A 72,089-nucleotide genomic window follows, 5' to 3' on the forward strand; every position below is an offset into this window, starting at 1 on the left:
GGATAGCACATACCACGGCCTTAGATGTACCAGTCGTGGTGCACTGGCTGGAGTGAGAAATAGACTGTATATTATGGATGATGAATTTTTAAAATAACAAAGTCATTAAAAGGGGCACATCAGACAGTCGGGGGAGGGGTCACGGGACCCCCTGTGAAAACCCTCTGGATCCGCCAATATTTGGTAGGTTATAGGGTGTTCGTTATACACAGACTCGACATTAGATAACCGACATGAGAAATCTACACACACAATCACCTGGACACACACCTGACATACAAGTTGGCTTGATTAAACAAGGTAAGGCCACGTGGAAAAAATTGCTTAAAGTCTGAACTCGTGCTTATACAACTTTTAGAGTTCAGACTCAATATTCAATAACGTCAAAAGCATACAATTTGTATGGCGTTGTCATGACATTAATGTCTCAGACTCTGCTAGAGTTGAGTCCAGACTCTGAACGCTTTATAAGCACCAGGCCTGGCCCCATGCTTATGCAACTTTTATAGAGTCTAGTATCTAAACTCTGTCTTTAATATCAAGTCAACACGATACAAATACTTGTGTGTTTGTGGCATCATTACTGATTTGTCTAGACTCTATAATAAAGTTTTATAAGAAGAGGCCCTGGTAGGCAGGTAGTGGTGGAGAAATGGACGGGTGAGTATGTTTTGGTTTTAATAGTTATACCCAGTTTGTTTTCTGTCACTAGTTAGATCTAACATTTTCTTAATTACTTAAGAGTTGGAGGGAACGTAGTCATCTATTTTATACCCTCGAAACAGTGCCTACAAATGCATTATAACCATGGCTTTTACAGACTCCGGGGAGGCGGGGGGGGGGGGGGGGGGGGGTTGTCAAATAGGAATCAATCCTATTTTAAAAATAAAGTTTACTTTAGTGTTCCAAGGCTACGATTTAAAAAAAAAAATCATAAACAGCAGACACCTGATCCCAACTATCAACACTTCTCAGCCTTTCCGTATTAATATTTATGTCCTCCCCACCCCCAGTTCACAAATGTTCGACGTCCCTGCTACTGTGAAACCCCTCTAAATCAGACACCCTTGGGACCACGTAAGTGTTCGGTTTTGAGAGGTGTCCGGTTTAGAGAGGTTACATTGTTTGGTGCTTTTTAAAACAGGACCGTGAAAAATGTCCGGTTTTGAGGGAATTCCGGTTTACAGAAAGAACTAAAGAATGTGTACCCACCTCCTGCACAAGAGATTGTGACCCCATTACACCCACCCACCCACGATACAGAATAGAACAGATTAGATGTTTAATGACACCCCAGCACGAAAAATACATCGGCTATTGGGTGTGAAACTATGGTAAATGCAAAACTTAAGTGAACCCACAATACAGATATCGTTCTTAAAGGTATCCAGGGATAACGTTTGAAACAGATTAGGAACTTCTATGACATAACGTTACAACAATCTTCATGTAGGTGCAATTGTATGTTTAGGCACAAATGTTTTCTAATGCATAATTACCAATGTAAATTATACATTGACAGACTATATGCCTGATTATATAAATATAGAAGAAGAAGACCCCCCCCAACCCCCCCCCCCCCCCCCCCCCCCCCCCCCCAACAAACAAACCCCAAACACACACACAAAAAAACACACACACACAAACAAGCAAAACAAAGAAAAAAGAGTGAACACTGGTGTTTGTATGGGGATGGGAATGGGTGGGTCAGTATTTAAATGGTTCTTGTTTTAAAATGTAGCCAATTTGAGGTGGAATATAGTTAAACCAAAGTATCAAAACTTACATCGAATTAACTTATACATCAGCAGGTATGAAAATAATATTAAGTTGTCTTCCCTATCCCGGAGTGATTACGTAACATACTAACATTACCGATTTTGCGTAATATAAAAAAATAAAACAATAACAATATATTTATTTTTATCTGCGTAGTAAACTTGTTGCAACATTTGTAGTTTAATATATATATATATATATATATATATATATATATATATATATATATATATATATATATATATATATATATATAATTTTCTGGAATGAGGGAAATCCATTTGGTGTCATGATATTCAAAAATATTTACATATTTACACACAGTGTCGTTACAGCAGACTCGATAATTTACGTAACACTTATTACACAGACGAATTATCACGAAAATTAGCGAGTATGGTAACAGAAATTATCGAATGTACTCGATAATTTGTTTCTGTTAACAACAGCTGGTTTAATGTATTGCACTGGGCTTTTAGTGACCAATTACAACGTACACATACACGCAATTGTTGTCCATAACTATTTACATCTTTTTTCGCTAAATATCTATTTCTCTCCAAGTAACATTCAAATATTAATTAATACATATTACACTGAATAGGTATAATAAGTTATTAAAGTAAAAATATGGGAACAGTTTTTCATATACGTATATATACAAATTACATATAATTATATAAACAGACAAAATGCATTAGAAAATACACCATCACGTGTCGTATATATACAGTCTGTTCAATTAAATGTATTGTCTTGTTTTCGCCCCAGCCCCCAAATCTGAACTGACAAAAAACAAAAAGAAGAGAAAAAAGTGTTTTAATTATTATTACCTCATGACAAAGATATATTAAAAATAACAATAATAAAAACAATATCATCCTTAAAAGCATATTGTCACAGACCACTGGCCTATTAAATGGCCTAACAAAGTATTACCTGAAAAAATATATATTTAATTTGTACCTAAATGTACTTTATTCAACCATCTACGTAACCACTATACTTCACCTATTAATGATATTTCGTAAAAAATAATTGAATTATGGCAATGGTCCATAATTCAAAAACTAATATTGCCAAGAGGGTTGACATGGACTTCCCTTCAACATAGTTCAGTTAAGGTGATGTGATAAGTAGATTTGGTTTTCACAAATTAATGTAATATTTATGTATTATCAGTTTTTGGAGAAATAAGTTCCTTAAATCTGTGACAGTATGCCTTTAACTAGGCCGTTAGAAGCAGGGGTAGGCAAACTACGCAGCTCGAGTAAAATCAGTGCTATTGGTAAACATAGAATCAATTTGTTTTATGAGTGTTTTCCACGTTCCGCGTAAATGAAAAACGATTTTCATGACAAAAAAGAATCGATTTGCACAGATGGCATGATATGGATGGGAGTGGCGATGCCGGAAGCGGTTGAGAGTATATTCATTATTATAGTGTTTTAGCGTCATTTTAAAAAATGTTTTTTTTAGGTTTACAGATGCGTGCCTAGTGGCTACGGGTATGTAGAAATATCCCCTTTTTAATTTAAAAGTGTGATTTTTGAAGGCCAATGGAAATCCCAAACTATTGTGTCCTTCTTTTAATTTTACCCCCCACCCCACCCCCGCAATAGTTATTTTTGACTAGGTTCGACCCTGAAAATACAAGTTTGGCCAAATATTTAAGGGATGAGATAAATAATTTCAAAGTATTTGCAATTTTATTATAAATAGTGCAATTTGGACTAAAGGCGACGTCATACTATACGAATGCCGTGTACGATAGTACCCGGTTGTGACAAGACAAACATTACGATTTCACCAGTTGCTATGTAATGGGCTATTCACGTATGAGGCAATCGTATTGTGTTGACGCACCTTTCGTTTTTGTTTAGTTTTTTTGTGGACTTTTTTTCTGAAAAGGAACAAGTTGACTCATTTCTGTCTCCAATTCAAAACAATGAGATCCGGGTCCGCGAAAATCTCAGAACCCGTTGTGTGTCATGGACAAGTTTTGTGTTACGAAACAAAACAAAAAAAGAAAAGAAGAAAATTATTGTCTGCTCAAAAAATATCGCGACCGCGTGAAGTTCCTCATTCTAACACGCAGCGCGACGTTTCAAAAAAAACAACAAAAAACTGGTTGTTAAGCAGACGAGAGAATTTAAGATTACAAAATTGTCTTTTATTTTACATATCTGGGTTACACAAGCGAATGACCCGGTGTGACCTAGTCTTAAGTCATAGCCTTCTATTACTCAGATGTCGTCATCAGTCATCGAGTTTCCCTGAAGCATTTCCAAAAATAAGATACAACCTTTTGTTGTGTTTTTACTCGTTACGTTTCCTGGTTTAGCCATGATATATGTATTTACACGGGTGCACGCAAGATGGGTGGTTGTTTCAATCGTATTTGTCAAAACGATCAATCATATCAGTGTAGGTTGTCTGTGTGTGTGTGTGTGTGTGTGTGTGTGTGTGTGTGTGTGTGTGTGTGTGTGTGCGCGCGCGCGCGTGCGTGGGTGTGTATGTGCGCATGTGAGAGGGAGGTATCTTAACATTTTTATGTCGCATACTGTCATAATTAGTGACAAAGGGAACTTTGATCCTGAATATTAAACAAAATAGAAATCAGGGCCGTAGCTAGGATTTTTTGTTCGGGGGGGGGGGGGGGGGGCGGGCAACTGAGTAGTTAATAGTCTAAAACTCCTTAAACAGTTAACAAGATAATTTTCTTTAAGTTTCTTTAAAGCTTCCCGGATTTTTTTCGGCAACTGCCCCCCTTAACCCCCCCCCCCCCGCACACACACACTAGCTACGGCCCTGAAAATGTCTTTAGATTGTTTGATCACTAGTGACTTTAACACTGAACATACATAATAGCCTGGCAACTACACCATTAGCGACAAAAAACACTGATCTTTTGATCTTGAATTCTTTCTAAATTAATACCAATGTCATGTCCACTAGTGTCCCCCAAAAGAAAATATACCCTACCACCAGGCTCAATTAAATGTTATAAACCGAAATCCCGACAGCAAGATAGAAGCTTTTTTTTTTTTTTTTTTTTTAAAACAACAACTTTAAAACACGGCGGAGCACATTGATTCTGAATCAAAAATATTATTGGTAGTAAATCTTAAGGCAAAGATGAATTTTACTTGCAGAATGCAAAAAATTGCATTTCAGGACATCTAGTTTAGCAAAAATTTACGGGGGAACATACCCCCTTAAACACTTTGAGATTGGGGGGCTGACTGAAATCGAGGGCGCAGCGCCCTCCCCCCCCCTCCCCCAATGTCTACTTGCTTCCGCCGTGCCTGGGGCTCAACAGAGTTTAGTAAAATCATCAGACCTTAATGAAAGCCTTAATACAGGATGAGAATCATGTTTAACTAACGACACCTCAGCACATTTTAAAGTACAGTTATTTTGATGTTTAACATATAGTAAACCTCGTGCTATATGTATGAGCGAAACTTTGTTAAAGGTCTCGAGTCTCAGTTTTCAGTTTTATAAGCACGAGACCTTGGTGTTGTTTTCTTCAATGAAGTCACAGAATTAGTCTTCAATGCATCACTAGGTCAAGTATCGAGTCACAACGTTCGTTGAGTGTTTGCTTGCACCATGACTGTTATACATCAGCGATTTTCATGACACACTGGAGAAGAAACCAGCCACTGAAAGTCCGTATCCAGACGGTGGGTCGATTGTGAACGTACCACAGAACAAACTGTTAACGAATGTGTCAATCACAGGACCGTACCCTGGGGGTTGGAGGATGCGTTCAGCGTAACACACACACACAGCAGCAGGAGATATTGAGGTTCACAAACTGTTTTTAGAAATATTTAATCCATACAAGGCCATGATGCGCTACAGCTTCCATTTGTCATCAATACATTATGAAAAAAATAATTCAGGAAAGGGTCCTCATATCCCTGGAAATAGAATTGGCCTACAGATTTTTTTCTCTCTCTCTTTCTATTCATCGTGTCTCGGAATCTTCCATTGCTGCTAACGGAGGTTACGTTGCGTCTTTGATTCTGAAAATGAAAAACGAAGAAGTTAGACATGTTACCATCAATTATTATAAACTTTAAGCTGTAACACGATTAACTGAATTAATTCTGACTGGCTGGCATTACTAATGTTATTTTTCGATAAAAAGCAAAAATGACGCCATTATGTAACACTTGACGTAGAAGCTGACGTATGTGCGTTTTTAAGTTAATAAGTTGATTTGTTTGCAATTATGAGAATTCTTTGTTATTTTTTAATATTAATTTATTGATGAACAGTGACAAATTTGGTATAAAATCGCTTCGTTATGCAACACGATTTTATGCAATTTGTGACTGTCAAACATCAATAAATTCACACGAAAAATAACGCGTCGCAAAATTCATGTTTACACACTCCCACACATTGGATAAAACAGTGTGTCTTTTATGATATAACACGGCGAAATTCATCACATGTCGGTGATCGATTCCAAAATGCTTGGCTGATCATCTAGAGTCTGAAAATAATACGGGGGCGGAACGTAGCCCAGGAGTAAAGCGTTCGCTTGGTTCGCAGTCGGTCTGGGATCGATCCCCGTCGGTGGGCCCACTGAGCTATTTCCCGTCCCAACCAATGCATCACGACTGATATATCAAGGGCCGTGGCATGCGTTATTCTGTCTGTGGGGTGGTGCATGTAAAAGATCCGTTGCTACTAATAGAAAAACGTAGCAGGTTTCCTCTCTAAGAACATATGTCCAAATTACCAATGTTTGACATCCAATAGCCGATGATAAATCAATCAATGTGCTCTAGTGGTGTCGTTAAACAAAAAAAGAGAGTATTTTTTTTAGTGAAAAGAATACAAGCGAAACCAATTTCTACATATGTCGTTAAGTCAAAGTCAAAGAGTCGTACGTTAAAGGGACATACCCTAGTTTTTAAACACTAACGCATAATATTTACTATTATAACCGTTTTTGACAAATAAAATCATACTTTACTTAGATTTTATTGTTTAGATTATCAATTTCCGTACATTCGAAGTGTTTTTTGTCATCCTGGTGTTTTTAATATCACAAAATGCATTTCTCATATTTTTAGAAACGCACATGCGTCTGAGAAATAACAGTTATGGAGTCTACTTTTAGTCTATTTTTAGAGGATATTTCACCATTTCAAAGTCACAGACTCATGTTTCACTCAATTGTAACTTTATCCAAATGTGTTATAGGTTTGTAGATTAACTAAACTTAGTGTTAATGTTCACGGGTTGAAACTAGGGTGTGTCCCTTTAAAGAAGAAAAATGCTTGGGTATTGTTTTGTTTGAATTCTTTCTCCTATTATTATTTTTTTTTTTTTTTGGGGGATTTTGTTTTGTTTGAGGGATTGCTCAAATGTAAATAAAAAATTAATACCATACGCTTGCAAGTTTGCAACTGTCTCTTAGATATCAATTATCTTACAACACGCTTTAAAACGTATCCAAATCGCGTTCGTTGGTTACATAGTTTTAAAACAATTTATTCTACAATAAATGGTAACTTATGGTAATTTTCGGTCACTTGTCACCGCGCGCGTCGATTTTGACCCGCGAACGTCGATTTTGACCCACGCGCGTCAATATATATATATATATATATATATATATATATATATATATATATATATATATATATATATATATATATATTTTTTTATTTTATTTTTTATTTTTTTTTTATTATTTTTTTTTTTTTTTTTTTTTTATTTCCCGCGGTATGACTTCGTTTTTTGGCCGGACTTTTCTTGCTATATATGACGTAAAACCGAATTTTGTGCCGAAATTCCATCGTGCATAAACTAGGACGTGCATTCTGATTTCAATTTAAATATGCCCCTTATTACGTTATCAAATATACCCAGCTGTGCAATCCATGCTTGAAAAAAAGAAGAAAGAAAAAAGAAAAAAAAAAAAAGAAAAAAAAAACCGCATCGCCGTATACCTAACGTTCACTCGTGTAATATTCTGCATATGCACCTGAATTCAAATCGACCTGATTTATTACATAGAGAAAGAAAGAAGAAAAAAACTATGTTTCACTTGTCATACACCTTTTAGCTTGACCTTTGCGTACGCGGAAGGTGACAAATCATAGTCGGTTATGCATCATTGAGTTTGTTTAAATGCAGCTGATTAATTAGCTGATTAAATACTCTCGAGCCCAGCACAGACGTGCATGAAATGTAACCTGGCACGTAGAAAGGTTTTCCGTCCAGGAATACAGACTTAAACCAAGAGGCGACTGTTGCAACCTTTGTGGTGGGAGGGGAAAGGAAATACATAAGAATTACGAGACGGAAGGGACGGGGTGGGCAAGGCAACTCATTTACTTAACTTTCTTATCCTCCCCCTCTCTCTCCCTCCCCCTCCCTTTCTGTCTCTTACCTCCATTCTCTCTCTCTCTCTCTCTCTCTCTCTCTCTCTCTCTCTCTCTCTCTCTCTCTCTCTCTCTCTCTCTCTCTCTCTCTCACCCCCTCTCTCGCCTCTTCTTTCCCTCCCTCACACACCCCCACACCCCCCTCTCTCTCTCTCTCCGCTTTTTCACTCTTACTCTGCCTCTGTATCTGTCTATCTCTTTTTTCTATCTCTCTATCTGTGTCTCTTTCTCTCATTTTAAATTGTATTTATACACGAAGATATCAGTCTTTTCAAACACGATCTCCACTCAGTTCACATAAATCTCATTATTACATTAACTTACATTCAGTTCGTGATATTAGTAACTGGACATACATCAAATTCCTCACAAATATTATGTTCAAAGTACATTGTATCTTATAACCATTTGTTGCAGCAACTGGAATGCAAACTCGTCACTTCTTTATAGCCGGAATGCGTTGTATACAATACTCCAGCGATACGTGGATTACGGCATGTCCGCTAAAGCCGCGAGTAATGCTGGAATGGTAAGTAATAGATGGATAGCGACACTTCTGGAAGGTTGATGATAAATCAGCAGAGTGTGTCGGCTACAGAACTTTGGATGTTTTCAGGGACTTCAGGGTCTAAAAGCATGAACGAAAGCGAGAAGAATGTATGTGTATGACGACAAGCCATACTCGCACTAAATCACCGGCTATTTTGTATGTCAAACACAGACTCACCACGTGCCTGCCCATCGTAACGCTGTGTCATGGTTAACATCATCGGGAATGACAGCCAATACTTTAATCGCGACCTTGTCGGATTGCATTGTCAAGAGCTGGAAGATGATAGTGGAATCTGAGGAGCGGGTCAACCCAGATGGCTGCTGGGTGACTTGAGGGTCGCAGTGACATTGAATGGTAGGGATGGAAGACTTTAAGGACGTATTGACTAAGAAAAGGGTTGAGCCAAAAGGCATGGTGACCAAGGCTCGTTCTTTTCGTCACTGAATACTAAACTGATAGATGACCTCAGATTACAGTTATCTTCCCATCTGGAAATTTGTAATCTGCTGTTTGACTGTGATTATTTCATAGCAGACAGCTTTGAGGTGGCAACTATTTGACTGAAGTTGACAGGGAAGGGCATGTAGTTTGTAAACATGTGTAATTTGTCGACATTGCAGACTTGTTTGTGGTAATTCTGGCCCATGTTTAAACCAATATCCTGGGAGCAAGAACTGGACAACAGGGGTTGTCCTTTTCAGGGCATGCGTCCCCCAGGCAGGCAAAGGTACATACAAAAATCCATGGGCCTGCTGATATTAATAAAACTGTTATAGACACTAAGGCTATATAGAAACATATAGCGTAATTAATTGTGGTCTGTGGCCAGATAAGCTAATGCTAAAATGCCCACCCTACTGTTAATCCCATCCACAACTGTGTACATACCAAAGCATACAGGGAAGCAGTACTCCAAAGGAGGATAAAATGGGGAGGGGGGAGGGGGACCAGAGGACTCGGCTCCTCTAAATATATGTAAATGATTCCTTTTTCTGGTTGGTTGGTTTTTTTTTTTTTTTTTTTTTTTTTTTTTTTTTTTTTGTTCATTGGATTTTTCATTTAATGAGTTAGTCCATGTGTCATATTTCCTTTAGTACCCCCAAAAAAACAAAACAAACAAACAAACACCAAACCATTTCCTGAATCCGCCCGTATACCCCCACGCCAAACTGCTCACACCCGTAGCTTGCAACCTTTTATTTTGAATATTAATTACTATTCGTGTATCATACAGCTCAAAATGTTGCTACAAGGCACAACCTAGTGCATACATACAAGATTCCTCTGAAGGCTATGCTGTCAGAATAAATCAATGTGCTTTAGTAATGTCACTAAACAAGTCAAACCTTAACCTGACTGCACCAGATGATCTAGTCAAAAATGTGTTCCCACCAAATATATATATATATATATATATATATATATATATATATATATATATATATATATACATAAATATATTCGTACATGTAGCTAGGCACTTAACACACAATGTATAGAGCTAGAGGCATTTCATTTTAATTCATTTCTGCGCTTGTTTCAATTAAGATTCAAGCACACTGTCCTAAAAATTAAATATGTCTGATAATGATAAATTCATAGTAAAACAGAAGTGATGAATTGATAAAAAGGACTAGAGTAGTTCAACCTTCATTTCATTTCATGTTCGTGATTACATCCAATTAAGGTTCAAGCCTGCCGGCCTGGGCACACACACACACACACACCTGAGCTATCTGGGCTGCCTGTCCAGGACAGAGGGTTAGTTGTTAGTGGTTAGTGAGAGAGAAGAGGGTGTAATGGTCTTACACCTACCAATTGAGTCGTTAAAACTCGCTCTGGGTGGGAGCAGGCACCGGGCTCAGAACCCAGTACCTACCAGCCTCATGCCCGATGGCTTTAACCACGACACCACCGAGGCCGGTGTAGTTGAACCAAGCAAGCCTTTCGAAATCAATCTGGGTTGGAGCTGTTAAAAGGGTGCGAACCAAGGCCAAGGTCAAAGCGTCTTAACAATCACGAGAGACTGACGTTGGAAGCGGGGGGGGAGGGGGGGGGGGGGGGGGGACACACTGCATTACGAGCGCTTGCCGCATACTTTATTACGTTCTCGCATTATGACTCGAGCGCTTGCCGAAATGCCTTTGTATTGTTTACAGGCGGGGCGTAGCCCAGTGGTACAGCGCTCGCTCGATGCGCGGTCGGTCTTGGATCGATCCCCGTCGGTTGGTCCATTTGGGCTATTTCTCGTTCCAGCCATTGCACCACGACTGTTATATCACATGCCGTGGTGTGCACTACCAGGTCTGTGGGATGGTGCATATAAAAGATTCCTTGCTGCTAGTCGAAACAACAGCGGATTTCCTCTCTCAATATCTGTGTGGTCCTTAAGCATATGTCTGACGCCATATAACCGTAGATAAAATATGTTGAGTGCGTCGTTAAATAAAACATTTTCTTCTTCTTGTATGGTTTATTACGTTTTCGCATTAGAAGCGCTTGTGGCATGACTTTGCTATAAACGATTTATTATATTTTGTACTGCACTAAGTTACAATAATGTGTTACTGTCAGCGAACATAAGTTCTCTTGGAGATCCCTTGCGGGCAGTGTTAAAAAAAAATCTACATCATATGACAGCTGACATAAGCCTAGTACTGTTAGCCGGCGTTCAGAAAAGATCGATGTGGTACACACAGAGAGACCGCTACCAACATTAATGTTACCTGTCGAACGGATGTAGTTCATCAAGTAAGACATCAATGTCAGTCACACTGAACGGAGAAAAGGACAAAACCACAAGAATTTGCCATTTCCTGTACAAACAAATATAGCTACCTAACGCCTGGAACAAAAGAGGGTTTGGTCTGAGAAACGCCATTTAAATGTCCCAATAAAACTAATATTGATCATACCAACATTAACAGGAAAGTGTTTGTTTGTTTTGTCTGTTATATTTTACGACACCACTGGAGCACATGGATTAATTAATCTTCGGCTTATTGGATGTCAAACATTTGGTAATTCTCACTCGTAGCCATCAGAGGAGACCGGCTACAGTTTTCCTAATGCAGCAAGGGATCTTTTATATGCACTTTCCCACAGACAGGAAAACACATACCACGGCCTTTGTCCAGTTGTGGTGCACTGGTTGGAACGATAAAAAAAAAATCAGCTGAATGGATCCACCGAGGTGGTTCGATCCTGCGACGCAAGCACCTCAAACGAGCACTCAACCGACTGAGCTAAATTCCGCCCCTCAACAGGAGTGGCTGCACAACTAACATCGTTATGTGATGAAAACGTTTGTTTAAAGTTTGTTTTATTTAACGACACCACTAGAACACATTGATTTATTAATCATCGGCTATTATGTGTCAAACATTTAGTAATTTTGACAATTAATTTTAAAAAGGAAACCCGCTACATTTTTCATTTAGTAGCAAAGGATCTTTTATATTCACCATCCCACAGACAGGATAGCACACACCACGGTCTTTAGTATGTCAGTTGTGGTGCACTGTCTGGAACGAGAAATAGCCCAATGAGCCCACCGACGGGGATCGATCCCAGACCGACCGCGCATCAAGCGATCGCTTTGCTGCTGGGCTACATCTCCCCTCCTAACAGGAAAGAGTGCCTGCACAACTTGAATCGTCATTCCCAGTGTGAGGAAGTGAACCGTGTTACTGACAGTCAACCTCACATTGCTGACATTCAGTCTCGCATCACATCATTTTTCAAGTCATTGAGTTTTTTTCTCGTTTCTCAGTGCACCACAACTGATTAAAGGCCGTGGCATGTGTTTTCGTGTTTTCTTGTCTGTGAAAAAGTGCATATAAAACATCCTTCGCTGCATTAGGGGACAGAGACAGAGACAGAGACACAGAGAGAGAGAGGGGGGGGGGGGGAGAGAGAGAGAGAGAGAGAGAGAGAGAGAGAGAGAGAGAGAGAGAGAGAGAGAGAGAGAGAGAGAGAGAGAGAGAGAGAGAGAGAGAGAGAGAGAGAGAGAGAGAGACAGACAGACAGACAGACAGACAGACAGACAGAGAGAGAGACAGACAGACAGACAGACACAGAGAGAGAGAGAGAGAGAGAGAGAGAGAGAGAGAGAGAGAGAGAGAGAGAGAGAGAGAGAGAGAGAGAGAGAAAGAAAGAGGGGGAGAGATGTAGTTAAGCTGACTGAGTTACAAAGTTAAAAGTTTGTTTTGTTTAACATGTATTAATCATCAGCTGTTGAATGGGAGAGAGTAGTAGGGAGGGAAGGCGAGAAAGACACAGACTGGACAAAATAACATAACAAACAAAAATAGTGAGCTAGAGTGTAACTGACAGACAGCCATACAGATCTGAAAACCACCGGCAGAACGACCAGAAGAAAGATTTACAGATGCTCACATTATCAAATTTAACAGGATTTTTTTCTTCTGTTTTGTTTCAAAGTGCACGCATTAACTTGGCCTTAACAAGATCACCACAGACTCCAGTTTAACAGAATCAGCCAAAGAACTAGTCTTATAGAAGGCGAACGCTTGGATACGCATACGGCAGACACAAACCCCACATATCGCCTTCTTGTAACTGGAATTAAGAGACAAAAAAAAAAGTGTCATCCTTTTGAAGAATAAATATTGATGTTAGCGCATTCTTCACACTTACTTAAACTAGGTATTACCGCGCTAACGAGATGTAAGGTAACAGTCTCACAAAGACCATCTCTGGCGCGGTTATCTCGTTTAATATTGAATGTTTTCACACCAAACAATGAACGATGCCGAACCGAAGCAGTGTTCTGTTTAATACTCGCTACATCTACCGTAGGTCACCGAGTGTCAGATAATATAGAGACTCTTTTCTTCTTTTCATTCATGTCATGTCATGTCATAGGGTTTTACGTGCACATTCAGAGCAAGCTGTTGTAGCGCACGCCGTCCATGACAGGAAAGTTTCATTCTTCTTCTTCTTCTTGCTCAGTCAGATGTATTTCTCGTTCCAGCCAGTGCACCACGACTGGTATATCAAATGCCGTGGTATGTACTATCCTGTCTATGGATATAAAATATCCCTTGCTGCTAATCGATAAGATGGAATTCAGGTGGAATTCAACGGATAGAAAGAAGTTGAAAGACAGCCGGAATTGTAGTTGTTATTAACGAAAGAAAGAAATGTTTTATTTAACGACGCACTCAACACATTTTATTTACGGTTATATGGTTTCAAACATATGGTTAAGGACCACACAGATATTAAGAGAGGAAACCCGCTGTCCCCACTTCATGGGCTACTCCTTTTGATTAGCAGCAAGGGATCTTTTATATGCACCATCCCACAGACAGGATAACACACATCACGGCTTTTGATATACCAATCGTGGTGTACTGGTTGAAACGAGAAATAGCCCAGTGGGCCCACCGACGGGGATCGATCCCATACCGACCGCGCATCGAGCGAACGCTTTACCACTGGGCTACATCGCGACCGGCCTCAGGACAAATGGCTATTCACATCACTATGGTAGTTGTTATCAACGAATACCTTTTTTTTTTAATCTACCGTAGTGACCCGTCTTCAACAGTTATTTGCAAGAAAAAAATAATAATTAAAAAACGAAGAAACTGTAGGTATGTAAAAATCAACCCCCACTGATGGGATTCGAACCAGAGACCCTCGATATAAGAGTCTAGCACTCTACCATCTGAGCTAGTATGGCAATTGCCACTAGCTACTGCCAGTAGGAGCACTTTATAGCAACACTACTACACATATGCCCCTAGTCAACTTAAGATCCAAGAAAGAAATGTTTTATTTAACGACGCATTCAACACATTTTACTTAAGATCCTAGAGACATACCTAGGTTTATTGTCTTCGCGACATCATGGGGAGCGAGACGTAGCTGTGCGGTCGGTCTGGGATCGATCCCCGTCGATGGGCCCATTGGGCTATTTCTCGTTCCAGCCAGTGCACCGCGACTGGTATATCAAAGACCGTAGTATATACTACCCTGTCTGTGGGATGGTGCATATAAAAGATCCCCTGTTGTTAATCGAAAAGAGTAGCCCATGAAGTGGCGACAGCGGGTTTCCTCTCTCATTATCTGTGTGGTCCTACATCTTCGCGACAACATGTGTCAGGCGTCCGCTTGAACTCTCGCGAGATTTGCCGGGATTACGAAGCGCAATGCGGGATTACCACGAGGTGTCAGCACTACTTTGGTTGTTAGCAGAGATCAAACTTTAAAAAACACGGTCAATATGTTCATCTCCAGGCAGCCACACAAATCGCTGTTAGTTACAACGTGTGTACATGGGTTTACTTTCCAATTAGCTTACGTAAGAGTCCCTGTTGTGGGAAAATAATAAAACGGAGGCGGATCAGGGGGGGGGGGGGGAGGTATCCAGGGGATCCGTCCTCATAAATATATCCATGTGCCCGTTTTTTGTGGTCTTTTTTTAAAAATTATTGGGTGGCCCTTTTCAATGTGCCCTTTTGTCCCATAGACCCTCTTAAAAATAGATCCGCCCCTGACAAAACATGAGAGAAGTGAAGAGAAAAGAGAAGAGTGCGGTTGGGGAGAGGTCGGAGGTGTGGCGGGGGGGGGGGGGAGAGAGAAGCAGACAGGACTGGGGAAAAAACAGACAACTACATAGATAAAAGAAGTAAGGAAGATAAAAAAAAAAGAGGATTTAAAAAAAATCATTTGGTTCGTTTGGGTGGGTTTTTTTTTTTTTTGGTGCTTTGCTTTACATGGATGGATGGATGGATGGATGGATATTATTGAGAGGGGGGGGGGGGGGGCAAGGACATGAGGCGGAATGCCAAGGGAACATAGGGGTATGTTTGGAGGGGGGTCGTAAGAAAAAAAAAAAAATTAATATATAATAAAATTATAACTGTCGCAAAATGTAGGGGGCGGGCCCCTGGCCCCTCTCCCCCTAGATCCGCCTCTGACTTTGCATGTATAACGAAAAGCATTGCCACGTTTAGATGTTGAACGTCATGATACTTTAAAATACCACCGTATCTTTTATTGTTTTTCAGAATTCTATAATACAATTTCAAGCTTTGTAAAGTTTCTTTTGAAAGTCAGTATATATACTCTTCAAGAAAGGTAGGGGAACCTGAAATATTAATGTTAATATCAATTATTAGACCGAACATACGTTTTGACCACAAACATCCTAGTAAAGAACGTTCAAGTCTGTTTATTAACACGCCGCAACACATTCCATAGTTTTCACATGCATCACGCATTTGCCCCGTACACGTGCGTGGGGTGTCATTCTCGATTTTGAAAATTTCCAGAATGGTCCATTAATCACTGTGGGACATTATTTCTGTCAATCTTTTTCATTCTGTTGATCATACAGTTGTTATTGTTTTGTTGGGGTTTTTTTGTCATTTTTATGGAATTATCGATTTACTGATAAAAAAAACCCCGTCATGTTGAATTGAACTTCTGACCCCAATAGTCCTTCAAGATCTTTGGTGGTCATAAAACCTACTGTAATACTGAACTACCGGTTGTAATGTTTGCCCAATTAATTCACTATTATCAATAACCATTATCCACAGCTAATATACCTTACAATTTTGGCAATTGTAAATTCTTATTAGAGTTCCCCTACTTTTTTTGAAGAGTATATATACTAGTATATATATTATATTTACAAATAATACCTATTGATTTATGGCACGTCGTAATAAACGAGATATACAATACATAAAATGTCAGCGGGCCGGGAGTAAAATCGAAGCGATGGGAATAATATGGCTGTTTAATTTCCGTTTCCAAGATACCGGCAGTCATAGATTTAACGGGGATTTAACGGGGATTTAACGGGGGGAAAAAAGAAAGAAAGAAAAACATTATCTGCGCTTTGTGTTATATGTCACAGGACACAAGACTAACCCTGCCATACATGTTGTCTCAATAACCAATAATGTAGACTTTCTCGTCGTTTAAGGAAAGGAAAGTTAACTTAAAGGGGCGGCCACATTTAAATTCTTAATTTTAAAAGATAAAGTTTGTTTTGTGTAACCACACCACTAGAGCGCATCTAATTATTAATCGTTAGTTATCTGATGTCAAACATTTGATAATTTTGACATATAAATGTTAGTTTGTTTTGTTCAACGACTCCACTAGAGCACATTAATTTATTAATCGTCGGTTATTTGATGTCAAACATTTGGTAATTTTGATATTTAGTCTTAGAGAGGAAACCCACTGCATTTTTTTTCCATTAGTGGCAAGGGGTCTTTTTTATATGCAACATCCAACAGACAGGATAGCACATACCACGAACCATGACCAGTTGTGGTGCACTAATTGGAATGAGAAAACAATCTAACAGGGTTGAATGGATGCACAGAAATGGTTTGGAACCTGTGACGCAAGTACCCCAGGCGAGCACACAATAGACAGGATAACACCTAAATATACCATGGCCTCTGGTATACCAGTCATGATGCACTGCTTGGAATGGGAAATAGCCCAGTGGGCCCACCGACAGGGATCGATCCCAAACCGATCGCGCATCAAGCGAGCAATTTACCACTGGGTCCCCAAAAATTCAATTTAAAACTATGCATAAAAGTAATTATATGGGAATCTATGAAAACAACCTTTTGAATTGTCGTCAAGTATCCTTGCCTCAAGGTATCTTCAGACCAATACAAAGAATTTATAGCCACACGACTTAACGTGAAGGACCACATAATTTAACTACCGCGCGTTTTGGCAGTGCGTCCTTACGTTTAACCTTCCTTCTTAAAATTTACGACTTGGATAGCTTGATTAATATCTCAAACACCTACAGTGTCAATATTTGATACTTTCTGCTAGTATACACAGCAGTTAAACATAGCTGCATAAATTGTACTATAAATACATCGTACATAAGTACATTGCTGAACTTCACTGATCTCAGGGATTGTCTGTGAAATAAATATTTGTGGTTCTTTGTGGTGACCAGCGAGACTACGCTTTGTGTGTCAGTGAATAGAAGCTTTTACTGTTGGTGCATGTATGAGAGGCGCATTTAGGGTGGGTGGCTAGGGGAGATGGTACACAGTCTTGAACAATCTTGCACCCACTTCAAGCACTAATGTTTAAACATACACACTGAGAGAGAAAGAAAGAGAGAGAGAGAGAGAGAGAGAGAGAGAGAGAGAGAGAGAGAGAGAGAGAGAGAGAGAGAGAGAGAGAGAGAGAACAACTTCGCCAGTTCTACACATTCGTACGTTCTAACCTCTAATCTTATATGAACGATATAGACATATACACACACACACACACACACACACACACACACACACACACACACACACACACACACATATATATATATATATATATATGGCATATTTTGAAATGCAACAATGCATACATTACAGTCCTTTTAAATTATTAAAACTCTCTCTGGGTGGGTACGGGTATTTGACGTGATTTTCACCGAGCTCATTATTTCGCGCTTTTATTCAACTTAAGTTCAAGTACGCTGTCCATGGCGTACATTTTAATTTTCTGCGCTTTCTGTCCAGGGCAGGGGTTAACGGTTAACTGTCAATTATTTAGTGGAAGTATATATTAAGGCTTTTAAGACCCACTGATCCGTAGAAACTCTCCTGATAATAGGTCATGCATTATATATATTTGACATTCCGATGCGCTTAAATTGATCTCAGGTATGTAGCCGCCTGTTGATGTTACTTCAAACATCTTTTAAATCGACATTTCCAGGGTTAGAGTTAATTGTGCTTCGAAGCTCAAGAGAATTCGACCAAGACACAATTTCCTTTTCAGCCCTGATGCTCAATGGATCACTGATTTTTATTAGCAAGTTCTAGCAAGTGCTCTCCGGTTAATAGGTGGAAGTATACAAAGAATATTTCACGTTGTGATCTTTTTTCTGTGTCAAATTATGACAATGGTGAAGTGAGGGAAAAATAAAGTTCTTTTTATTCGTCACGATAAGAGTCAAAAAGTTATGTGCGAAATAGTATCTTATTCTCACGATTTACGTGATATTACGTCTTATATTTTGTATTTTTAACATAACCACACAAAATACATTACATAACAATTTTTTCCTGTTAAAATACGCCCTGAGTTTTTGTTTTTAAATACCTTTTCAAACACGCCCGTTGGTGGGAACATCACTCGTTATTTATGACAACACACACTAATAACACACGTGTTGTAGCTCCCTTTTTTACTTTTTGGCGGACCGTTCAAAATTGCGCCTAATTTCCTTCACAAAAATGCGCACCCTTTCTCTTTGGCGTAATCCTACGGGACCTTCCACATTCCATAGCACCATACCACCCTCCGCCTGTTACCGGTCCCGGTCGGACTGCTGGTGCCCCTTGCATCAGCCAATGCAGGCGGTACACCCTCCAACCCACCCCACCCCTTTTCTGTCCTGGTCGGAGGAGCCGGCCGAGGCCGGTACCTATGCCCAGGACAGGCGTGCGCTACAACAGCTTGTTCTGAATATGCACGTTAAACACTCTGACCTGACCTGCTGCTCGTAGGTGCTAACCCAATCAGTCATGCCATCCAATCAAATAAGTACGATAGATAGTGATAGCGTTATCACGTATTAATTAACCTAAAACTGACTACTTTGTGACGCAAAAGCGCCGTCTATACATTTTACTTGGAAAAAGACGTTTAAATTTGTTTTCAACAGGATTTGTGGAGTGGCAAGAAGGATGTATTGTCCAGTAAAGGATCTTCTCGGGAATGGCTTTTATGGTAGTACTAAACCAAATAACTTCCGGCTGGGTCAAAGTTTTGATAGCCGTTATTTTAGAAATGAGCAGCTTGACCCCCAATATTTTTCTGATTCACTATGAGGGTGAGGGGTGGAAGTATTTATATCCGTGGCGTTTATGTCGATTGATACGCTGCAGGTAGGAGTTTTAGCCACATATGTTACTATTGTCGTCTATGGGATTTGATTTGGTGGTATACGCCCTTATAGACGTGGTATTAGCTATCTATAGTCCGTCCCACAGGGAACGCAATTTTTTTTCATACTATGTTATTTACTAAAACTTATTTATTTCCGAGCCGATTGATTTGTAAATTGCACACACAAATTGTATTTCTTTGTTATTTCCAAAACACTTTTACTTTTCTTCTTACGTCAAACCAAACTGAAATTATTTACAAAAAAACACACATTTTATTAGATTGGTATCAACCACTATTTTGCCAAATGGCCATTCGACTCTGCATTGTGCGGATATACCGATCAACTATGTAAGAAATAGAATAATACATTCTTGTGACAGGTCCGTTACATACCACTTCAGAAAATACAATTATACTAGTAAAACGCTCCCTGAGTTGTAGCCGGTACTGGGATGCGAACTGCATATCTAATAGTCTTTAAAACAAAACTAAATGGATGAATGTGAATATCTGCGACCGGTCATCGATACTTGTGATCATGTTCCTATGGTCAAACACGGAAATAGCCACTGACCCAAGGCGAAAGCGGTCATTAGAAAGTGGCTGTGCTGTGCAGACCGTCTACTCTTTGTGTCTGTTTTTAACCTACAGAAGTCGCCCGGGGCATAGTCGCTATTCTCTATCATCAAGTTCAGGAAAATAACAAGCATGATATCTTGAACGACCAAAGACCATCCATGGCCCTTAACTATTGTCTTCTGTATTTTAAACCCGACCTTTGTCTAAAGAGCATTAGCCCAAAGGCAGGGGATTGATTTGAAAAACTACAAGTAACAACTGCAAATCTCGTCTGGTACTTAGGTATTAATCACCAACAAGTAATGGTCAAAGGGACATTCCTAAGTAATGTTTAAGATGTTATCGACTAACAGACTTTTTAACGATTGTAATTAAATATGAAATATATTTTTCTGCATAAAATATTAGTGGCTGTATATTAAACGTGTTTCTGATCGTTCTAATATTTGTACTAGGTTAAATTTCATCTTATTTCCTAAACTATTGTTTTTTCGTACGTACGAAATTATTTGAACACAAAATCCAGTTTGGGCTTCTTACAAATATTAAGACGACCAGAAACACATTTTATATACAGACACTGATATTTGTAAACAAGAAAATATATTTAATATGTAAGTTTAATCGTAGGGGTAAGGGGTAAGGTTGGGGTAAGGGGGTGGGGGGATTTCTGGTGACCCATTTCGCCTTAAAATATTTAAATGCCCCTTTTTTGTCCGTTTTATTTTTCCTTTGGGGTGCCCTTTTAACTAGATAGTTCGTGTGACTTTTCCCCTCCCCCCAAAAATACTTCTTGGATCCGTTCCTGATTTCACCCTAAAATATATGAAAAAAAAGTATCCTTTATAAGCTAAATGTGCCCTTTTATCTAGCTGGAGTGAGATCCTATAGTATTACATTCTGGTATAACCAACTTTTGTTACAGCAAATAATATATATATACAAACTGCGGTTAAATGGTGTCTATCACACGGAGTACATTCCCTACGACGACTCCAAACCCTGAGTGAGTGCTCCGCAAGGCTCAGTGGGTAGGTGTAAACCACTTGCACCGACCAGTGATCCATAACTGGTTCAACAAAGGCCATGATTTGTGCTATCCTGCCTGTGGGAAGCTCAAATAAAAGATTCTTTGCTGCTAATCGGAAAGAGTAGCCCATGTAGTGGCGACAGCGGGTTTCCTCTCAAAATCTGTGTGGTCCTTAACCATATGTCTGACGCCATATAACCGTAAATAAAATGTGTTGAGTGCGTCGTTAAATAAAACATGTCTTTCTTTCTTTCGGTGTACATTCCCTACAAGGACAGTTGTACCAACGCGGGAAACAAAGATAACTTCATTTGCAAATATCACTGCGACCTCGCTCAATTTAGTAACACAGTGCTTGAATTAAAGTCGTTAAACTTGATACCTCCAATTGGAAATATCACCGTGACCTCCTCGCCTAGTCGTAATTTTCAGTTGGCCTCGGGGGCACGGTGGGCTTATCACTGGTTTCAAGGATGGTGCGTACAATACTATTGTAATACTAATTTCTAAACAATGACAGGTGCAATTACATCCCGAAATATCGTTGCAATGTATCCATTTTCTTTTTGCTGTAATTCTTCTTGTTCCAGAAGGCGGTGAAGGTTGTTTTTTGTTTTTTTTGTTGTTGTTGTTTTGTTGTTGTTTTTTTTTTTTTGGGGGGGGGGGGGGGGGGGGGGGGGGGGGGGGGGGGGGGGGTTTGTTGGTGGGTTTTTTTTTGTGTTTTTTTCTTTTTTTCTTAGGGGTGTTTCGTTTTTTGTTGTTTTGTTGGGGGTTTGTTGGGAGAGGGTTTCGGGGGTGGCGGTGGGGGGGGGGGGGTTGGGGGCTAGTAAGGGTTCTTGTTTTTGTTGACTAGTTATTTCGGGTGGGTTTTTGGGTGTGTTTTTTTTTTTTTGTTATTGTTGTTGTTGTTGTTAGGTTTTTGTTCGTTTTTTTTATTCGATTTTGCTTTTGGGTATTGTGCGGGGGTTTGTGTGTGTTGCGCGTGCATACTTGTGTGTGCACGTGTGTATATGTGTGTGGTGGGTTTTTTTGTGGTGTTTTTTTGTGTTTTTTGTTTGTTTGTTGTTTTTTGTAGGGTTTTTTTTGTTTTTGTTTTGTTTTTGTGGGGTTTTTTTTTTTGGGGGGGGGGGGGGGAAGGATCTTGCTGTTGTAAATATTATGTGTGGCGCTTTATGTTTAAACTTTGGAGTGTATATCTAGTTGACATAATTTTGCCCCAGCTGTATGCTAATACATTTAATACAGTTTGTAATTTACGAGGAGCGGGTCAGATATACGACTATCCGTCTATATAGCACCTGCAAATTTATTGTCACCACTTTACGATGGCTTCAACTTTGGATGATCCTTTCCAGCTGTCACTGATCTTAATCAACGTGTTTATGTTTAGAAAAGAAACCCACATAGGTTACACCTACTCAGTGCAAGTAAAGGCCAAACAGAGCATCTTTGCTGGGTCAAAGGTCGAAGAAACCCGAAGATATAACAGAGATATAACTGCAAGCCATGTCAAGTTATACTAAATGTGACAGTCGTTGTTGTCACAAGATGTTATTTTATTTTGCCAGTAAAGATAAAGTTTGTTTTGTTCAACGACACCACTAGAGCACATTGATTTTTTAACCATCGGCTATTTGGAAAAAGGAAGGAAATGTTTTATTTAACGACGCTCAACACATTTTATTTACGGTTATATGGTGTCGGACATATTTTTAAGGACCACACAGATACTGAAAGAGGAAACCCGCTGTCGCCACTTCATGGGCTACTCTTTTCGATTAGCAGCAAGGGATCTTTTATATGCACCATCCCACAGACAGGATAGCACATACCACGGCCTTTGATATACAGTCGTGGTGAACTGGCTGGAACGACACGGCTATTGGGTGTCAAACATTTGGTAATTCTGACAAAGAGGAAACCCGCTACATTTTTTTTTCAAGGGATACTTTATTAGCACCATCCCACAGACAGACTAGCACCTACCACGGCCTTTGATATAGCAGTCTCGGTGCACTAGCTGGGCCCTCCGACGGGTGTCGATCCTAGACCGACCGCGTATGAGGCGTGTGCTTTACCACCGTATAAAAAGAAAGATATTTTTTTTTTTTTTTTTTTTTTTTTTAAACCTTGTAAATGCGGAAGCCTGTATTCAGCAGCAACCTGTCTCACGCGACCGCTTACGTATACTCCCGTGTTTGGCCGGTTTGACTGTACTTTTCAGCATTTCAGATGTCAGAACTAATGGTGTTGTCTGAAGACATGCTATATAAACAGCGCCCAGGAGGGAATAACCCAGTTGTTAGTAGCAGTCGATTCTTGCATACCCAAGCCGACTTTCGAACAATGAAGTTGTTCTGCGAGAAGGTGGTGATTTTTCTCCTCCCCCCCCCCCCCCCCCCCCCCCCCCCCCCCCCCCCACCCCCACCCTGGGAGCTGTACTGCGTGAACTTGGCTCACTAGCCAAATACCGCATCGAACACAAAGGGGACAACGCTACGGTAACACTATGTTACGGAGCCACAGCGTATGGAAGACCAAGGAGGAGGCGACCTAAGACGTTTCAGGGGGGACCTAACTTGGCGGCTCAACCGCCAGGGACAGTCCCTCCTGTTTCGAAACAGCGGACGAGACCAGCAGGAGCGACACAGGGTGACCCAAACCCGGTGGCTAAACCACCGGGGGCGGATCATTCTGTACAACAGCCCGCCGTGACTCGACCCAAACACTCGCCAGGAGCGGACCAGGGGGAGCCAAAGCTGTCAGCTCAACTGACAGTGGCGATTCCTCCTGTTGACCCACCGGTGGATATGGACACAGGACACGTGGTTATCACTGAGCCCCCTGCCAGTCCACCAGCACATCCGACCGTTGTTGTTGCTACAGCGACCAGGAGACCTGAACTTAAGAGGAGAAAGGTTTCGTCGGCGTCCGATCCGGATCCGGAACCGTCAGACTCCTCTAAGTGGTCGCTAGTCTGCAACCAGCTACCAGCCAAGTACCGGGGGGCGGTCATCGGAGATTTCTCTGACACCTCACTCCTGATGTCGCAATGTTGGTCAGATGATCACTGGCGCCATCTACCCACGGGACAAGGCAAATACCAACTGCAATATGGCATCAAGGAATACAGCAAAGACCTAATTGTGATTGCTCAGCAGGACGGTCTCTACAGGCAAGGCCACCTGACCCGAGAGATGCCAAACTCTACGATCCATCGCATCCTAAAGATCGTACTCCGGGGAATCTACAAGGGAGCCATCAAAAGAAATCTGGAGTTGTTACACACCAACCTTCTCCATTTCAAACCTGAACAGACCATCAACTCGCCATGAGTCCTGCTGCGCCAACCTTTACTAGGACAGGTAACAACCTCCTTTGGGCTAGTTAGACTTTAAACGTTTTCGAAGCAGTTCAAAATGCTTATGTTTATTTTTTTATAAGTAGTCTAACGCATTTTATTTCGGCGCCCGTTCAATTGCTCAAAATCACCTTAAAAACTTTTTGGCTGAGCAGTCTTAACTATTTTGGGTCAAATTTTAGAGTCCAGACATGTCTTTGGATGCAGTTACTCTTTGTAGACTTAGGTAAAAAACAGGCTTCACCGAGGAATTGAAATTCAGCCAATCAGAGCACGGCTCCCACTCGGTGTTACTTCAAGTTTGCGAAGTGTCTGCTATTTGGTCCGCGCTCGCGTTGACTTTACTAAATGGCTTTTTTCCAAATTCCGCCCACCTCAAACTTACCCCCCCCCCCCCCCCCCCCCCCCTCCTCCTGCTACGGAGTTAGTCACTGGCGAAGTCAGAGGCTAAATCCGTAGTGGGCGTGCCTGAACCTTCGTGGATAGGGGCACGTAAATAGAGTTGCCCGTTGCCCGTTGTTAGTAGGGTACGGAGGTCAGTGACCCGACACATTTGTATATCTAAGACATGCGCATTAATTAGTAGTTATAGTACATTAGGACATTCGTCACATGACCTGCCAGGTAGATGACCAGATGACCAGAGTCCCACAAAGGAAACGTATATTTTAAAGACAGCGTACCACTACGTCTTTGCCCGTCCATTATGTTGACAGTTACCCGCCTCGGTGGTGTCGTGGTTAAGCCATCGGGCATACGGCTGGTAGGTACAGGGTTCGCAGCCTGGTACCGGCTCCCACCCAGAGCGAGTTTTAACGACTCCATGGGTAGGTGTAAGGCTACTACGCCCTCTTTTCTCTCACTAACCACTAACAACTAACCCACTGTCCTGGACAGACAGCCCAGATAGCTGAGGTGTCTGCCCATGACAGCGTGCTTGAACTTTAATTAGATATAAGCACGAAAATAAATTGAAATAAAAAAAGTAGTTGTAGTACATTAGGATATTCGTTACATGACTTGGGATCGATCCCCGTCGGTGGGCCTATTTGGGCTATTTCTGGTCCCAGTCAGTGCGTCACGACTGGTATATTAACGGCCGTGGTATAAGTGTTATTTCGTCTATGGAACGGTGCATATAAAAGATCCCTTGCTACTAATGGAAACATGTAGCGGGTTTTCTCTCTGAGACTATATGTCATAATGACCAACAGTTTGACATCCAGCAGCCGATGATTAATAAATCAAAGTGCTTTAGTGGTGTCGTTAAACAAAACAAAACAAAACAAAAACAAAATCGTCACATGACCTGCCAGGTTGATGACCAGGGCCCCGTTCCACGAAGCGATCTTAGCACTAAGATCACCTTAGTGCATAAGGTAGCTATGCACTTAAGGTGATCTCAGGGCTAAGATCGCTTTGTGGAACGGGGTCCAGTGTCCCAGAAAGGAAAGGTACATTTTAAAGACAGCGTACCGCAACGTCTTTGCCGGTCCATTACATGGACAGGTTTAGCCAACTATAATGAATAGAAACCGGCTTGGGTCATAAAACATGATCCCATTCAATGGCCCACATATATCAAAAGCCTTGAGTTTCTTATTACAAATATATGTAGAATAAAGTAACGCAAGTTAAAGTCACCAATTACATACAGACCGGCTTGAGATGAGCTAAGTGCCACCAGGAGAGGACATTATGTAGACATATAGTTTTGTGTTTCTTATCATATATGTTAACAAAAAAGGGTTTTATTAAACAGGCTTCTGGTGGTGGGTTTGGCAATTATGGGGTCAAAGAAAGGCCCCTCCCAAAAGCATGGGCAACTATTAGTAACATAGAGAGGAGAAGATAGAGAGAGAGAGAGAGAGAGAGAGAGAGAGAGAGAGAGAGACAGACAGACAGACAGACAGACAGACAGACAGAGGCAGAGAGAGAGACAGACAGAGAGAGACACACACACACACACACACACACAGACAGACAGACAGACAGAAACAGACACAAAAAAGTAAAGCTTGTTTTATTTAACGACGCCACTAGAGCACATTGACCTTTTTATCGTATCATCGGCTATTGGACGTCAAACATATGGTCATTCTGACACTGTGTTTTAGAGGAAATCCGCTGTCGCCACATATGCTACTATTTTACGACAGGCAGCAATGATATTTTATTTGCGCTTCCCACAAGCAGGACAGCACAAACCATGGCCTTTGTTGAACCAGTTATGGATCACTGGTCGGTGCAAGTTGTTTACACCTACCAATCGAGCCTTGCGGAGCATTCACTCAGGTTTTGGAGTCGGTATCTGGATTAAAAATCCCATGCCTCGACTGGGATCCAAACCCAGTACCTACCAGCCTGTAGACCGATGGCCTAACCACGACGCCACCGAGGCCGGTAAAACAGATACAAATACACACTAACATAAGCACAGACAAACGCACAGACACATACACATACACATACATACACGTATACACTCACTAAAAAAAAATCTAATTTTCTGCCCGTATTGCATAAGGTATAGTAATTTATTATTTAACGGTAATGAAAAAAATAAAAATCTAAATAATTTTCAAGAAATTATTTATTTGTTCATTCGTCTTCACACGAGTCGCCAATTTCAGCCATTTACAAACTTCGAACTTGCTCTGAGACCGCCGGCCTCGGTGGCGTCGTGGTTAGGCCATCGGTCTACAGGCTGGTAGGTACTGGGTTCGGATCCCAGTCGAGGCATGGGATTTTTAATCCAGATACTGACTCCAAACCTTGAGTGAGTGCTCCGCAAGGCTCAATGGGTAGGTGTAAACTACTTGCACCGACCAGTGATCCATAACTGGTTCAACAAAGGCCATGGTTTGTGCTATCCTGCCTGTGGGAAGCGCAAATAAATGATCCCTTGCTGCTAATCGAAAAGAGTAGCCTATGTAGTGGCGACAGCGGGTTTCCTCTCAACATCTGTGTGGTCCTTAACCATATGTCTGACGTCATATAACCGTAAATAAAATGTGTTGAGTGCGTCGTTAAATAAAACATTTCTTTCTTTGGTCTGAGACCTTTTGTTTGGTGCAGTGGAACTTTTGTTTCTCCAGGTGAGTATAAATATATACTCCAAGACGGAAAGCGGACGAAAATCTGTGATAACACAATATGGCAAAACTATGATAACTCGTGAGTTTGTTTGCATTTCCACCCAATCCATGTAGAGCATCAGACTTGCCGCATACATGGACAACAATTACAATTACAGAACATAGCTTGTCAAACAACAATCTGGCAACAAAGCGTCCCATTGAACTCCACAGACACACCAAGCCTGACTAAATCCAGGTGATGCTAAGACAACCGAAACCGCTCACGGAATCGGTCGTCGGACTTTGAAACGCCGGGCTATGCGAAGCGAAATCTGCGACACAATGCAATTGAGTCCATCTACTTCCGGATGATTCCCCAATATCAACAGTTTGTTTACTCTGCCACGACGACAGTCAACACGACGTTCCACGGCGTGCCGGGAACGCCAGGTTCAACGTCGCCGTCATCGTCATTAGTGGAGACGCACTCTACCATATGTACTCTCTCTGGCGGCGGCGGCGGTTGGGGTGGCGGTGGGGGTGGCGGGGTGGCGGGGTGGCGGAGGGATGGGGACGTAATCACTTCTTTTCTGCACTCTCCATATGGGATCAAAGTTTGTTTTGTTTAAAGTTTCACTAGCTTTACTTGGTCGAATTGATTTATTAATCATCGGCTAGTGGATGTCAAACATTTGGTATTTTTGACATTATATATTCTTAAAGAGGAAACCCGCTACATTTTTCCATTGGTAGCAAGGGATCTTTTATACGCACCATTCTACAGGAGTATACCACGGCCTTTGATATACCAGTCGTGGTGCACTGGAGGGAACGAGAAATAGCCCAATGGGCCCACCGACGGGGTTCGATCCCAAACCGACCGCGCACTAAGCAAGCACTTTACCACTGGGCTACATCCCGCCCTTTGTTTAACCACACCACTAGAGCACATTGATTAATTGATCATCGGCTATTGAATGTCAAACATTTAGTAATTCTGACTCGTAGTCATCAGAGGAAACACGCTACATTTGTCCTAATGCAGCATGGGATCTTTTATATGCACCTTCCCACAGACATGAAAGCACATACCACAGCCCTTTGACCAGTTGTAGTGCACTCGTTGGGACGAGAAAACAAATCAGTTGAATGGATCCATCGGGGTGGTTCGATCCTGCGACGCAAGCACCTCAAACGAGTACTCAATTGACTGGGCTAAATCCCGGCCACGATTGGACTACATCCCGTCCTCAAATAATAGTTAAGTCCTGGGGCCTAATTCACTAAGGTCTCTTAGGCTCTGTTAGACAACAAAGCATGCTCTTTGCAAGTCTTTTAGCATTGCACTGTGAGAGTTTAGTGAATTAGGACCACAATGGCTAAGACTGTTCACATTATTATGAACTGAATAGTAAGAACATATAGTACAAAATAAACCTTACAACTGATATACAGTTTTAAAATACATAATAATATCATATACAGGTAGGTCTACCCAAACTTCACTCGAACCCCCCCCTCTCGAACCCCCCCCCCCCCCCCCCCCCCCCCCCCCCCCCCCCAACCAAATCAATGTGATTCTCTGTGAACCTTTACCCCAGTTTAAACAAAATGGCGGCGATGAGATAACGAGACCAGGTAAACAACGTTTAAACATTGTTTGGATTTCTACACCGCGATAAGCACACGATGGCCAGATTATGAATGATAACACAACTATGAAACGCTGCGTGTAGTAATAATGACAACTGCTGTGATAGTTAATGTCCGAGCACGCCCAGTACATGTGTTGGATACGGCACGCCATTGTGGCCAGTGTAGAATGGAAAAGAACGATTCTTTCCTTCTTTCTTTTTTAAAATTATTATTTCTTTCGTTTCCTCTCTGTATCTCTATCACGATCTCTTTCTCTCTCTTTCTTCGTTCTCTGTCACTCCCATTATATATATATATATATTATATATATATATATATATATATATATATATATATATATATATATATATATATATATATGACGTATATAATAAACTGAATTTCTTTTATATGCACATTCCTACAGAAAAGGATAGCATATTATATCAGAAATATCAAAAATCGGAAGGTCAAATATTTAAATGTCCCGAATAACAGTAGTGCGTTTAAAACTGACATGTCTACCACAATTGAGATATGCGACAGAAACGTCTGTACTGAGTTCGCAGCCCGGTACCGACTCTCACCCAGAGCGAGTTTTAACGACTCGGTGGGTAGGTGTAAGACCACTACACCCTCTTCTCTTTCAATAACCACTAACAACTAACCCACTGTCCTCGACAGACAGCCCAGATAGCTTAGGTGTGTGTCCAGGACAGCGTGTTTGAACCTTAATTGGATATAAGCACGAAAATGGGTTGAAATGAAATAAAGTGAAATCTTTGTTTACAAAAGATCCCATGCTGCTAACAGAACAACAACAGGTTACCTGTGAAGACTACGTGTTACATTTATGTTGGATATCCAGTAACCGATGATTACTAAATTAATGTGCTCTAGTGGTAGAAGTTAAAAGTTTGTTTTGTTTAACGAGACCACTACAGCGCAGGGGGCGGGACGTAGCCAAGTGGTAATGCGTTCGCTTGATGCGCGGTCGGTCTAGGATCGATCCCCGTCGGTGGACCCATTGGGCTATTCCTCGTTCCAGTCAGTGCTCCACGACTGGTGTGACAAAGGCCGTGGTATGTACTATCCTGTCTGTGGGATGGTGCATATAAAAGATCCCTTGCTGCTAATCGAAAAGAGTAGCCCATGAAGTGGCGACAGCGGGTTTCCTCTCTCAATACCTGTGTGGTTCTCAACCGTATGTCTGACGCCATATAACCGTAAATAAAATGTGTTGAGTGCGTCGTAAAATAAATAATTCCCTTCCTTTCACTAGAGGGCACAGATTTGTTAATCATCAGCTATTGAATGTCAAATATTTTTTAAGTTTGACATGTAGTCTTAGAGAGGAAACCCTTAGTGGCATGGAATCTTTTATATGCACCATCCCACAGACAGGATAGCACATAACACAGCCTTTGATATACCAGTCGTGGTGCACTAGCTGGAACGAGAAATAGCCCAGTGGGCCCACCGACGGGCATCGATCCCAGACCGACCGCGCATCATGCGAACACTTTACCACTGGGCTACGACCCGCTAACATAGCTGTGAAAAACTTTCCTCAATACATCTATTGTGTATATGTCGGTTGAAAAGTCATTTTAACCACATACGTTAGTTTTGCCGTCAATGGGATTTGATTTGGTGGAGTGCACCCGATAATGATTTTAATCAATGGATCTGTTTTTAATCACAAACTTATCATATACTGCCTTGAGCGACGAGCTATGAAGCATGACACTTCCACAAGAATACATTTGAAACATAAAGCCAAAACTAGCGCTTATTGTTCAAACTGTTTACCAGCAGGCCTAACGATGATGGATGGACAGGCATTAATTAGCTTTCATAGCTTTCATTCTGTTAGCTTTTCCAAAGGCGGACCCGGGGGGGGGGGGGGGGGGGGGGGGGGGGGGGGTGGGGGGGGGGGGGGGGGGGGGGGGGGGGGGGGGGGGGGGATCACGTCCTCCTAACTGTAATCAAGTGTGTCTTTTTCTGGCTTAAAAAAATAATAATTCCATTTCAACTTTATTTTCGTGCGTATATCCAATTAAGACTCAAGGACGCTGTCCTGGGCACACACCTCAGCAATCTGGTCTGAACAGAACAGTGGGTTAGTTGTTAGTGATTAGTGAGAGAAAAAAGAGGGTGTAGAGGTCTTACCTATTGAGTCGTTAAAACTCTCTATTAGTGGGAGCCGGTATTCGAATCTTGTACCTACCAGCCTTATGTCCGATGGCTTAACCACGACACCACCGAGGTCGGTTAAAAAATATATATCATTGGTTGTCATTTTCACAAGTTTCTCCACGTGCCCGTAGTCCCTTGGTCACCCCCCCCCCCCCCCCCCCCCCCCATTGTTTTCCCTGGATCCGCCCCTGTTTTGATATCCTGAATCTAATTGGTGTGTCTGGCCGGCCATACAAACCGGCAAATGAGATGTTGATGCGGACAACGAACAAAAAAAAGTGCTGGTCAAAAGGTGAAAGTCATCTAAAACCAGCCAATGAAAAAACTGGAGCGAGATACTATAGTATTAAATGTTAGGAATATGAGTACCAGAACGATTTTTTTCTTTTCTTCTGACAGGTAGGCAATAAATACGTTCAGGTAGAGAAGAAGAAGAAGAAAAAAGCAATCTGTCATTTGCTGTCTGATGCGAGGTTGGAAGTCGGGTAGCTGAGAGACTCGCTAAAGCTCGATTAAGATTAATTGCCGTAGCGGTTGCGCTCGGTGGTTGGCTACAATTTCCCTTGTTTTTCCTGACAGCCAACGAGTTAGGTGAGATTTATCTGTCTATCAACCAGTTCACTATCTGACATCTGCTGACACCCTCTAAGGTGTCAAGCACGCCTGTCTTGGTCATGCGCTCCGAGCATCTACAACAGTTAAAAGGTTAAAGTTTGTTTAACGGCACAACTAGAGCACATTGATTTATTAATAACTGTCTATTGCAAAGTTTGTTTCGTTTAATGACACCACAACAGCACATTGATAAATTATTCATCGGCTATTGGATATCAAACATTTGATAATTCTGACTCGTAGTCATCAGAGGAAACCCGCTACATTTTTCCTAATGTAGCAGGGGATCTTTTATAAGCACTTTCCCGCAGACAGGAAAGCACATACCACGCTCGTTTGGCCAGTTGCGGTGCACTGGTTGGAACGAGATAATCCCAATCACTTAAATGGATCCACCGATGTGGTTCGATCCTGCGACGCAAGCACCTCAAGCAAGCACTGTTGAATACTGACATATATAAATTTTTCCAGCATTTATTTTTAGCAGCAATGAATCTTTTATATGCACTTTCCCACAGACAGGATAACACACACCACGACCTTTGAAATGCCACTTGTGGGGCATTGGCTGTGACGGGGAAATCCTCAATCAGATAATGAGTCCGTTTAGGTGATTCGATCCTTCCACCAATGCATCCCAGACGAAATGCTCTACATACGGGTGTAGATCCTGACCCGGAAATGCAGACCACATGCGTCAATCAACAGCAGGTCGCATGGATCCTACTTGCTCCACGCAGCCAATTCCAAATACGTCTGTCATACTCATGTCCGCTCATGGATCCCAAGTCTGATATATATTGCCAGGAAACGAGTCTAGGGCGGAAGGGCCAAACAGCCAATCGCGGGCTTCGTTTGTGATATGGTTAGGTAGACGTGGTCCGCCATTACAAATCGGCAAGTGGATAGTTAACACACACAGCATATTATCTATGTGAAACTCAATGTCGTCATATGGTCTACTGACTTTCCCATGTCTCTGGCTTTAATGTTCCATAAAGCACTTTTAGCGCTAAGATCACTTTGTAAACAGGGCCCTGGTGAGTGCGTCTCTCTCTCTCTCTCTCTCTCTCTCTCTCTCTCTCTCTCTCTCTCTCTCTCTCTCTCTCTCTCTCTCTCTCTCTCTCTCTCTCTCTCTCTCTCTCTCTCTCTGTGTGTGTGTGTGTGTGTGTGTGTCTGTGTATGTGTGTGTGTGTAGGGGTGGGGGATCGGGGTCAACACACCCCTGGTCCTAGCGAATTTTCTTTCTTTAAAAAAAAATATTTCTTCAGAAGCATAACTCAAAATGACCCATAAAACTTCGCTTACCGCAGTCTATACCCCCACGCCATTAATAAACAGGCTTTGATAAACGGTTTCAGTTCACTTTTCATAATCAGATAGATGAATGATCTGTAGAGAGTATGGCCGAACAATGAGAAATGTCTCCAAATATACATCGATCTTTCACACGCACGTTTAACCACACGGCCACACAGTCAATCTCGCCTCTGTTATGCAAAAAACAAACAACCCCACCTCGATAGTAGATTGTAATCGGGTACACAGGGCAGAAATAGATTATGATCGAATCGATATGATCTGTAGATTTCTTACAATGGAGCTAATAGCTGTCTCGGTGATCCAGGAAGTAGTATTCAGGGTAACAAGAAACTCCAAGGATCGATTATTGAATAGAATAAACGTCGTCTTTTTATCCGGAAAAGAGAGTCAACGCACAAAAGATATCGAAAGGAATGACAGTTTCATGTGAGCTGCTATTCGCGGCAAACTAAAATCAAAACTAAGCATTAACTCCCTTTTTCTCTTTGGATGAACCGTTCCAAAATGCGCCAAAATTACTTCAAGATATTTGCGCATTTTTAAAAATGTTTTTGACTTCAAAATTCCATAGCACCAAAACTAACCCCACCCGCTACCGACCCCGGTCGGGCTGTTGGTGCTCCCTTGCACTTGTCAGCGCGGGCGGTCCCCTTCTCCCACCCACCCGATCCCTTTTCCTGTCCTGGAAGGAGAAGCCGGCCAAGGCCGACACCTGCGCCCACGACAGACGTGCGCTACAACAGCTTGTTATCAATGTGCACATTAAATCCTTTGACCTGGGCTGACTATAACAATTTCGAATAGATATAGAGGTAATTTTCATGTTTTTTTGTCAAATATGATTTATATCTCATCGAGTGAAGTTTGCAATCATATCTCACGAGTCGCGCTTGCGCAAAGAGTTTGATATGATTGCAAACTTCACGAGATGAGATTTAAATCATATTTGACAAAAAACATTAAATTTTCTATTTATTATATAACTTATGGCAATTTACCTTTATTTTTTAAAATGGCAGCAGCAAAATAGTTCCGGCTTTCTTACAGTGAAGATAACACTTTTTACAGTGACAATAACACATTTTAGAGTGATATAGTGACTGATAACACTTTTATTTCACTTATATTTTAAGATATTTCACTAAATGTTATACAATAATGCAAACTACCAACGATGAATTGAGCCTTTTGATTGGCGATTACGATGTTATTGTAAGACGAAACGATTTCTTAACATCCATGTTACTATGATATTATGTTCAACGTAATATATCAACAGGATATTAATTTGATTGGTTATGACGTCACAGATTATTTATATTTTTTAAACATTTCGGTGTGTCAGGAGTTAAAAATAACAGTTTACGTTACTTCCTCATATGACGTTGTTTGAATATCCTGGTAACATGTAGTAATTAATGAAGAATTACAAAAACGAACTGTTTTTCAGCTGCGAGTTCTCGGCTGAGTTTTATTCATGTTTATTAAGTAATATTGCGCGTACAGTTTTGGAACAGTTGACCGGTGAAAATCTATTTCTGTGCAAAATGGAGTTAAGTAGTAAAAAAAAAAAAAACCTGACTGGTAACTTTTCAATTTTGGAAATAAATAAATACATCAAAATAAATGAAGATTAAAAAATATTTTTTAATAGCAGACGCGCGCGCGTCACAGTGTCTGTACGTCCGTGTAAGTACTAAGTATCTATCTATCTATCTATCTATCTATCTATATATATATATATATATATATATATATATATATATATATATATGTGTGTGTGTATGTGTGTGAGAGAGAGAGAGAGAGAGAGAGAGAGAGAGAGAGAGAGAGAGAGAGAGAGGTGTGTGTGTGTGTGTGTGTGTGTGTGTGTGAGAGAGTGTGTGTGTGTGTGTGTCAGTGTATGGTTGTTGTTTTGCTGTTTGTAAACTAAACCCAGCACCAGTTCATGTATTGGCAAATCGACTTCTATAATGAGTTTGCCCAGCTGGAGGCGTGATATCTTATCCCGTTAGAAACAACAAGGACGTCTGCGGGCATGCACACAGTCATTCCAACCACTAATTGGCCGCTGTTGTTGAAAATAACAATGCCAAGGTTTGGTCATTTTAATTAAGACTTGTTTCAAACGAAGGTCAAAGGAAACAGAAAAACAAAGAAAAAAGATGATACGCCGTGAAGAAAAACGAAATGGGAGACCGGTCTCGGTGGTGTCGTGGTTAAGTCATCGGACATTAGGCCGGTAGGTACACGGTTTGCAGCCCGGGGTGCATGCATCGCAAGATCGAACCACCTCGGTGGATCCATTGGACTGACTTTTATATTTACACACTTTTACACTATTATAAAGCAAATATAAAGCAAAATATCTGAACAGTTGGGGGGGGGGGGGGGGGCACTCCCCACCCCCCACCCCCGCTTCCGCGGATTTCCTCTGATGTCTATGTGTGTCAGAATTACCAAACGTTTGCCATCCAATAGCCGATGATTAATAAAATCAATGTGCTCCAGAGGTGTCGTTAAACAAAAAACACGTTTTGCCTACCCATATTATAATGTTATCTTGCTACTTCCGTTATTTGTATGTTTTGATATGAACATTTATTAACACTCGAACATCCGCCCTCTCACCAGCCTGTATTTTTTAAATTATCATATGCCCAACGAATCGATAGAGCAGAGCAGGGGCAGGGCAGGGGAAGGGAGGGCAGGGGAAGGAAGGGCAGGTCGAGACGAAGCAGCATAATGTTTATGTATATTGTAAAATAGCATATCACCCATTAGCTATCAAAGATATACGCGACATGTAGGTTACGTTGCAATCAGTAACAAAAGCTCTTTGATGTGCACCACGTAGTGATTACCACCCAAGGACATGACGTCAAATACCACGAGTTTTGATATAAAAGTATAAAAGGGGGAACAGGTCAAATAGTTAACTGTGGCCCTAGTTCGCATGACCTGTTGTCAACTTATAATACACGCCAAGCGTCCCCATTATTAGCCCGTTACATTGACTGTGTTCTGAGAGAGATGGAATAAAAACTGGATCTACTTGTATGTGTCAAACATAGTTCTATAGATTCGACAAGCGCATTCCAGATTCAAACACAGACTACTCTCTCTTTCCTTGTCGGCTTAACTAAGTGTAAGGTACTTAGAACGTTTTATTCTTAAGACCTTTGAAAACGAAACAGAAATAAAGAAAGAAATGTTTTATTTAACGTCGCAGTCAACACATTTTATTTACGCTTATATTATGGCGTCGGACATATGGTTAAGGACCACACAGATATTGAAAGAGGAAACCCGCTGTCGTCACTTCATGGGCTGTTTTCGATTTGCAGCAAGGGATCTTTTATATGCACCATCCAACAGACAGGACAAAACATATCGCGGCCTTTGATATACCAGTCGTGGTGCACTGGCTGGAATAAGAAATAGCTCCATGGGCCCACCGACGGGGATCGATCATAAACCAACCGCGCATAAAGCGAACGCTTTACGACTTGGCTACATCCCGCCCCTCTGTTCTGAGAGAGATGAAATAAAAACTGGATCTACTTGTATGTGTCAAACATAGTTCTATAGATTCGACAAGCGCATTCCAGATTCAAACACAGACGACTCTCTCTCTTTCTTCCTTGCCGGCTTAACTAAAGCGTAAGGTACTTAGAACATTTTATTCTTAAGTCCTTTGAAAACCGATCACTGATTAGTTCCTCCCGTTTGATGGCAATCATTTTAACTTGAAGCCAGACGTAGCCCAGTGGTATTTTTAAGCGCTCGCTTGATGCGCTGTCGGTTTCGGATCGATCCCCGTCGGTGGGCCCATTAAACTAGTTCTCGTCCCAGCCAGTGCACAAACATGGTGTATCAAAGGCAATGGTATATGCTTTCCTGTCTGTGGGAAAGTGCATATTAAAGATTGCTTGCTGTAGTAGGAAACTGTAGCGGGTATCCTCTGATGACCACGTGTCAGAGTTACCATACGTTTGGCATCCAATGTGCTCAAGTGGTATCGTTAAACAAAACAAACGTTTTCATCTTAACTTTATTTTCGTGCTCCAGCGCTCACCGTCATGTGCGGTCGGTTTAGGATTGATCCCCGTCGGTGGGCCACTGAGCTATTCTCGTTCCAGCCAGTGCACCACGACTGGTATATTGAAGGCCGTGGGTATGTGCTATCATGCCTGTGACATGTTGCATATAAAACATTCCTTGCTACTAATGGCAAAATGTAGCTGGTTTCCTCTCTAAAATTACCAAATGTTTGACATACAATAGCTAATGACAAATAAATCCATGTGCAAACAAACTAAACTTTTTTTTATCAAATATTTACAAAGTAAACGAGCCGCGTCTCCGATTGGTAGTAACATGTCACATTGATTATTTGTGCAAATACTATTATCCATTGCCAATAAATAAATATACTTTAAGTCGTTACACAGTTGTTATGCAGTATCATACACCAGAGGTTGAAACCAGTGCAGGGTATCCCCCACAAATGGAACTGCGGGGTTTTTTTTTATAGAAGAAAACAAATGAGTGTTGCTGATAAAAACATTAATAAAATCTCCTAAATGTCATGAGACCCTCTTATTTCTTTGCAGGTAGATTAAATATGAGATTCTATGCTTTCTTTTAGTGTACATGGCCCCGTTTTACGAAGCGATCACAGCACCAAAATCACCTTACCTTAAGCTCTTAAGGTGATTTCAGCACTATTTGTTATTCAACTTATTTTGTGTGCTTATATCCAATTAAGGTTCAAACACGCTGTCCTGAGCACACAGCTCAACTATCTGGGCCGTCTGTCCAGGACAGTGGGTTAATTGTTAATTGTTAGTAGTTAGTGAGAGAGAGAGAGAGAGAGAGAGAGAGAGAGAGAGAGAGAGAGAGAGAGAGAGAGAGAGAGAGAGAGAGAGAGAGAGAGAGAGTAGGGTATAGTGACCTTAAACCTACAGTACTCCTTGAGTCGTTAAAATTCGCTCCGAGTGAGAACCGGCACCGGGCTGCGAACCCTGTACCCACCAGCCTAAATTTTGCGACAGTTGTAATTTTATTATATATTAATTTTCATTTTTTTACGATCCCCTCCAACCCCCCCCCCCCCCCCCCCCCCCCCCCCCCCCCCCGCAAAGTTCCATTGGCATTCCGCCTCATGTCACTGGGGCCCCCCATAATGGATTTTGTGGATCCGCCACTGAATATTATGTTTTTATTATCGGCAACAGGATTTAATTTGGTACAATGAAACCTGAATTATCATCCCGGCATTGTTCAGAGCGGTGACCTAACACGATGAGTCTGACCGTATGTACAGGAATAATGTCTTGACTCACCGTTCGCCCCGAGGCGGTGTGTGCATGACGGATGTGTTTTCGTCACTTACATCTTTCCGTGCAGGGGCTGTTTCAATTTCTCGCGCTAAAGATCGTCATAGAATATACAAACGAATTTATTCTCTCCAGCAACAACAACAAAAAAATCTCCAAGGTGACAGGAGAATTTAATGTATGAGGTCAGCAAACTTGTTTGTGCCACGTCATCGACTGGCACGGGTTTCGGTCCAGTTACTGTGTTAATTAAGTACTACAAAATGATTAATGAATGAATTCATGAATAAGTTTTCCCCCGATACCTCACCTCCAGTGGAAAATAATGGTTTATACAATTTCTTTTTTTTTTTTTTTTACTTGATTTAGAAAAAATTACGTGTTTTAATGTCAGAGCCTAACCTTGCGTTTGTAACAGCCAAAACCTGTTTTGGGGCTGTTGTTTTTACGACGTCGTAGACGTTTTATATTCGCAATTATTTTATCATTATTATTTTAATAGTACATACTAATTTACACTAAAGTGTCTCCTGAATCCATAAGGAATGGCTTATGTACTTTTATATGTATTTTATTTTGTATATTTATGATGTACATACGGAAATGTTTTATTTAACGACGCACTCAACACATTTTATTTACGGTTATATAGCGTCGGGCATATGGTTAAGGACCACACAGATATTGAGAGAGGAAGCCCGCTGTCGCCACTTCATGGGCTACTCTTTTCGATTAGCAGCAAGGGATCTTTTATATGCACTATACCGCAGACAAGGTAGTACATACCACGGCCTTTGATATGCCAGTCGTGGTGCACTGGCTGCAACGAGAAACAGCCCAGTGGGCCCACCGACGGGGATCGTTCCCAGACCAACCGCGCATCGAACGAGCGCTTTACCACTGAGCTGGTAGGAAAGAATGGTTTAATTATTGCATGAATAAACGAACGAACGAAATAAATGAATGAATGAATGAATGAATGGTTGTTGTATATAGACGCATGCTAAACACCAAATGACAGTAGTTTAAAATACAATGAAGTGTCTTTATACAAACAGTCATGGCCTAATTTGTTCCACGCAATAAGTACACAGGTTTGTCCTTAAAATGAAGAATAAAGCAAGCAAGCAACAAACTGCAAGCAAGCAAGCAAGCAAGCACACACACACACGCGCAAGAACGCACGCGCACGTACGCACGCACGCACGCGCACGCACGCACGCACGCGCACGCGAAGCAAATGCCCCAACTTTTAACCTAGTCGTTATGCACGATTATTCAACGTGACGTCATAGGCACGGGCGTTCCAGGTTGTAACACTCATGAAGCAGGCAATAAAGCGTAACGCGCACGAGTGTTCGGTTCGATCGACTGGTACTTAACATACATCTAGACACTCCAACCAGGACGCGAACGCCCGTGATCTTGAGTTCAAAGCCGGTAAAAGTTAAAAGTTTGTTTTCTTTAACGACACCACTAGAGCACATTAATTTATTAATAATCGGCTATTGAATGTCAAACATTTGGTAATTTTGACATATAGTCTTAGACGGGGAAACCCGCTAAATTTTTTCCCATTAGTTATAAGGGATCTTTCATATGCACCATCCACAGACAGGAAAGCACATACCACGGCCTTTGTTATACCAGTCATGGTACACTGGTTGGAACGAGAAATAGCCCAATGGGCCCAAACCGACGGGGATCGATCCCAGACCGACCGATTTACCACTTGGCTACGTCTCACATCCAGAGCCGGTAAATACAAATTGTCTGTTTGATGTCCCAAACGTTGAGATCTTCAGATGGACATATTAATTTAGAATACGAAATACCGCTAGCTGTCACGGCACGACGCCCCATGAATTCCATTAGTTATGGTGGAAACTGTCATCTAATACACATTAAATAACAAACGCCTGACGTCATACTGCGCTACAAACAGTTACTGTTGGCGATAGTTTAATAACCCACAGCGGGTGAAACTGTGGACGATTTTTGTGGACAACATATTGCTGAGTAAGGCTGCTATAATATATACCGACTTCTCTCTCGCCTACTAACAACTAACCATAATCTGGAATTTATTTTGGATATGAACACGTAAATAAAAAACAAATAAAAAAAATGTTTTATTTAACGACGCACTCAACACATTTTATTTACGGTTATATGGCGTCAGACATATGGTTAAGGACCACACGAACATGTAAATAAATTTAAAATGTAATTTAATTATGACAAAAAAATTATAATAAATAATATAAAAATAATATAAAAAACTAACGTATAGTCATCATTACAGGGCTGTTGGAACTGTGGATAGTACCAAGCTTTAAAATGTCGGGGGGGGGGGGGGGGGGGGGGGGTGGGGGGGGGGGGGGGGGGGGTCAGGATTAAAACGACAAATAGTTCACCTGCCTTGCAATAATAAAAAATAATAACCAGGTAGCCTACAAGAAAGGAGTCATTCCATGGTAATCATTTAAGCCAGGACGAGACATTCTGACCCTTATGATCTCCTTCACTAAACTTCCTTTCTGAATGGAACCATGCCATTGTATTGCATTCCATACATTCGACTTTTGTTTCCCCTTCATGTCTCATAGCGCTATATTGTATCCGGCGACACGCATACGGCAAAATGTAGTAAGATATTGTTTTTTGGGTTTTTTTTAATCTTGAAAGAGCTTTTCCTTGCACGGGTACTCGCTAGACTCGGCCCGTGCCCGAGTACTCGTGGAGTACCCATGGAGTACTCGTGGAATACCCACGGAGTACTCGCGGAGCACTCACGGATACCATACTGCAGAACTGGTTGTCACCACACCACTGCGATCGATTGCATCTTAAGCGATTGCACTACCATTGAACTATACCATGCTCAAAGAGGAAGGGGGGGGGGGGGGTAAGAAATTAAATTATACATTCGTAAGCGTAGATATAATGTTCTACAAGATTCATTTGCCCGCAAGCCGTACATGAATCAGAGGTATATTTAATGATTTAGTATCACATAAATATTTTACCATTACCATAAATGTATTAAAGTTTGCCTCCGGGCCAGCTGTTAACCACGTGTTTTCAATGTTCTCGTCTTTATCTTCCACGTAGACATCTCTATAAAAAGACTCGAATCCATCCAGGAAATATGTTAGGGGGGGGGGGGGGGGGGGGGGGGGACTGGCCTCGGCAGCGCAGTGCTTAAGCTATCGGACTACAGGCTGGTAGGTACAGGGTTCGCAGCCCGGTACCGGCTCCAACCCAGAGCGAGTTGTTAAGGGCTCAATGGGTAGGTGTAAGGCCACTACACCTTCTTCTCTCTCACTAACCACTAACCAACTGACAACTAACCCACTGCCCTGGATAGACATACCAGATAGCTGAAGTGTGTGCTCAGGACAGCGTGCTTGAACCTTAATTGGATATAGGCACGAAAATAAGTTGAAATGAAATGTTAGGGAGAGAGCCAAAGACCAATTCACTGAAGGGCACTTCAATAAAAATTATAAATAAATCGTTTTTTTAAAAGGGGGACACTTTAATTTCTATTAGTGGGAACAAGTCCCCCTTATCCCATCCCTTGGCACAGCTATATGTATAGTAAGACGTCCGGCAAGTTAATATTGTAAAGTTTGTTTTGTTTAACGACACCACTAGAGCACGGATTTATTAATCATCGGCTATTGGATGTCAAGCATATCGTCATTTTGACCCCCCTTCCTAAAAAAGAAACGAAAAAAGGTTTGCTTAAATAAAAGACTTGTTTCACTTTTGAAAGTATTTTAATCTGAAACCAGACACAAGCTTTAGTTGATTCATCATTACATTTTTTAACGGCCTCGGTGGCGTCGTGGTTAGGCCATCGGCCAACAGACTGGTAGGTACAGGGTTCGGATCCCAGTCGAGGCATGGGATTTTTAATCCAGATACCGACTCCAAACCCCGAGTGAGTGCTCCGCAAGGCTCAATGGGTAGGTGTAAACCACTTGCACCGACCAGTGATCCATAACTGGTTCAACAAAGGCCATGGTTTGTGCTATCCTGCCTGTGGAAAGCGCAAATAAAAGATCCCTTGCTGCTAATCGGAAAGAGTAGCCCATGAAGTGCGACAGCGGGTTTCCTCTCAAAATCTGTGTGGTCCTTAATCATATGTCTGACGCCATATAACCGTAAATAAAATGTGTTGAGTGTGTCGTTAAATAAAACATTTCTTTCATTACATTTTGTCAGTATAAGTGACAGGATATGTTCAATGAATCTTAAAGAATATGTTAAAGAATATGTTAAAGAATAAAGAATACGTTTAATATTTAAGTGATGGATAGACCATTCACAATTGTTTTCTTCCTGTCATTTGTTTTTATTACTGTCGTTTGTCGTTTTAGTAATCAAAGAGACAAGAGCAAATTTGGATAAATATTTAGTTATACATGCATTTGATGCGCGGTCGGTCTTGGGTAGATTCCCGTCGGTGGGCCCATTGGGCTATTTCTCGTTCCAACCAGTGCACCACGACTGGTGTATCAAAAACCGTGGCATGTGCTATCTTGTCTGTTAGATAGTGCATATAAAAGATCCCTTGCTTGTAATGGAACAATGTAGCTGGTTTCCTCTCTGAGACTATATGTCAAATTAAAAAAAAGTTTGACATCCAATAATTAATAAATCAATGTAGCTCTACTAGCAAGGGCTATTTTAAATGCACCATACCACAAACAGGCGTAACAAGGGCTGTGGTATGTACTATCGTGTCTGCATATAAAATAGACTGCATGCTAATCAAAAGGTAGCCCAGTGGGTTTCCTGTCCAATTGTCTGTGTCGTCCTTAATCACATGCCAGACGCCATATAACCGTTATTAAATGAGTTGAGTGCGTTGTTAAATAAAACATATTTGTCTTCAGAAATTATATTCGTTCCACCCAGTGCACCACGACTGGTATATCAAAGGCTGTGGTATGTGCTATCCTGTCTGTGGGATGGTGTATATAAACGATCCCTTGCTACTAATCGAAAAGAGTAGCCCATAAAGTGGCGACAGCGGGATTCCTCTCAATATCTGTGTGGTCCTTAACCATATGTCCGACGCCATATAACCGTAAATAAAATGTGTTGAGTGCGTCGTTAAACTAAACATTTCCTTTCCTTTCCTTTACTAAATTATAGCTTTAATTATGTTATTTTTTTCTTGTTTTGTTTTTAGCTTTGTTTTTCTGTTTGTGTTTGTTTTTGGTTTTTGGTTTTTTATTTGTTTGTTTTTTTGTTAAATGTTTATTTATTTGTTTGTTGTTGTTGTTCTTGTTTTACTAAAAGTGATGATGAGCCGAGATTAGAGAGTTAATGTTTATTGTCAGAAGTGTGGTTGGCCGTTGCTATTATTAGTTGAATTACTAAGCGAGTTTCTCGATGACAAAGCAGTGTGGTAAACATCCATTAAATACATGTGTAATCCCAAGTCGTCTGTCTTAAAGCTCGGGTTGACATCTGCTTCCGTGTTTACATGAAACACCCAGGCGAGAGACATCGACTCTACCATTCACCGGTGCTGACTACAAATTTATAGCCGCATTTAACCACTTCACTTCCTTTCGTCGCAAGGCCAAAAGGTAGCCTTTTCCCGCAGAAGAATGTTACAGAACATGCAGAAACATATATACTGCAATTATAAATTGCTAAAAATAAAGCCAAATAATTATTCTAAAGCTGGACCTTTCCCCTTCCCCTTTCTTATAAATTTCACATCCTATGTCTGTCCGTTTGCGGGTTTAGCTCTCTCCCTTCCTCCCTCCCTCCCTGCTTTTCTCTCTCTCTCTCTCTCTCTCTCTCTCTCTCTCTCTCTCTCTCTCTCTCTCTCTCTCTCTCTCTCTCTCTCTCTCTATGCATGCTTCATACACTACTAAACTAAGGCAAAAACGTTTAGCAATGTTCTAAATGTGCTGAAATAACATAAAAACTTGCGACTTTTAAAAGACACTGAATTTAACTGGTGCATCTTTTGTCGGTATAAGTAACAGGAGATTTTCAATACAAAATGAAATGTGTATAGATCTGTCGCGTCACTGAATGTAGCCGGGCCATGCACAATACAGTAGTATCAAATTGCTAAACGTTTTTGTCTTGGCATATATGTATACAGACATTGAAACATACGCACGCATGCTTACACACAAGATTAAACCATATACCAGACACAGCGGAGAAAGAACACACTGGGGGGGGGGGGGGGGGGGGGACGCAAAGCAAAGTTTCTAGGGAATTCGGAGGTATGCTTCCCTGTAAAAGTTTGAAAACTAGATGTCCTGAAATGCAATTTCCTGCATTTTACAAGCAAAATTCATCTCTGATTTTGGATTTACTGCCAATAATATTATGTTTAATTCAGCTCCCTCTGCTCCGCCGTGCCTGGGTACAACCCGTCATACTAGCTACTTTGCCGTGGTCCTAATTTGTCAAATACAGTACATACTGTATATGCACTGGTGTTAAGCGGCTAACTGGTCTAAGAAGCCACATTCGGTTAATCCTTCAGGTTGGAGCGTAACACAAATTTCTCTGAACCAGAATCCTTTAATAAAACGCCATTGATTTTTGCTGCTCGTTTTAATTCTCTTTTTCATTCGGTTTTTTTTCTTCTAATTGCAATTGTGCATTGTGTACGTAACAAAGGGCAAAAGCTTGCTCATAGATTGTTCAAATATTTAACTAATGAGGATATTGTGCAAACATTCAACCAATCAGGGAATGAGATAATTGTCCAGTCTTTTTTTTTTTTTTTTTTACAAAACCATGGTTGCGTAAAGTACATAGTTTGCCGTGCACATCATAGGACGGTTTGTTTGGTTCCTAACCTGCCATAGGCTAATGGGGCTGCATTCGGAAGATCAAAAGTTATCATTACTCACAAATGTCATGAAAATTACTTCAGTGATGACTTATCTGTTTTACTGTCGTTTTTATTTCATCGCCAATATCCATGTACTGGCGAAACTGCAACTGCAACTGTACACTCCCTGCTTATGACATGTCCGAAATGCAAACTACAAATACACCTGCAGTTTGAATAAACTTCTGTCTTGTCGCTATCAGCATATAGAATTAATTTGAGTAGCTGTATTAACGATAAACAAGATTGTTGTCATATTGTTAAAAAGTTTGTTTTGTTTAACGACACCACTAGAACACATTGATTTATGAATCATCGGCTATTGGATGTCAAACATTTGGTAATTTTGACGTATAAACTTAGAAAGGAAACCCGCTACATTTTTTATTTGTAGCAAGGGATTTTTTATATGCACCATCCTACAGACAGGATAGCACATATCGCATACCAGTTCTGATACACTGGCTGGAACGAGAAATAGCCCTATGGGCACACCGACAGGAATGGATCCCATAACGACCGCGCATCAAGCAAGAGCTTTACCACTGGGCTACGTCCCGCCCCTCATATTATTCATACAATAAAGTGTAACAAAGGCCATGGTATGTACTATGATGTCAGTGAGGTGATTCATATAAAATATCCTTTGCTGTTTGTCACGGGGATTCTATAATTCCCGTAACTGAATAAAACACGATTATCAAAATATCTCTCCTAACTGTATATCTATTAGATCTCTCTGTAACAGGCTGTTAAACCCTAGTATGGCTCGTCTCTAGGTATGATCAGAGATACGATCTTATATAAAGTATATATTATTATAGCACGTTTAGCTCACTAGAAACACAACAAAACACAATACACTTTGGAATCTGTATTAATCTACGCTGACAAATGTACAGCCGTAGTAGTTAATTAATAACAGCAATAATAACAACCCAGAACTGATCACTTAATTAGTTAATCTCTATGTGTCTAGTTACACAATATGCGAATCACTTCACCGTTACACCACACCCACACGCGTGATAATTGAGAAACGCTTCCAGGAGAAGTTAATTAATAAAGGAATTACAACACCATTCCTAACTGGTTAATTTTTAGTTAACCCTTACTACTCGTTTAGTAACGTGTGATAATTTAGGAACGCTTCCAGGGGAACTTAATTAATAAAGGAATTACAGCTCTATTCCTAACGGGTTAATTTTTAATTACCCCTAACTACTCATTCAGTAACGTGTGATAATTTAGGAACGCTTCCAGGGGAACTTAATTAATAAAGGAATTACAGCTCTATTCCTAACGGGTTAATTTTTAATTACCCCTAACTACTCATTCAGTAACGTGTGATAATTTAGGAACGCTTCCAGGGGAACTTAATTAATAAAGGAATTACAGCTCTATTCCTAACGGGTTAATTTTTAATTAACCCTAACTACTCATTCAGTAACCTTGTAACACATAATTAATACTTATCACAATAAAGACAATAACCTACAGTTTACCTAGGTCGTATAGGATAACTGGCTAAGCTTTATATTACCAAATACTCGTATAATGTTAGAACAAAAAGTCTACGATTTACTTCGTCAGATGACCGAAGACACTGTCTAAAGAATATTGGTATAATACAGTATTAAAATATTTAAAGTCACATCAATCACATCAAGGTTATACACAGAGCAGAAAATATATAATTACCAAAGTCCCGTCTGAACTAATATATTTCGTTCAGTGGATGACGTCCGTGATCCCCTGGAGCCTTCCTAATTCGTTCTCCTCGATATCTCTAAAACACTAGCTATTTATTATAAATCAGGATTTTGCCTGGGGGTACAAGGCGGTACCTCACGTATCATCTTATATTCTACCTCTACTAGAGTCGGTATATTTCTCTCTGATCGTCAGACTTATTGACGCCATCGTCGCCAAATCACGGTTTTTACTCGCAGAGGTATTACGTAACTACTCGCCACATGGCCTCCACAGCTGGACTAAGTGCATATTGGAATGCCCGATCGCGCGAAGTATTACGTAACAAGTTGCCCATCTGGCTTAAGTGCAATTAAACTGCACACGGCCCTCTAACACAATTAAAAATCGCCACAGGCGAAACAAATTAAAGAGCATGTTCCGTCACACTGTTAATCGAAAAGAGTGGCCCATGGAGAAGGCGCGTGCGGTTTCCTCTCTTAATTTTCTCTGTGGTCCTTAACCCGACGCCATATATCCCAAGTTAAACAATGGAACAGAGAAAATGCATTCGTGTTTTACGTGTCAACAGTGGCGTAGCGAGGGGAAGGGCCACGGGGTCCATGCCCCCCCCCCCCCCCCGGTCATAATCTAACCTTTTTTGTTTTGTTTTTACTGTATTAAAATTTATAAAATCATATATATACATGATGTGGTTTCCCCCCCCCCCCCCCCCCCATATGGGTCCTCGCCTCTATATAAAATCCTGGTTACACCAGAGCGTATCAAAAGACAAATTAAAATGGTGGGATTTTGGGGGGTGTTTTTGGGTGCAGGTGCGTGTGCGTGCGTGTGTGGGTATGCGTATGCATGTGTGCATGCGTGTGTTTCCGAAACAGCCAAAGAATATCAACGAACAGCAGGCTTCTGAGACTTGATAACCTGTTTATCGGTTACGCAGAAATAAATCGAGGTAACCCATTTAATGTTTGCGTAACCCATTATAGCCAAGTAAAAGGTGCTCCAAACTTGACCGCGAAAACAAAACCCAAATAGGCTACGCAAAATTAGATAAGCGCGAGCAACGCGCGAACAAAATGATCGTTCTCGCAATTTTCAGAGGGCTGAAACAGCACATGACAGGCACAAAAAGACAAAAACAAACAACAACTAAACACGAATGATCTGATCTATTGTTATATAAACAATAAACTCGAGATCGCCGCTGTAACGGTAACACCACCACGTACCAACTGTCCACGCGATAGGGCGTTCCCTGGATGAGTGTGACAGCATGAGAAGGATAGCTAACGGTAAAAATAACTCTGGCGATATCAGTGATACAGCAGCAATCATACTAATAGGACCGATTTACCTTCCCGGTCTATACCGGCTTTCTGCCACGTAAGTGTACACGCACGGGTATATTATCTAACAGTAATGCACTTAAGTCAACCGGTCTCGGACTGGCTGGAAGGTACTGGGTTCACATCCTGGCACTGGCTCTCATGAGTCAAGAGCTTCTATAATGTTTACAAAATCCACTAGCCATGGAATCAGTTAGGTTTTTTTCATTTACTAACCACGATTAAAAAATCACTAGCCCTACTTTACTCAATACGATTTTACTAATAGTAATAATTGGATATGTTACCGAAAGAGGGAGATAGAGATTAAAAACACTAAGGTTACGGGTGAGTGTCTGGACAGGATATTCAAATTTACAAAATATACCTAAATGCAGCATTTGACAACTTTGTTTTCACTAGCAGTCGGGCATGGTAATATTATTTATTTACTAGCCCAACATTGAATATCACTAGCCATGGGAGTGGGGCCAACATAATCTAAAGAATCCCTGCATGAGTGTAACCACTCAATGGGTAGGTGTAAGGCCAATACACTCACTAACAACTAACTAACCACTAATGTTCTGTCCTGGACAACCGGTCTCGATAGCGCAGTGGTTAATCCATCAGACTACAGACTGGTAGGTACAGGGTTCGCAGCCCGGTACCGGCTCCAACCCAGAGCGAGTTCTTAAGGGCTCAATGGGTAGGTGTAAGGCCATTACACCCTATTCTCTCTCACTAAACAACTAATAACTAACTCAGTCCTTGACAGACATCCCAGATAGCTGAGGTGTGTTCCCAGGACAGCGTGCTTGAACCTTAACTGGATATAAGCACGAAAATAAGTTCAAATGAAAATTTCCTGGACACACACTAACATTCGCTCTCTCATTCACTCGCACACAAGCTCGCTCGTTCTCAGACATAACAGCACATACCACGGTATTTCATATACCAGTCGTGAGAAATGCACCCATCAACACATTTTGGTGTTATTCACTATTTCCCACATATATATTATAATTATTTTGTACCAAATATCCCAGTTGGGGCGGGACGTAGCCCAGTGGTACAGCGCGGTCGGTGTGGGATCCATCCCCGTCGGTGGGCCCATTGAGCTATTTTTCGTTCCAGACAGTGCACCACGACTGGTATATCAAAGGCCGTGGTATATACTACACTGTCTGTGGGATGGCGCATATAAAAGATCCCTTGCTGCTAATCGAAGAGAGTAGCTCGTGAAGTTGGTGGCAGCGGGTTTCCTCTCTCAATATCTGTGTGGTCCGTAACCATATATCTGACGCCATATAACCCTCAATAAAATGTGTTGAGTGCGTCGTTAAATAAAACATTTCTACATTTCTAAATATCCCAGTCATAACGCCCTTATCCCCAACACCACCCCTATTTCACAAAATCCTGGATACGTCCCCGTTATTCTCGTTCCAGCCAGTGCACCACGGCTGGTATATCAAAGACCATGGCATGTGCTGTCTTGTCTGTGCGGTGGTGCATATAAAAGATCCCTTGCTACTAATGGGGAAAATGTAACGGGTTTCCTCTCTAATACTAGCCTATATGTAAAAATTACCAAATGTTTTGACATCCAATAGCCGACGATTAATAAATCAATGTGCTCTAGTGGTGTAGTTTTTCGTCCCCGTTATTATACACACACTTCAAAGCATGATTTAATACAATTACCATTTCGTTGAATTTTATTCTTCACGCCAAACCGGCCTCGGTGGCGTCGTGGTTAGGCCATCGGTCAACAGGCTGGTAGGTACTGGGTTCGGATCCCAGTCGAGGCATGGGATTTTTAATCCAGATACCGACTCCAAACCCTGAGTGAGTGCTCCGCAAGGCTCAGTGGGTAGGTGTAAACCACTTGTACCGACCAGTGATCCATAACTGGTTCAACAAAGGCCATGGTTTGTGCTATTCTGCCTGTGGGAAGCGCAAATAAAAGATCCCTTGCTGCTAATCGGAAAGAGTAGCCCATGAAGTGGCGACAGCGGGTTTCCTATCAAAATCTGTGTGGTCCTTAACCATATGTCTGACGCCATATAACCGTAAATAAAATGTGTTGAGTGGTGCGTCGTTAAATAAAACACTTCTTTCTTTCTTCACGCCAAATAGTGGGTCACAGTTTTAATGGCAATGTTATCATACATTTGTACTTTTACGGGCAGTAAACACGTTATAAAAATGAATGGCTGTTGTTGTTGGCCACTGAAGTGCGTAAATATTAAACTAAAACCATTTTGCCACGTACGTATACATTATATAGATGTTAAATAAAAATCCGTTACAGCTCTGTTTGTTTAATAGGGGTAAACAAGTGTGATAACATTTAGCCAAGTAAACTGTTGGGCAATATGCTGAGTCCTGTATGTTTTTAATGACTGTATTATTAATTGATATTTTTGAGTTGTGTATTATGACTATAAATTTCAGCAAAACAGTTTCACTGACCTGTATGTTGTATCTGAACTTAGATAAAAGTTAAGATTTGTTCTGTTTAACGACACCACTGGAGAACATTGACTTATTAGGCATCGGCTATTGGATGTCAAACGTATGGTAATTTTGACACGTAGTCTTAGAGAGGAAACCCGCTACATTTTGTGTTTCATTAGTAGCAAGGAATCTTTTATATGCACCATCCCACAGACAGGATAGCACATACTACGGCCTTTGATATACCAGTCGTGGTGTACTGGCTGTAATGAGAAATGGCCCAAATGGGCCCACCGACGTGGATCGATCCCAAACCCAAAGCGCATCAAGCGACCGCTTTACCACTGGGCTATGTTTCGCCCCCTGAACTTAGATAAATACCTACAGTTAAAAGTTAAATTATCTTAGTTACGTTTTAGCGAAACATTCGGTAGATCAGAAAGCAGGATTCGAAACATCCACTAGCCCCCGGTCCCGGCTAGTGCATTTTTGGTCTGGCCTAGCGGAAAATATCAAGTGTATTACTACAATACATAGGGCACTAGCCAAAGCTTCTGTAAGGGCTAGTGATTTCCCCATGACATTTATCGAACACTGCAGAAAGAACTGTTGAAGTTTGCTTCGTTTAACGAAACAACTAGAGCACATTGATTTATTAATCATCGGCTATTGGAATCCAATGGATGTAAGCTAGAAAAAACTTGATAAATGGGTCACGCAGATTTTCAGTTCTCGGGAGACTGCTATATGCTACACTACACATGACTTGTGAAGAAAACAACAATGATATCTTATCAGTAACTGTACGGTACTAACAATATTAAACAAAACGTTTAAAGTATCACAAGGCTCCTTAAAATGAACTCCTGCCATAAGGCAACCGACGTTTCTTTCTTTACGTTCGTCCAGGAGTCCTAACTCAGAGAAATTTCGTAAGTTTACTGTCTAGCGAAACAATGGAAAAAGACTTGTAAAGATGGTGCGATGTTTGCTAAACAGTTTAAGCGAGCTTTGTAAATTAGTCCCCTGACCCCGCGCTCATAAACGTTTAAATTGTAGACTGGAATCTTCTTTTTATTATTATTTTTTAAAAAGAAGCAAATGCTAGAAACACATTTGGGTTTGTCAAACATGATCACTTTAGCAGCAACCGGCAGTAATCTTTAAGATTTGACAGTTAAAAAAATATATATATATATATACGCGAGCAGTAGCTAGACATACATGTATTATACATTACTTGATAACTATGCTCAATGCCGAAGCAAATCGTATGCAGTTAAAAGACTGGGACGTTACTAAAGCCGGCGCCACACGGTACGAGTGTTTCGTACGAGAATAACCGATTGCACAGCAAACGATGACATCATAATGTTTGTCTATTGGCTATTCTCGTATGAGGCACTCGTATCCTGTGACCTCGCCTTAAGACTTTGAGCCTGGAATTTAAAATTTTAAAAGCACTGCACATGGTCTTAACTTCAATTTACTGTATATTACAAAATAAAATAAAAAAACCTGACAAACCTGCGTCTAGAAGCTGGTAATCTCGTCCTCGTGGGCACTCTGCACATCCGGAGTGGGCAGCTCGCACACGCTCACTTCATCCTCGTCCGGTTTCTCCCCCACACCCCCGGAACACATCCCTCCGTCCCTGGGGTCCTGGTCGTGAAATCCGGACTCGGCGCTCTCCTCGTCCGAGTCCGTGTGACTCAGACAGTATTGCACATCACAGTCCTGTCTGAGCTCGGCGATGTCGTTCCCTATCTCCACGTCAATAAGTAAAGAATCCGCCGTCCCGGTGGGGACAGAACTCTGTCCGTGAAGCGTTAGCGCCTCAATCATTTCACTGGCGCTCTCCAAGTTCTCGTTTTCGTCTATCTCCTCCTCGATATCATCGAAATCAGACTCCAAGAAATTCTCGTCGAAGGAGCAGTCCTCGAAGCTGTGCTCCTCGTCCTCGGAGATGGCTCCTAGTTTAGGAGCAGAGTTCGACTTGTTGGACGCCGGCTTGAAGTTGTTCGCCGTGCTCAGCATCACTTTCCTCATGGGCAGGACGGACCCGGTCCTCGGGAGCGAGTTCGTGCGTAGCAGGATGAACCTGGAGTTCTGTTTGCGTAACTTCTCCCTCTGGAACTCCTTCAGAGCGAAAGACAGCTTTTCCTGAAGTTGTAACACCATAGCTTTGGCCTTGGCCTCCGTTTTGCACAGAACCGCGTGGCATCTTAGTTCCATCTTCATCTTCTTGCCCTGGTGGCGGTACACCCAGACGAACACCCGCGGGTACTTCGGGTGCGCGATGCAGTACGAGACGCGGTGAGATCGGTACTCGGTGAGGCCCTGCTCCTTGGTGTGGGCCTGAAGGCCGGACCCGGTGATGACGAGCCTCATGTCGAGGCCGGGATGGGCGCTGCGCATGTAGTTGTTCCAGATAATCCCCACGGGTTTGTCGACGCAGCCGTCGCCTTTCATCATCGCTGTCTGAACATTTCCCAAATACCGGACCTTGTACGACGGGTCCTCTTCGCTAATCGGCAGTTTCTTCTTCCAACCGAAAAAACTCATGATTCACTGCTTGGTTTTAAATAAATTATAAACTTATACACAACTACACTAGAAATGAATCCAGCAACAGTAAGCACAACGTGAATTTTAAACAGCTCCGCTTTAACAACAGAAGAATCTCACTACGATTTTACCGCATATCTGTTTTTCTTCCCCGTTTTTTTCACCGTTCAACGATATCACAACAGAGCAGTCGACTAAAGACACATCTGACATTAGCGTTGTTACCTGTCCTGTCGGCGTCTTTTGATAGAGTTATAAAATAAAAACCAACGATCACCTACCTCTAACGAACGTTCGGTTATCGTTATGCGGATTCACAGAACGAGAGCAGATCCGGTAAACAGAGTCCACGACAGAAGTCGTTCAGCCATTACTGCAGACAACCGTACGACCTGGCGACATCTTGAGTTCTGTCATAAATACCTGACGGCTAAATATAGATCGACGACCGAGAATATGTGTTCACCTGTGGCACGTGATTGGGTCGACGCCTCTTATTGGCTGTCACTGCATCGCGGAAGCAAGTGGTTGTGATAATGGCGGGGAGAGAACACGCTACAGTACTCGCTAGTATACAACACAGGGAGAGATTTAATTTGCTCTAATTAATTTCACTAGTTAATTCGGTAGTATTAATGAAATAACGAGAGGTTTATTATAGCTGGCAAAACGAGAGCAGTGAAAAAATTGAACGTCTGTGGTAGTTACTGCTATTAGAAAAAAGGGTATTTTTGCTAATGTTTTTTTTTTTTTAAACATTTACGGGGGGTGGGGTGGGGGGGTGGGGAGGTGATGTAGGTGTAGGGGCTTCAAACATTAATTTTGTTTCGTATTTCATTTGACTTTAATGTATATCTGAAAAACGTATTTCATGTCTGTTGCTCTTTTGTTGTTGGGTTGTTTTGAGGGGTTTTATTTTATTTTTTGTATCTGATTTGAGTTTTTGTTTATTTTTTAGGGGGAGGGTATTTATTAATTTATTTACTTTTCTGTGTGTGTATTGGTGGGGGTAGTTTTCTGTTTTGTTTTGTTGGGTTTTTATTTTTATTTTTTTCATTTGGTTGTTTTTATTTTATTTTGTTATGGGTTTTTTCTTGTTGTTGTTGTTGTTGTTTATTCGTTCATTCATTCATTCATTCATTCATATAAACAGACAGATTAACAAATATACTGATTAAAACACGTCCTGAGGTGTCGTTAAACCAACATTGGCCTCATTTTCACAAAGTTAGACAAGACAGTTTAAAAAATTAGATTGTTTTGTTTGACGACACCACTATATTGATTTAATATTAATCACGTGATAATTCTTGGAGGACAGTCCTATTAGCAGCAAGGAATCTTTTATGTGCACTTTCACAAGAACAGAACACCACATGCTAGGGTCTTTGATATGTCAGTCGTGGGACACTGGATGGAGGCGGGACGTAGTCCAGTGGTAAAGCACTCGCTTGATGCGCAGTCGGTCTGGGATCGATCCCCGTCGGTGGGACCATTGCGATATTTCTCGTTCCAGCCAGTACACCATGACTGAGATATTAACTGGTGCATCAAATGCCGTGGTATGTGTTATCATGTCTCTGGGATGGTTGATATAAAAGATCTCTTGCTACTAATGAAACAAATATAGCGGATTTTCTCTCTAAGACTACATGTCAACATTGCCAAATGTTTGACATCGGATAGCCGATGATTAATAAATTAATGTGCTCTAGTGGTGTCGTTAAACATAAAAACTTTTGGGGCACTGGTTGGGACGTGAGAAGAAGAAAAAATACAATCAGAGAATGGGTTCACCGATGGGTTTAAATATTACGACCAAGGCAAATCAGGCGAGGGCCCTACCCACTGAACTAAATCCCACTCAGACACAAAACAGTGATATGTCCAGCCGTGTTGGCGAATCTGTAGTAATGTTGGGGAGGGGTGCGGTACGTAACCCAGTGGTAACGCGTTCTCCTAGTGTGCTACCGGTCTACGATCGATCCTCATCGGTAGGGCCCATTTGGGATATTTCTCATTCCAGCCAGTGCTCCAAAGCTGGTGTAACAAAGACCGTGGTATGTACTATCCTGTAGTTGGTGTGCGTGGCGGCAGCGGGATTCACTCCCACGTTATCTGCGTGGTCCTTAACCACAAGTCCGACGTCAAAAAAATATATATATATAAATGTTTTATTTAACGACGCACTCAACACATTTTATTTACGGTTATATGGCGTCAGATATATGGTTAAGGACCACACAGATTTTGAGAGGAAACCCGCTGTCGCCACTACATGGGCTACTCTTCCGATTAGCAGCAAGGGATCTTTTATTCGCGCTTCCCACAGGCAGGATAGCACAAACCATGGCCTTTGTTGAACCAGTTATGGATCACTGGTCGGTGCAAGTGGTTTACACCTACCCATTGAGCCTTGCGAAGCACTCACTCAGGGTTTGGAGTCGGTATCTGGATTAAAAATCCCATGCCTCGACTGGGATCCGAACTCAGTACCTACCAGCCTGTAGACCGATGACCTGCCACGACGCCACCGAGGCCGGTAAGTCCGAAGTCAAATAACCGTTATTAAAATGTGCCGAGTGCGTCGTTAGATAAAGCATTCCTTCCTTCCTTTCTTCCTTCCTGTCATAATGGTTATTATGCAATAGACTGGTAATAGAATATATCACATCTACGGGCGTTATTTGATCACAGTCTGGCAATAGTCATTACGCTTCGAGCACCAGTCAGACGTGCAGTCTGAGGATGACGTGGTCTAAACGACGGACCGTCTGATTGAAATTAAATCTTAAAAGCCTCCGGCGCTAGTCATTAGACGGCAAACTATTACATTGTGTATAATACGTGAAATTATTAGGATGTAAAAAAAAAATTGTGGGCACGTAATTCACAGGCACGGCGGTGGAGGGGGTTAGCTGAAGGAGCTCTACCCTGCCCCCCCCCCCCCCCCTCCCCCAATAATTCTGAATACAAAATATTATTGGTAGTAAATCTTAAGGTAGAGATGAGTTTTACTTGTAGATTGCGGGACATCTAGTTTTCAAAAGTTTATGGGTGAGCATACCACCGAACCTCATAGAAACATTTTTGTGCCTTCGATCTCAGTTAGCACGTCTACTCTTTACTGTTATCTTTACTGGAATGATTAATTATTGGGTGCTGGGGCGATTGGCTTTCTGGGCCCGGGTTCTGACCAATTAGAACCCGGTCCCGTTATAAATGTTTTTTATTTGGTCCGCGCTTATAGCTGGCCAAAAAGTGTAATGTGAACCTAGTGTGAGAGTGGTTGCGTGAATGATGTTTTTCCGCCTTGATTTGGCGGCGCGGACACCTGGCAGTGTCTGTGCCGCCCTTCACGGGCGGAATATATGGCTGTGTGTGAATGTGTTTTAGTTTTTAATTAAGTATGGTATAGTTATTATATTTTTAAGTAATTGTTATAATAAATTTAGTTATTATTGTTAAATCTTTCCTCTTAGCATTTTAAAATATTATTATTTTAATTTACATGTACCCGTTCTTTTTAATTATCAAACAGGTTTTAAACGGTATTAATTTGATCGGTCAATTGTATATATACAAATAAAAAAACCTGACCGGTACTCGGAGCCACCCACTTAACGAATAAGTGGTTACTTGGGTGACACCGAGGATTATATAGCAATGACATTTGTCATCCGTTTAGGTGGCGCACCCCTCGGGGTGTAGAGCTCACGAATGCTTGAGGAGAACGGCGAGGGCACCTCACTCCAAGAACTGGATCAATCCACTTGTCAATCATCAACAACAACGACATCTTATACGTTTCACAACCACACCAGACGGCGGCTCGCGGGTTTATTCTCATATATCATTATACTCACACCACTCATCTCATCTAAATACGGCCCATCTGTGTTCTATGGATAACCTGGGGGGGGGGGGGGGGGGGGGGGGGGGGGGGACGCCGTGGTAGGGTGCATATTTGGGTGCGATAGGGCGTTGGCGGTTTGGTCCGGTAGGGATGCCTGCTAGGAGGCCCTCCCCCCGGAACGCCCCCCCCCATGGAAATCCGGATTTACCTTATTGGGCCCCCGCCTGTTGGAGCGCCGGACTGCTCGGTGACGCTGGGTTCCCCCCTTTGCGAATCCTTTTTCCTCTAGGGCTAAAAGTTAAATAATAAAATTTTAAAATATATATATATATATATATATATATATATATATATATATATAATATATATATATGTATAAATATTATTACTAAATATATAAGTATAGTATATATTATTTTTGAACTGCCCGATTGAAAATTTAATTATAATTATGCACCTACTAACTATATTATAAAATAATAGAATGTTATAGGTTTAATTCTAATTATGGTGCTTTTATATTAATATAATAAATAAACATATGTAATGATAGACTCCAAATTATTTTTAATTTTGGCTCCATTTTTAAGTAGTCCTACCACACTATTAAAAATTGTCACCTTCATCTCTCTCACACACTCCCCCCCCCCCCCCCCCCCCCCGCCCCGGAGTCGGTCACTGGCGAAGTCAGAGGCTGAATCCGGGGTGGGCGTGCCTGAACCTTAGTGGATAGGGGCACGCAAAATGAGTTGCCAGTTGCAGTCCAACAGTGCCGTACTGCGCGGACTTTGGGTGTAAAAATAAACAGTTTAAACGATCGGGATTGGTTTTTTTACGGTTTTCTAAAGGATTGTATCCGAAGAAAGACGCGTGTATTTTATCGCAAAACAAAAGATTCGACACCAACACCGCATAGTACTTTGGTGTCAGCCTATTTACAGCCCGGAGCCCGAACGTTACCCGGAGACAAATACAGTACTCGGTTGCGAATGCCGAGGTGTACATTGTACATATTTGGCACAAAGATACACCTCAGGATGATGTATTTATATATGTTAAAACAAAATCTGTATTCACCGTCCGAAGAAGGAAACGTCAATAAGTAATTAAATATGGCATATACAAACATGGGATTTGGCATGAGGATACATCTCAGTACGATGTATTTAAATATGTTTTACAAAAAACGTGTAGAATTTTTTTTTAAATTTAAATAATGTTTTTAATCTTCGGGCGGAGTACGTAACAAAATCGTTCCTCATCGCCCGAAGCCCCAAAGTAACACGAAGTTCAATAAAAAATAAACCACTACTGTCGGTGTCGAAATAGCTATTATGTTTCATCCACGGGCTGACTTGAGAATCGGAGTGTTGTTTTAGTTAATTGGTCCTTTCTTTCTGTGGCCTGCACATGATTCCTGATTGGCAGGTGTATATTGCAGGGTATCGACCAGGTAAGTGATTACCACTGTCTAGACATACGTACAAAATACTTGCGAGTTTTTTAAGATCACAGGGTATTGTGGTGTAACCTGTCGCAACTATAGTACAATGTTAATGAACATTATCAGCAGCCCTGTTTCATTACTGTAAACAATGCTGTAAAACCCTTGATTAAGTAGACTTTCTCATCTAAAATTACAAAACTGACGAATTACGTAGTACCAAAGAAAAGAAAATAATCACTTGGGTATCGTGAGTGGTCGTTTTTACTCTAACGCACCCTTATATTATTGGTAGTAAATCTTAAGGTAGAGATGAGTTTTACTTGTAGATTGCGGGACATCTAGTTTTCAAAAGTTTATGGGTGAGCATACCACCGAACCTCATAGAAACATTTTTGTGCCTTCGATCTCAGTTATATTTTTCAATGGGGCATAATCAACTTTGGTACGCGATGAAGGCAACATCCAGTATTCAGGTTCCTGCGTGACAGTAGTGGTTTCTCTCAACCGCACCGATGCCTCAATGTGAAATAAAACTGATGCAACATGTGAGCATGATTCCCCTAGTCCTGCCTTACAGTTACAATGTGCACAAAGTACTTTGCCTTCAGCATTAAAGATGATCCAGGGATGAAGAAGGGGGTCGTTAAGACTTTGGGAATGCAAAACCTTGGCTCTGATAATCTTGAGACTGGCCGTATCCACATTATATGTAAACAGCAACGTCCCTAACCCAACCACACACAAACCGGTCGTAGGCGTCCAAACTCTTGTAGTTCTGGAAGTCTTTTAAAGTACAAAAGGGGCCTGGGTGAAATATTAAATAATTAACAAGATCGGGATATGTCAGTGCGGGATACAAATTACGATCATGAAGCCATTTATCTTTGCTGATTTGGTATGGATCTTGCTTTCCTATACACTCTATTTTGTCATTGTATCGAGATCTCGATTGGTCATCCAGTGTCTCAATATAGTTCTGCATTTTATCGATCTCCTAGTGGTCAAAATGTTTTGTTAATAAAGAAATAACTGATATCACTATATTCTAAGCTCAAAACAATAACGTCTTACGTGTGCTTTACATTGGAACCTGCCTATCAACATGGCCGACCGCGCAGAATCATGGGTAATATTGCTATTTTTAGCTCCAAGCCGAGAACCCTCTATAGGCCTAGAAATATGCTGGTTTTTTTGTTTAAGAGAGAAAAATACTATAACCCCATCTCGTTCTATTGATGCAAATTGAAATATATTTAGTTAAAAAGTTGATTATACTCTCAAGTCATTTATGTTGTTTTACAAGTCGGGTTAATGAAAGTGAAGCGCCTTGTAAATTAGAGCGTTTGTTTACACTGTGCATACAGATTTCATTATGTACAGCCAGAACATGAAAAATGCGATATTTTCTAAAAAAAACACACAAAAAAAACATCATACCGAGGTGTATCTTTATGCTAAATATGAACAGTATACACCTCGGCATCAGTATCCGGGTTTTGGTTTTGTCTCCGGGCTACTTTCGGGCTCCGGGCTGTAAATTGGTCGACCGGTCTGGTCTGGCACCATCGGTTTCTCCACCCTCCGACTCGCTATCCGTTTTTTCTTCAGTATCACTGTTTAAGTAAATGTGTGTCTTTCTTCATTTACTAACAGCTCAAATTAATACGGCAAAACGTTTTGCGAACGAACACTCATTGTTTTGGTAAGCTGTGCAAGTCTTAGATTCTTTATGAGTGGTACGGACTAATGCTTTTAAGTGTAAGGCTTCAGATCAAGCGACGCGTCTCTGACGTTACGGACCTCGTGATTGCCCTGCTCATTAAAGATCTGCAATTTCCGCTAAGAGCTCGTATCTGGGGGTTTTTCTTTTCTTTTTCAGGTGATTCAATTTATAATTAATTGTACATGGTTGGTGCCAAATATAGGTCACGTGACATGTTTCCTTTAACAGTTCTCAATACGTTTCTTTTCTTTTTCCAATTAATTATTTAATTCCTACTTCATGCAGTGTATTGTTATATAGGAAGTGAATCTACAAATGTCAAGCTTAGCCTACCCAACAGGCAATTAGATGCATTCCGGTTATACTTTTTTTTATTTGATTCACAGTAGAGATGTCGGGACTGAATGGGTACTAGTATTCCTAAAGGTGTGAAGATCGGTTATTTTCTGCACCTTGTCGCTGTTGTCAAAATATTCCTTTTATTTTCACGTTAGTGTAGTTTATTTTGGTTTACCATTTTAAAAGAATGACTTTATTTTATAAACAAATGATTGAGTTTAGATTATCTTGTTGACTTGTTTTATTCTTAGTCGGCAATTAATATTATACAAACTTGGGTTGATCTAACAAGATGGTGTAAGGTAAGGTATTAGGATTAATACTTTACACCTCCTGTTACAATAATAGTAAACATTTACTGTGGCCGCAATAATACAAGTATTTTAGCGATTTGGGATCTGATTTAGGTGGCCGCATGCCGCGTTAGGCAGATGACTGCTTATTACCGGTGCGTTTACGTCAAAAATCGTTTGGGAGGGGAAAATAGTGGCCGCTTAAAGCAGGTGACCGCTTATTACAGGTTGCCGCTAGTACAGGTTTGACTGTATAATCTTTATATTTCACCAAAAAAAAAAAGGAATACATATTTTTGGTTGTTATACCATAATGATACCTCTTCTTAAAATTATGTTGTTGGATTTTGTTTTGTTTTGGGTTTTTTGGTGGTGTTTTTTGTTTTGCTTTGTTTTTTGTTTTAGTTCTTGTTTTGCTTTGCTGGCCTTTGTTCTGTTTTCTGGGTTGTTTTTCTTTTTGTTTTCTGGGGGTGTGTCGGGGGTCGGGAGGGGGCGGAGGTATTTGTTACAATTAAGCTTTATAACGTGCAAGTTTGGGTAAAATTAAAAGTGAATCTTATAAAAGCAGACGACATATAATACCAGAAACCCGCCATAATGTTTCTGCAGGCCTGCCAGATATAATTATACTAATTTCGTTAGCGCCTCCTCGTCTTCTCTTGTACAGATTTATCTACAAGGTCTCACACCATCAATTTTGAAATCGATCAAATGAGTTTCGTAAATGCCAGCGAGATATGGGAAGTCATAAACAGGTGGTGATTAACGTTTTTTTCCTCTTTTTTTATTTCAGCTGCGGGCTCTGGCAAAGCGTGCATGTACACATCAGGCCAACAAAATTATTGATCATATTCTAATCAAGTGGTTGAACATTAAATAAAAACGAGGGAGACAGACAGACAGACAGACAGACAGACAGACTGACATAGAGAGAGATAAACAGAGAGACAAGAAGAAGGAAATGTTTTATTTAACGACGCACTCACCACATTTTATTTACGGATATATGACGTCGGACATGTGGTTAAGGACGACGCATATATTGAGAGAGGAAACCCGCTGTCGCCACTTCATGGGCTACTCTTTTCGATTAGCAGCAAGGGATCTTTTATATGCATCATCCCACAGACAGGATAGCACATACCGTGGCCTTTGATATATCAGTCGTGGTGCACTGGCTGGAGCGAAAAATAGCCCATTAGGCCCACCGTCGGGGATCGATCCCAGACCGACCGCGCATCAAGCGAACGCTTTACCACTGGGTACAGAGAGACAAGAGGCAGAAAGTCAGATAATGGGACAATCTGAAAAGAAAGACAAGACAGGCTACAGGTTTGAAGAGAGGCAGGGGCGGGACGTGTCCCAGTGGTAATGCGCTCGATTGATGCGCGGTCAGTCTAGGATCGATCCCTGTCGGTAGGACATTTGGGCTATTTCTCGTTCCAGCCAAGGCACCACGACTGGTATATTAAAGGCCGTGGTATGTGCTATCCTGTCAGTGGGATGGTGCATATAAAAGATCCATTGCTACTAATGGAAAATGTGTCGGGTTTCCTCTCTAAGACTAATTACCAAATGTGTGCCATCCAATAGGCGATGATTAATTAATATATCAATGTGTTCTAGTGGCGCGTGTGTGTGTGTGAGAGAGAGAGAGAGAGAGAGAGAGAGAGAGAGAGAGAGAGAGAGAGAGAGAGAGAGAGAGAGAAGAGAAGAATGAGAGAGAGAGAGAGGTGGGGCGGAGAGAGAGAGAAGAGAGAAGAATACGAGAGAGAGAGAAGAGAGAGGAAGAGAAATACAGACGCACTGATGGATATATATATATATATATAGAGAGAGAGAGAGAGAGAGAGAGAGAGAGAGAGAGAGAGAGAGAGAGAGAGAGAGAGAGGCTTCTCACCACCACCCCAACCACGTTGTCTCGTTTTGACCTGAAGCAGTAGTTGTCTGGTTAATAATCATTATTGCCAGCAACAGAATTATGGCGAGAGATCGTATAGAGTCAATCAATCTTCGTGTAGCGGGTAAGCTTGTTAAGTAGGCTGCACTTTTGACTGTTCTCTTTATTGCGCGTGAGATCAACCAGACGATTGTAAACCGAGTGCAAACTAAGGTTAATACGCATGTACAAAAAACCCATCTATTTTTGGAGGTGGAAGAGGTCTGTTTTTGTTTTAGTTTTAGATTTGGTTTGTGTGTGTGTGTGTGCGTGTGTGTGTGTCTGTGCGTGCGTGCGAGTGTATGTGTGTGTGGTCATATTAATATGTAGTTTTACGTCTCCATTTCCTGTATGGCGTATTTACATGAACGAACAAAAGAAGTCGGGGTTTTTTTTTCAGGACGTACAAACGGGGTGGGAGAGGGGTGGTGGTCTGGAACGAAAATATACGTCTTTTATTATCTTACTCTATATAAATAAAAGTAAAAACCATGGCTTGTGCCCCCTGCACTGGAGACTGCCTCCTCTCTCTCTCTCTCTCTCTCTCTCTCTCTCTCTCTCTCTCTCTCTCTCTCTCTCTCTCTCTCTCTCTCTCTCTCTCACACACACACACACACACACACCATATTTCGTTCCTACGGACCTGATTTACAACATGTAACAAGATATGATAATTATTAAGCAAAACTTTGGTTATAGAAATGTCACCCGGATCTTCCAGTCGAGTTTATATTTTGTCAGAGAACTTCACAACGCATGTGAACAGAACCTATTAACCCCCAGTCTGACGTTCATGGGTAAAGGACGCATATCTATAAAACACATATATATTATTCACGGATGCATGTAGGTAAAACTAAACCAAATAACTTTCAGCTGAGTCAAAGTTCGAGGTGCACCGAACTTTTGATAGAGCAGTTAATACCATAAGTCCTGTCATTTGTGATAAATGTGTGTTTGTTGTTAAAGAAAAATTAGTTTTATCTGGATAAAAACATAATTATGTAATTTTATTTTATCTAGTACCACTGTGTCAAGTAGTGTTGTGCTTGAACAATGTATGGGGTACCTGTTAAAAAAAGTACTAAAATTTAGTGTGGAACTAGGGTAGTCATACACACTACCCGTTATCTCTGAAATTAGTAGCTTAACCCCCAATTTAATTTATTTTGTACTTCAAGGGTGAGAGGTGGTAGTTTTTTTATATATCTGTGTTGTACATGTCGATTGATACGCTGCAGGTAAGAGTTTTAGCCACATATGTTAATATTGCCGTCTATGGGGTTTGATTTGGAGGTATACACTTTGTAGTGATATATCCGAATTCAACTTTAATTCAACGATTTCGCTAAAGACAGCTAAAACCCTGAATATAAGTCAAATCTGACAATCTAATACAATATGTAGACATAGGTTAAATCTCAGAATATTTTTATTTATCACATAATATCTTACATTTCTAATGCAATCAAAGTATGTGATATGTTTCAGATCACATACATGTACTTTCAGAATTTTATATCTTTGCAAATTAGATGTAAATTAATCCAGGTCACGGCACTAGGTTTATTGACATTTAAGCAAAAGTACTCGGGTGACACTTCATAATTGACGTATGCATTTATAGTCATCAAACAAAAACATTTCAATAGCAATTTTAGATATAAAGCTGCCCAACGTTCAGAAAACAGACCAAAAAAATGTTAAGCACTAGTTTATTTTTATGTAAAGATATTCAAAATGACGTCATTCGAGTCATTTCCATTCAAAAAGACACCGCGCCATATATTCTTACGTCATTTGAATATCTAGTAATGGCGGGCTGGAATTAAAGTTGCGTGTACAGTTTACAAAAACACGTTGTATTAAGCTTGAGATTATATGATAAAGAGATTATTATCCTCGTGTGTTTCGGTGTCGTCAGTATCGTATATTAGAAATAAAAATAAGGTATTATGCTCGCCAGAGGCGCGCATAATACAATTTTTATTCCTAATATATGATACTGACAATACCGAAAAACCTCTATTTATTGAACCAGCAGGGCGGGATCTGGCTCAGTCGGTAGAGCGCTTGCCTGGTGTGCTGTGGTCGGAAGATCGAACCACCTCGGTGGACACATTCTCTGACTGAGGGGCGGGACGTAGCTCAGCAGTACAGCGCTCGCCTGATGCGCAATAGATCTAGGATCTAGGATCCATTGCCGTCGGTGGGCCTATTGGGCTATTTGTTGTTCCGGCCAATGTTCCAAAACTGGTGTAACAAAGGTCGTGGTATGTACTATCTTGTCTGTTGGATGGTGCACATAAAAGACCCTTGCTGCTACTCTAAAAGTATGTGAAGTGGCGACAGTGGATTTCCTCTCTCGATATCTGTGTGGTCCGTAACCATATTATGTCCGACGCCATATAACCGTAAATAAAATGTGTTGAGTGCGTCGACTGGGTTTTTACCCCGTTCCAATCAGTGCACCACAGCTGGTATATCAAATGCTGTGATATGTGCTGTCCTGTGGGAAAACGCATATACAAGATCCATTGATCCATTAATACAATTTTACGGGTTTTCTCTGAAGTCTACGAATGAAAATTGGAAAAATATCCGTCCGGCCCCCCCCCCCCCCCCTCCCTTAACCCTAACCCTAACCCTCACCCTATCCCTAACCCCTAATGCTAACCCTAACCCCTAACCCTAACTAAAAATAATAACAACCAATTATAGCCGATCGTTAATAAATCAATAAAACATCCGACCGTTACCCACCTATTGTTAAGGTTATGGTTAGTTTTAGGGTTAGGGTTAGGATTAGGGTTAGTTTTAGGGTTACGTTTTGGGTTAAGGTGAAGTTCTCTCTTTATGGGGGGGGGGGGGTGGGGGGTAATATGCCGAAATATTTCCAATCAATAATAAGCTTTAGTGGTGTTGTTAAACAAAATAAGAGTTTAACAACCCACTAAATACAGAGCCTCCTGTGGCTTTGGCCTAACCTCCAACCTGCCTCCTTCTCCCCTCCACTCAGGGCTAAATATACAGAGCCTCCTGTGGCTTTGGCCTAACCTCCAACCTGCCTCCTTCTCCCCTCCACTCAGGGCTAAATATACAGAGCCTCCTGTGGCTTTGACCTAACCTCCAACCTGCCTCCTTCTCCCCTCCACTCAGGGCTAAAGATATACATTTAATTTCTTGATTTTGGTTTAGACAGCCCGTTCAAAAATTGGTGTCTAAAATAATAATGCGGTTGTTTTATATTATATTTTAATATAAGTATTTTGTTTAGGACTACACCAACAAAAATTTATTATATTAAAGTCCCCTATTTTTATATTCAGAGTAAATATTCAAAATTGTCCCTATAATTTCTGCCCCGGAGCAGACTTCTGGCTATCCAGAGCTCGGCCCCGGGACAGACATGCTTGAAGCTCTAATGGCACATGAGCATGGAAATAGTATACCCGAACCCGAATAAGAGTTTAACTCTTACAAGCCTACCGGCCTCGGTGGCGTCGTGGTTAGGCTATCGGTCTACATGCTAGTAGGTACTGGGTTCGGATCCCAGTCGAGGCATGGGATTTTAATCCAGATACCAACTCCAAACCCTGAGTGAGTGCTCCGCAAGGCTCAATGGGTAGGTGTAAACCACTTGCATCGACCAGTGATCCATAACTGGTTCAACAAAGGCCATGGTTTGTGCTATCCTGCCTGTGGAAAGCGCAAATAAAAGATCCCTTGCTGCTAATCGGAAAGAGTAACCTATGTAGTGGTGACAGCGGGTTTCCTCTAAAAAAAGCTGTGTGGTCCTTAACCATATGTCTGACACCATATAACCGTAAACAAAATGTGTTGAGTGCGTCGTTAAATAAAACATTTCTTTCTTTCTCACAAGCCTATGCTCTGCACCACAAGGCCCGGTCTCGCTTCATTTAACACAACGCACCTAGTAGAACCGGGACGGTCTTGCTTCGGTTGACATAACTGTTCAGTACGCTGAAGTGCTTAATTGCATAAATTATTTCAAGGTCGCACTCGGCCGGCGACGTTTTACAGAATTACACCATTAACCTGATTACTTCGACGAAAGGTAATTCCAACAAGATGACAAAGAAAAAACGAAAGAGTGACAGACAAAGACTGATGGCGTATCCAGAGGTCGCGGCGATATGACAAACGCCGTTCAAGACTTATGTAGACGTCTTCACAAATTATTGTGATCGGGGCATTGGAAGTCCAGACCGAAATACACTTCAATACCCGCCAATATCGGCGCTTTGCAGGGTCATGCTTAACTTACACTAACTGAGGGGAGTGGGAAGGAAGGAAATACTTTATTTAACAACGCACTCACAACTTTTATTTACGGTTATATGGCGTCGGACATACGGTTAAGGACCACAGAGATATTGAGTGAGGAAACCCGCTGTCGCCACTTCACGGGCTACTCTTTTCGATTAGCAGCAAGGGATCTTTTATATGCACCATCGCCATATACAGGATAGTACATACCACGGCCTTTGATGTACCAGTTGTGGTGCACTGGCTGGAGCGATAAATAGACCGACGAGTATCGATCCCAAACCGACCGCGCATCAAGCGAGCGTTGTACCACTGGGCTACGTATCGCCCCCTGGATGAGTGGTGTAAACAAGTTAAGCCTCGGTGACGCAGTGGTTAAGTCATTGGACTACAGGCTGGTAGGTACAGGGTTTGTAGCCAGGTACCGGCTCCAACCCAGAGCAAGTTCTTAAGGGCTCATTGGGTAGGTGTAAGGCCACTACACCCTCTTCTCTCTCACTAACCACTAACCAACTAACAACTAGTTCACTGTCCTTGACAGACATCCCAGATAGCTGAGGTGTGTGCCCAGGGCAGCGTTCTTGAACCTTTATTGGATATAAGCACGAAAATAAGTTGAAATGAAAATGAAGCTTCTGTGGTGTCATGGTTAAGCCATTGGACATAAATAAGGCTGGTACGTACAGGGTTCGTAGCCCGGTACCGGCTCCCACACCAGAGCGAGTTTTAACGACTCAATGGGTAGATGTAAGACCACTACACCGCCTTCTCTCTCACTAACCACTAACCCACTGTCCTGGATAGACAGCCCAGATTGCCGAGGTGTGCCCAGGACAACCTGCTTGAACCTTAAGTGGACATAAGCACGAAAATAAGTTAAGAACAAAAGAAAAAGGTTAACGTTTTTGTTTTTAATTCCTGTAATTAAGAAAATAACTACTGCAACAAAAAACACGTGGAGAATTAGAAACACCACGGCAATCTCCACGGCATTGCCGATTGCCGTGGGCAATTGCAAGAGTTGCGTTTTTGTTTAACGACACCTCCAAAACACACTGCATTTTTATTAATTAAGCATCGGCTATTGGATATCAAACATTTGAATAACTCCAGCACCTAGTCTCAAGAGGAAACCCGTTACATTCCCCCACTAGTAGAAAGTGATCTTTTATATGCACTTTCCCACAGACAGGACATCACATACCATGGTATTTGATATACCAGTCGTGGGGCATTGTTTGAAACGGGGGGGGGGGGGGGGTCCGTTCAAAGAATAAACAAAACATGGGATTCAAAATGAAATATAGTAACAGTAATTAGTCGAGGACTATATAGATTCAAAATAAATATAGTAACAGTAATTAGTCGAGGACTATACAGATTAAAAATAAATATAGTAACAGTAATTAGTCGAGGACTATATAGATTCAAAATAAATATAGTAACAGTAATTAGTCGAGGACTATATAGATTCAAAATGAAATATAGTAACAGTAATTAGTCGAGGACTATATAGATTCAAAATAAATATAGCCCTTTCAGGGGAGATTCAACTCTTTCTTCCCATTCCGGCCGTTTGCGAACTCCGAAATTTCGTTCATTAACCCTCAACCCCACCCCGCCCTCCTCCCCGTCCTTCGCCCGCCGTCCCTCTGCCGACATTAACCTGATTACTATTGAATGAGAGAACAAAGGGAAGTGAACTCTGTATGACAGGTCGGGTAATGACACGTGTCTATCACCAAGGTGACAGAGTAGGATGGGACGTTATAGATCATGGCTGATTTTCATCATGTCAAACACCAAACATCAGCCCTTTAGATGAGTTGGCATGTCATCGGCAGAGTTAAGGAAAGGATCGGGATTTTTTTTCTTCTAAATAACACTTCAGCAAATTTTAAATTGATTTTCCAAAAAAGTAAAGTTTGTTTTATTTAACGACGCCACTAGAGCACATTGATTTTTTTTTATCTTATCATCGGCTGTTGGACGTCAAACATATGGTCATTCTAACACTATTTTTTTTTAGAGGAAACCCGCTGTCGCCACATAGGCTACTCTTTTACGAAAGGCAGCAAGGGATATTTTATTTGCGCTTCCCATAGGCAGGATAGCACAAACCATGGCCTTTGTTGAACCAGTTATGAATCACTGGTCGGTGCGGAGCACTCACTCAGAGTTTGGAGTCGGTATCTGGATACAAAAATCCCATGCCTCGACTGGGATCCGAACCCAGTACCTACCAGCCTGTAGACCGATGGCCTAACCACGACGCCACCGAAGCCGGTTTGATTTTCAAAGTCTGAAGTATAATTATTTATTTCAAATCAGCAGATTTTAAACTATGATATTCTAGGTGTACACTACATTATCTATTTCGCCTCAGCAGATTTTACATTGTAATATTTTAGGTCTGAAGTACATTATTTATTTCGCATCAGCACATTTTACATTGTAATATTTTAGGTCTGAAGTACATTATTTATTTCGCATCAGCACATTTTACATTGTAATATTTTAGGTCTGAAGTACATTATTTATTTCGCATCAGCACATTTTACATTGTAATATTTTAGGTCTGAAGTATATTATTTATTTCGCATCAGCAGATTTTACATTGTAATATTTTAGGTCTGAAGTATATTATTTATTTCGCATCAGCAGATTTTACATTGTAATATTTTAGGTCTGAAGTATATTATTTATTTCGCATCAGCAGATTTTAAACTGTGATATTCTAGATCTGAAGTATATTATTTAATTGATATCAGCAAATTATAAATGATGATATTCCAGGTCTGAAGTATATTTATTTTACCTCAGCAAATTTTAAACTATATACATGTGTCATATCCTAGGTCTCAGCCGTTGTGGCTAGGGTTCATAGGATATTCTATATTTTTAGTTCAAAAAGAATATATTTTGTACAATCTAATAACACGCATTAAGCTTTTCTTGTTAAATTATATCACTGGAACACGTTTCCTGTTTTTAAATTCAATTAATTAGTACACCTAATATACTACTTTCAACTTTCGATAGGGACATACCAGTTATATATTATGATAAACAATTTGTACACATCTTATATTTGTGTAACTTGTGATCATTGAGACTATGTGGTTTAGATGTTCCATACGTCACCATAGTAACACATGACTACAGTTAGATATGTCATCCTTCAAACATGGGGGCGGGACATAGCCCAGTGGTAAAAGCGCTCGCTTGATGCGCGATCGGTTTAGGTTCGATCCCCGTCAGTGGCCCTATTGGGCAATTTGTCATTCCAACCAGTGCTCCACAACTGGTGTAACAAAGGCCGTGATATGTACTATGCTGTCTGTGGGATGGTGCATATAAAAGATCCCTTGCTGCTAATCGAAACGAGTAGCCCATGAAGTGGCGACAGCGGGTTTCGTCTCTCTATATCTATGTGGTCCTCAACCATATGTCTGACGCCATATAACCGTAAATAAAATGTGTTGAGTGCGTCGTTAAATAAAACATTTCCTTCCTTCCTTCAAACGTCCAATAGCCGATGATAAGATAAAAAAATCAATGTGCTCTAGTGGCGTCGTTAAATAAAACAAACTTTTACTTTTCCTTCCTTCCTTCAAACACAATAAACGAAGACGCTTTACTTGATACAATCATGATTTTCCACATATTCACAGAGAGTAGTTTATATATTGAACCATTTTTGTAAAGGGCTTACTGGTATTTTTTATTCATTTACTTCATTTCAACTTATTTTTGCGTTTATATCCAATTAAGGTTCAAGCACGCTGTCCTGGGCATACACCTCAGCTATCTGGGCTATCTGTCCAGGACAGTGAGTTAGTTGTTTGTAGTTAGTGAGAGAGAAGAGGGTGTATAGTGGTCTTACACCTAACCATTGCGTCGTTAAAACTCGCTCTGGGTGGGAGCCGGTACCGGGCTGCGAACCCTGTACCTACCAGCCTTATGTCCGATTGCTTAACCACCGAATGAATGAGTGAATGAATGAGTGAATGACTAACTGACTGAATGAATGAATGTTTAACTACATCCCATCACAAAAATACACATCGGATATTGGGCGTCACAGCGACAACACCGATGTCGGAAGGTATTTTTGAAGGGGTATCTGCTAATTTTAGAGGCGTTCGCGTGATGCGCGGTCGATCTGGGATCGATCCCCGTTGGTGGGCCCATTGGGCTATTTCTCGCTCCAGCCAGTGCACCACAACTGGTATACCAAAGGCCGTGGTATGTACTACCCTGTCTGTCGGATGGTGCATATAAAAGATCCCTTGCTGCTAATCAGAAAGAGTAGCCCATGAAGCGGCGACAGCGGGTTTCCTCTCAATATCTGTGTGGTCCTTAACCATATGTTTGACGCCATATAACCGTAAATAAAATGTGTTGAGTGC

At 41.2% G+C, this 72,089-nt stretch overlaps 1 protein-coding gene across 1 annotated transcript; it reads right to left on the reverse strand.

Moving 5' to 3' along the window:
- Positions 1–2,044: 2,044 nt before the first annotated feature.
- On the reverse strand, positions 2,045–54,195 carry LOC121372974 (protein FAM43A-like). Its single transcript, XM_041499416.1, has 2 exons — positions 52,750–54,195; positions 2,045–5,813 (listed from the first exon to the last, which is right to left on the reverse strand). Exon 1 carries the CDS (start codon positions 53,785–53,787, stop codon positions 52,756–52,758), a length of 1,032 nt encoding a protein of 343 aa, XP_041355350.1. The 5' UTR covers positions 53,788–54,195; the 3' UTR covers positions 2,045–5,813; positions 52,750–52,755.
- Between the last annotated feature and the right edge of the window lie 17,894 nt (positions 54,196–72,089).

Source organism: Gigantopelta aegis, chromosome 1, assembly GCF_016097555.1.
Source record: "Gigantopelta aegis isolate Gae_Host chromosome 1, Gae_host_genome, whole genome shotgun sequence".
Lineage (NCBI taxonomy): Eukaryota > Metazoa > Mollusca > Gastropoda > Neomphalida > Peltospiridae > Gigantopelta > Gigantopelta aegis.

Coding starts and splice junctions, on each gene's coding strand:
- LOC121372974 (XM_041499416.1), bottom strand. CDS start 53,787: ATGAGTTTTTTCGGTTGGAAGAAGAAACTGCCGATTAGCGAAGAGGAC.